This window comes from Schistocerca americana, chromosome X (assembly GCF_021461395.2).
Source record: "Schistocerca americana isolate TAMUIC-IGC-003095 chromosome X, iqSchAmer2.1, whole genome shotgun sequence".
Taxonomy (NCBI): domain Eukaryota; kingdom Metazoa; phylum Arthropoda; class Insecta; order Orthoptera; family Acrididae; genus Schistocerca; species Schistocerca americana.
In genome coordinates, this window is record NC_060130.1 from 693,756,824 (window position 1) to 693,828,912 (window position 72,089).

General features: G+C 41.5%; 1 protein-coding gene across 1 annotated transcript; it reads left to right on the plus strand.

Annotated features, from left to right (window-relative positions):
- The first annotated feature begins 36,160 nt into the window (after positions 1-36,160).
- LOC124556781 lies at positions 36,161-39,181 on the plus strand. The gene is made up of 2 exons (XM_047130789.1): positions 36,161-36,838; positions 38,614-39,181. The coding sequence occupies exons 1-2, from the start codon at positions 36,163-36,165 to the stop codon at positions 38,700-38,702; spliced, it is 765 nt and encodes a 254-aa protein (XP_046986745.1). The 5' UTR covers positions 36,161-36,162; the 3' UTR covers positions 38,703-39,181.
- Positions 39,182-72,089: the final 32,908 nt, after the last annotated feature.

The following is a 72,089-nucleotide window of genomic DNA, read 5'->3' on the forward strand; positions in this document are numbered from 1 at the left end:
GATGGCGTACCTTGCTTGTTGAACTTGGTCAGTCAATACAGGGACGGTTAATGCTGGTTGTGGATGATGCTGGAGTTGTTGTCCGATGATGCCCCATGTGTGCTCGGTTGGAGAGAGATCTGGTGATCTATCAGGCCAAGGCAAGATGCCGACACTCTGCAGAGCATGTTGGGTTACGACATTGGTATGTGGGCGAGAGTTATCCTATTGGAAAACATGCCCTGGAATGCTGTTCATGAATGAGAGCACAACAGGTCGCATCACTAGACTGACGTGCAATTTTGCTGTCAGGGATCTGGGATAATAACGAGGGTTGTCCTGGTGTCATAATAAATCGCACCTCAGTTGTAGGTGCAGACGCAAACAGGCTGGTTGCAGGCCGTCGGTAGGCCTCCTTCTAACCGACACACAGTCATCACTGGCACCGTGGCAGAACCAGCTTTCATCAGAAAAACCTCCACCCTGCCCACCAATGAACTCTCGCCTAACACCACTGACATCGCAAATGGCGGTGGTTTGGGGTCAGTTGAATGCTCGCTTCAGGGCGTCTCGCTCGGAGCTGTCCTTGAAGTAACCGATATATTTGTAACTGTTCGTTGTGTCACTGTGGAGTGACTTCTGCTCAAATTGCTGCTGCAGATGTAGTACGAAGCGATAAAGCCATACGCCTGACACGATGGTCTTCCCTCTTCATACTGCCTCGTAGTCGTCCGGAGTTTAGTCTTCTTGTGGCCGTACAGTACCGTGACCGACGCTGCCAGTGCACAGTAGCTACATTCCTGCCAAGGTCTTCTGTAGGAGCGCAGAAGGAGCATACAGCTTCTCGTAGCCCTATTACATGACCTCGTTCAAACGCACTAAGGTGTGAATAATAGCGTCTTTGTTGCCTTAAAGGCATCATTTACTAACATCAATTCACCACGTCCAGTCTCGAAGGTAACTAGCGCTCACGACTGTTACAGCATGTATTTAAAGCATCCCTGTTTTGCATCCTCATAATGGGCCAGCTAGAACCACTTTTACGCGACTTGAATAGACATAATCTTTCAGAGGTAGAAATATACCTACCAACTTTCATTTAAGTCGCACAACTCCCTCTTGGTGTCGTGATTTCTTTCCTTCCGTATATTTCTAAAAGTAAATGTATAATGTGTGGATGGTTAACCCATATTTCACTGATCGTGCAATATTTTGTGTCTTGAAGCGGAACAAGGTCTTCTACAATGGAACATATGATATTTTCAAATCAATTTAGTTTCTTTAATGTCTCAACAATTTCTTCTGCCTTGAAAGTGGAGAACTGTGCTAGTTTCCAGTAGCATCTATTTAGGAACGAATTAGCTTGGGATTTTTTATAGTATTTTTATTCAATTTTGTTAACCTACTGAAATTACTTATGTGTACCTGTTAATATTGTAACAGATAAGCTATTCAGTTCAGTGTTGACAAGGTTTCATCGACTGTAACGCTTTAAAATATCTGTTCGTAAGTACATGAAGACTGGAATATTTTTTTCACATTTGGAAATACCTCAGTTGTCCAGAGTTATGGTAATTTCAGAAATGATCTGCCTCACACAAGCAGTGATTGTTGGTATTTAAATTGGAGTAAGAAAATATATGCTACGTATTGCACATAAATCGGAAGGTCAACCACATTACTTAATTCACACAAATATTATACTGTCACCTAACTAAAACTGTGCAACCCACGTTTTGGCAATGTTGTTTCGGTACACCGCAGAAGTTTCGATGGGAAACTTTCACACATCCTCCATACAGTCAAGATATCTCCTGAAGCTATTTTCGTACTTGGGAGCCCCGAAGAAAGATATTTTTGGCCATAGATTTGCTTCAGACAAAGAGGTGCATGCCTGGGAACGGTCATGGTTAAGAAGGCAACTGCAAACATTTTTCGGTTAAGACAATGACCATTTTGTCTCACAATGGGGTAATGTATTAACAGTTATTACGACTTCTTTTCATTTAATAAGCAGCTGACTCTTGCTTTTGCATCTGTTTCGTTTTCACTTGACGGTCAGTTCCACACAGTCTAGTGAAATTAATGTGATCATCGCCTATGTTCGAAATCAACGACAGGTGATAATGGAGGGCATACAAAGTGTGTTAGGAGGACGCGGAAAACACTGCAGTCGTTCTCGTAAAGCGGAAACGAAGGATTTATCTGACGTCCATGATCATTGGCTTTAGGGTCAACAGTGGAAGCATTTCCTAAGTGGGAGAATTTGTAAACCATTCGGGTGTCGCCGTGGTTTAAGAATACTGTCCACAGAAATATGGCGCTGTTCAAAATCGGCGCCGAAGCAACTATGTTGCACTACAGGCCATAGATGGCAGTGGTGAACCACAGACAGTGAGTTGTGTGCGGGCGAATAGAGCTGCAGCTGGTGAGCAATTGACCGCCCAGGCGAATCTAGTGGCTTCCAACAGTGTCTCCAAAATAGCCGTTCAGCAAACGTTGCTGCCTATGGAACTCCGCAGGAGGCGTTTGGCTCATCTACCCATGCTGACTGCTGTTCATTGCCGACGCAGGCCGGAATTTGCACGCCAATACCGCAGATGGATGTCCACTGAGCGACAGGTGGTGGCCTCTAGAGATGCATCACGTCTTATGCTCCATCGGACAGATGGCCGTTAGATTGTACGGCGTGAAAAGTCTGAAGGCAAACTCCAAGCAACAATCGTCGGAAGGTTTCAGGCCCAACGACCGAACTTTATGGTCTGGGAACGTTTTCGCGCCATTGCCTAGATGATTCCGTCATTCTGGAAGGCACAACGGATAAACACAATTACGCAACTATCCTTGGTGACCGTGTCCACCCTTACATGCAGTTTGTTTTTCGTCGGCACGTTGGCATCTACCAGCAGGACTATCTGGAGTGTCATACAGCTCGCTGCGTACTTGCGTGGTTCGAAGAGCACCAGGATGAGATAGCCGTACTCGCCTGCCCACCATACTCCCCGAATTTAAACCTAATCAAGAATCTGTGGGACCACATCGATCGGGCCTTTCGTGCCATGGATCCTTAGCCAAGAAACCTAGCGCAGCTGGCCCCACGGGACTGGAGTCGGTATGGCTCCACATCCCTGTCAGTATTTTCCAGAACCTTACTGACTATATTCCTGCAAGTCCCGCAGCGGTCCACGCTGCAAAAAGTGGCTATTCAGGCTTTTCAAAGGTGCTCACATAATGTGCCTGGGCAGTATGTATCCATATAAGCTCTCGGAAAGTACGGTACCAGAACTGGAGACCGAAACTTGATTGATAACTGCAACAGCAAAATTGCAGTATACAATAAAATTTAACACTAATGCAGAAGGTCTAATTCATAAACATCTATTTTTTCTCCCAATCTTGCTATACCACTTTTTTTAGCATTTCAAATGAAGTTGGTACAGAGTTTGCCCAGGTGGTGTATTGGCTACTGCGAAGAGAAGGTGTGTTTAAAATACCTCATGCAACACACTTTAAAGATATAGGAAGAAAGTCTCACAGTAACTGCTGTTTTCGTGGAATGTGCACCACTTTTCTTCCACCTATCAGCTTCTACAGTGAAATTCCAACAATTTTTGGCCCACAACTACGCTACTCCATAAGTGGAGGCATTAGTCGAAAATAGCATATGTTGTTGTTGTTATCGACTTCAGTCTGAAGACTGCTTCAATGCAGTTCTCCACACGAATGTGACGGGTGCCTACATCCATTCGAACTTTCTTAGCGCGTTCATCGCTTTACCTTCATGTACAATATTCAGTTGCCACTATTACCTAACTAGCAATTTATTGATACCTATTGTATTGTATTGTATGTTAACCGGGGACCTAGAAACGACAGAGAGGCTCCGTCCCCGCCGCAGCCGCATTGGTCCACAACCCTACGACGAATACCGGAGTCCAGTTCACCCCTCCGCCGCCCCACACCGATGCACTCTTTCGGGGTTATTTGCGGTTCGGCCTCCGGTGGACCCCCCAAGGGAACGTCTCACACCTGACGAGTGTAACCCCTAAGTTTGCGTGGTAGAATAATGGTGGTATACGCGTATTTGGAGAACTTGTTTGCGCAGCAGTCGCCGACATAGTGTAACTGAGGCAGAATAAGGCGAACCAGCCCGCATTCATCCAGGCATATGGAAAACCGCCTAAATACTATCCACAGACTGGATGGCTCACCAGACCTCGACACAAGTCCGCCAGGCGGATTCGTGCCGGGGACCGGGCGCTCCTTCCCACCGGGAGAGCAGTGCGTTAGACCGCTCGGCTAACTGGGCGGGCTTATTGATACCTGAGAATGTGTCCTAACAACGGATTCCATCTTTTTGTCAAGTTCTGCCATAAATATCTACCCTTCTACTCTCCCATTTCGATTTAGTAGCTCCTCATTTTCCTGTAACATGGCAATGTATGGAGCAATTTTTACAATTTATTTGATGATCAGTTATATTGATCTCCTCTGAAACAATTACACTAACGTTCTCCGTAATGAACTGTTTCGGAATTTTGCTATGTGTCTGACACAGATAAAACCTGCCCACACCAGAATTGCAGTCCATAGAAAAGAATCCCTTTATGGGTGTTGTGTGATGTCCTTAGGTTAGTTAGGTTTGAGTAGTTCTAAGTTCTAGGAGACTGATGACCATAGATGTTAAGTCCAATAGTGCTCAGAGCCATTTGAACCATTTGAATCCCTTTATGTGATTTTCCTCATCAGAAACAGTAACATCAGATATAAAAATCGGAAATGGTAACACTTCGTCAGTTGATAATACATCGTCCTTATTTAAAAATTTGAGTACCATTCAAGCTTTCAAATAACTGACCTAGACATTTATAGCCACATTGTTGATGCAATTTTGGTCACACACACACAAACACACACACACACAGACACGTATATCAAATTTTGCATCACCCCGGTTCCCAGAACTCCTGAAGATAGACGTTGCCTGTGGATATTGTATCACAGACACAGTCCCTTTCACTGTTCAGAGATGTCACTAAACCCGCCCAAATCTGTAAAACCATACATGAGCAGCGCCTATTAGACGAAGTGGGAACGACAACCGATCAGTTCCAGTCACTCCACCAGGAAGGAGGTACACAGATCTTGTTGTCTGTAGTTCAACCATGCCTAGACGTTCAATACCTCGGTTCGCTCACGTCCGCATTGTTACTTCGTGCCAGAAAGGGCTCTCAACAAGGGAAGTGTCTAGGCGTCTCTGAGTGAACCAAAGCGATGTTGTTCGGACATGGAGGAGATACAAAGAGACAAGAACTGTCGATGACATGCCTCGCTCAGACCGCCAAAGGGCTACTACTGCAGTGGACGACCGCTACCTACTGATTATGGCTTGGAGGAACCCTGACAGCAACGGCACCATGTAGAATAATGTTTCTCGTTCAGCCACAAGTCGTCGTACTACGACTCAAACTGCTCACAGTAGGCTGCACGATGCGCAGCTTCACTCCCGTCGTCCATTGCGAGGTCCATCTTTGCAACCACGATACTACGCAGCGTGGTACAGATGGGTCCTACAATATGCCGAACGGACCGCTCAGGATTGGCATCACGTTCTCTTCACCAATGAGTGTCGCATATGCCTTCAACCGGACTGTTGTCGGAGAGGTGTTTGGAGGCAAGTCGGTCAAGCTGGACGCCTTACACGCACTGTCCAGCGAGTGCAGCTAGGTGGAGGTTCGCTGCTGTTTTGGGGTGGCGTTATGTGGGGCCGATGTACGCCTCTGGTGGCCATGGAAGGCGCCGTAACGGCTCTACGATACGTAAATGCCATCCTCAGACCGACGGTGCCACCATCACGCCCCCATCGTGCACGTTTCATGAATGACCTCCCTCATGATAACGACATCGCTCGACTAGAGTGGCTACCATATTCTCCATACAGGAACCTTATCGAATATACCTGGGATAGATTGAAAAAGCCTGTTTATGGACGACGTGACCCACCAACCACTCTGTGTGTTCTACGCCGTCGCCGTTGCGGAATGGGACAATATGAACCAACAGTTCCTTGATGAACTTGTGGATAGTATGCCACGACGAACACAGGCATGCATCAATGCAAGAGTACTTGCTACTGGGTATTAGAGGTACCGGTGTGTATAGCAATCTGGACCACCACCTCTGAAGGTCTCGCTGTATGGTGGTACAACGTGCAATGTGTAGTTTTCAAGAGCAATAAAAAGCGCGGTATGATGTTTATGTAGATCCCTATTCCAGTTTTCTGTACAGGTACCGAAACTCTCGGAACCGAGGTGATGCAAAACCGTTCTTTGATGTGTGGGTTGGGTTGTTTTGGGGGAGGACACCAGACAGCAAGGTCATCAGTCTCCGCGGATTAGGGAAGGACGGGGAAGGAAGTTAGCCATGCGCTTTTAAAGGAACCATCCCGGCATTTGCCTGGACCGATTTAGTGAAATCACGGAAAATCTAAATCAGAACGGCCAGACGCGGGATTGAACCGTCGTCCTCCCGAATACGAGTCCAATGAGTTGATGCGCGTATAGAGAAATTGGTACACCTGCCTAATATCCTGTAGGGCTCCCGTGGGCACGCAGAAGTGCGACAGCACGACGTGGCATGGACTCGACTAATGTCCGAAGTAGCCCGTCCGGTTAGCTGTGCGATCTAACGCCCTGCTTTCTGGGCGGGAAAGCGTGCCTGTCCCCGGCACAAATCTGCCCGGCGGATTAGTGTCGACGTCCGTTGTTCTGGCCAGTCTATGGATGGTTTTAAGGCGTTTTTCCATCTGCCTCGGCGAATGCGGGCTGGTTCCCGTTATTCCGCTTCAGTTACACTATGTTGGAGATTGCTGCGCAAATACTTTCTCCACGTACGGGTACACCATAATTACTCTACCACGCAAACATTGGGGTTACACTCGTCTAGTGTGAGACGTTCACGGCGGGTTCCACTGAGGGCCGAACCGCACAATAACCCTGGGTTCGGTGTAGGGCGGTGGAGGGGTGAGTGGACTGCTGTTGTAAGCCTGTTGTGGGGTTGTGTACCACTGAGCCTACGGCGGGGACGAAGCGTCTCCGTCGTTTCTAGGACCCAAGTTCAATACACAATACACACAATAGATCTACATCTACATCCACACTCCGCAAGCCACCTGACGGTGTTTTGCGGAGTGTACCTTGAGTACCTCTATCGGTACTCAACGTTCGAAGTATCGCGGGAGGGGGGGGGGGGGGGGGGGGAGATTCACACCATGAATCCTGCAGAGCCTTCCATAAATCCGGAAGAGTACGGGGCGGAAGCTCTCTTCCGAACAGCAAGTTGCAAGGCATCCCAGATAGGCTCAATAGTGTTCATGTCTGCGGAGTTTGAAGGCCAGTGGAAATGTTTAAAATCAATCAGAAGAGTGTTCCTGGAGCCACTCTGTAGCAATTCTGGATGCTTGGGGTATCCCATTGTCCTCCTGCAATTGCCAATCGGAGTGCACAACGGACATGGATGGATGCAGTTGTTCAGATAGGATGCTTACGTACGTGTCACCTGTCAGGGTCGTATCTGGACGTATCGTAGTCCCATATCACTCCAACTGCAGACGCCCCACATCATTACAGAGCCTCCACCAACTTCAACAATCCTCTGCTGACATGCAGGGTCCACGGATTCGTAAGGTTGTCTCCTCTCCCGTACACGTCCATCTGCTCAATACAATTTGAAACAACTCTTCCGATCTGACAACTACGCCAAGCACTTGTTGTCTTACATATGCGTTTCTGACCGCAGTGCCGTATTCTGTCTGTTTACATATCTTTGTATATCAGTACGCACGCCTATACCAGTATCTTTGGCTTTTCAGTGTAGACTGTAAAATAAACGCACGTACTGTAGATTAAAAAGTCGCAGAAGTGACTAGAATCGGCGGCGAGTCACTAGAAGGACCAGGTACAGTGTACTTTCTTTGCTCATTCCTGTAAATGATGTGAACGATCACTACGAAGATCACCACAAACGGATTAACACTATATTCACTACGTTGCGTATTGCTTCGGCGCACAGAACTGTTAAGTATTTAAGGTTGTCAGAGTATGTAATTATTCGGGAGCGGCACAAAATCAGCCAATCACAGAAGGGCCAATTAAAAGCAGAAAATGAGGTTCTATCTTAGAAGAAGACCGCACTGCAATCGGATGTTTGTAATTTTTTAGATTTATGATAATTGAAGTTCAGGACACAAATATCGTTTTCCAAAGTAGTTCGATGCAATTCTCAGGCATCCTCGAGAAAGTTGACTCTAAAGATTTCTAATCGGCTTTAACCCTTCGGTGCACCATTTTCAGTGCAGTGGACAGCTTTTAATAGTAGTCGCCTCTTTGGTGTTTTCAGTTAGTCATGAGACTCTAAATGTATGCAGGACACAGCACCAGTAGGGAGCGCCCGCTGCGGTGGACTGCCAGCATTTGCAGACTCAGGACTGATTGAAAACGCCAAAGAAGCGACCACTCACAGCTGTCCAGTGGGTGGACAAGCCGATCCACAGAATTATTACTCTAAAGGAAAATCGATTGTTTAGTAAGTAGTACCGTTCTTTGGTAGCGTACTTGCTTGCCACGTGCTAGGCTTGGGTTCCATTCCTGGTGGATGCAAACTTTTAAACGAAGGTGCTTGTTCTACGAGCGTTTCTATAAAGCGTAAAATACAGGAAAATGAAAAAAAAATGCAATAGCGCTCGAGATTGGTAATGACTGGACAAGTCTTACACAGACCATTACTTTTTCGTTCAGTTATAATACCTACCCCATTTTAAACACAAAATTCATCAGATATATGATAATTAATATATAAATATCAATGTGTTATTTTTATGAATGATGAAATTCTTCCTATTTTTAATTATATATTGCACATAAAAATCGGGTTTTCATTCCAAATATAAATCTACAATTATTGATCTCATAAAAAATATTCTTAATGAAACTTGTTTACATTAAAAACCATTAAAAATTAAATTTCTTTTTCATCTCTAAGTATCTTACGCGTCACATAATTGCTTGTAGAACATGCAGCCTTATTTAAAAATTTTGTAAGGCTGGGAATTGAGCCCACCTCACCCATGTAGGAGGCCAAGATTCTGCCACATATATACATAGGGCTTCAAGAAGACTGTCTCGTTTTCGTGCGCTAAAGACATTTGGAACTTAAAAGTCGATTTTCTCAAGAATTTTTGACAGTTGCAGGGAACTGCTTTGGACGACTGTTATTTGAAATGTCAGCTTCACATAAATAGGAAATCATGTCCAGAAAAGTGCCTGTTTCTCGACACACACAAAATAGCTCAATACACGTTATTCTCTGACTCCTGCTGCTTGTCGTCTGGACCGACTTACAAGAAGGGCTCGATTTGACGACCACCGACGTCAGCATATATACAGTACACCTGTACCATGTTCTAGTACAGAAAATCACAAATAACTGGTCCTCGAGCATCCACCACAGACCCAAAATATGTCAGTAGATCGACCTCGGGTGCCAGAGGGGCCTCGTAAACGAAGGATTTAGTGTGAACTCACAGATATAAGGCTAACCACAATAATATTTGACCAGGAAGTGAGGGCGCTTCGGTCAGCTAATAGTAAGTGTCCATCGTGGTGTTTAATGACTACACACTGAAACACTTGATAATATACACTAATCAGTCAAAATATTATGACCACCGACCTACTATCGATACAAACCTGACAAGGCGATAGTAGCGTTATCTGGAGAGGAATGACTGCCACTAACACAGATGCACGGTGCATGCATATAGTGTCAGTAAGAGTGCTGTCCGTGTGTAGACCTATATGAGTCTGAGCAAGAGCAGATTCTGATGGCCCAGAGGCTCGGCACGAGCATTTCGGAAACTGCACTACTTGTCAGGTGTTGGAGGAGTGCTGCAGTGAGTGTCTTAAACACGTAGCGAAACCAAGGTGAAACCACGCCCAGAGGTCGTGGGGATGGGCAACCATCGCTCGTTACAGATTTCGGACGTCGTAGGCCGGGCAGACTCGTAAAACAGAACAAGCGGCGACCTGCGGCGGAAATAACGTCAGACTTTAATGCTGGGCAGTGTTCAAGTGTATCTGAACACACCGTTCACAGAACACTCTTAACAATGGGGCTCAGCAGGCGACGGCCTATGCATGTGCCAATGACAACACTACCAAGTCGGCAACTACGACTGAAATGGTTCAAAAAATGTCTCTGAGCACTATGGGCCTTAACATCTGAGGTCATCAGTCCCCTAGAACTTAGAACTACTTAAACCAGCTAACGTAAAGACATCACACACACCCATGCCCGAGGCAGGATTCGAACCTTCGACCGTAGCAGTCGCGCGGTTCCGGACTGAAGCGCCTAGAACCGCTCGGCTACCGCGGCCAGCCGACAGAAATGGGCTCGTGACCAGAGGCACTGGACGTTGGTGCAGTGACAGAGCGTTGCTTGGTTTGATGAATCCCGACACCTTCTTCATCATGTCGATAGGAAGGCACGTACCCCTCGTCATCCAGGGGAGCAGCTCCTTGACACCTGTACTGCGGAACGGAGACAAGCTGGCGGCGGCTCCATTGTGTTCTGGGGAACATTCACGTGGGCGTCCATGGGTCCAGTGGAGGTCGAGCAAGACTCCATGACGGCCAAGGAGTATCGTGACTGTTTGCAGACCACGTCCACCTCTTCGTGACAATCGTGTTTCCCAAAGGCAGTGTTATTTTTCAACAGGATAATACGCCATGTCACAATACCAGGAGTGTGAGTGAGTGGTTCGAGGAACACAGTGGTGATTTCCCACTGATGTGCTCTTATTCACGCACTCTATCCCTTTGTTCCCTACCGCTTCAGCAACGTAAGCATAAATTTCTAGCACAAGTATTTTATGATGTAAGTGGTTTCCAAATTTTCAAGTAATGAGGATGTAATACCACCTGGTAAGACGCCATCGTTTTCGATTTTAATTTTTTGTGGCATTGCCTGTAATAAACGAGGTCCTATATGGGTATACTTCTCCATGGGTTACCATTACAGTCTAGACAGCTTTTGTCTATGTGAGATATACAGCAAAATTCCAAACCACTTAATTACATACAGTGCTAAACAACATTTCCAACAAGATAAACATAATTTGAGGCATGTTTTCAGTGATCGTGTTAACCCTTACATGACTTTCAATGAATTTCTCTACAGATGCAACCAATTGTGGAGTGAGAACGCATACAATTTTCATGTTACGAGCACAGATGATGATAAAAGTAATGGTTTTTATCCCGTTAATTTCGATAACTTTATTTGTACTTTATAAAGTAATAGCAGAGGAGAAACTGAAATTTTGATCTGTATGTTGTGGATACTTCATGAAAATATGATTGTAAAGCACAGCTTCTACATGTTGTAAATACAGAAAAGATATAAACAGTGAATGTAGACTAAGTGTAGTAGATACATAAAAGATGTAAACTGAGAGTGTAAGGCACATGTTGAAAATGTATTATGAAACTGGAACTGAAAACTGTCTCTTGTGTAGGCATTATGAATACGTGACTGTAGCCTGATGGTTGTACCTGGTGCTGCCTAGGTAACTATTTATTCCAATTCTATAAGTCCATCTCCTCCTTGCCTATCATTCCATCTCCACCTTTCTCATACCTGTGTAGATCTCCTCCGTCCTCCTCCCTCTCTCTCCATCTCTTCCTCCTACCTTCTTTCCCCATGTTATCAACCCGACCCCAATAGGCAGCTGCTAGTTCTGATACCCACTATATTTATTTCCAGACAGTACGCAGTATGTGTACCGAGTTGAAATCGAGTCAGGGGATTATAAGGAGATTTTTACTCACGGCTTTGCCCACATACGCACATGTCAAATCATTTCACATACATTTAACATACTTTACACATATTTGTACCAGGATTTCTCCTGGTCGTATAGCCAACTTCCCCCTATGGTTTTGTTTACCCACAGCTTAATGTTTATGGCCTCATATCTCCTGAAATATGTGTCGTGCAATGATATTATTTTGTAGACACATCCAGTGGTGTAAGCGGACATGGTCTGCAAAACGTGTTGCAAATACACTTAGCAGCACAGAAGTAGTAACTTAAACGTCATGCTTGAAGCGACCGTTTTTCACATATGTCAGTGTTTACGTCATATCTCCTGAACTTTACAGGTGCATTCTGCGGCATATTTGGACACTGTCTGCAAAGTGTGTTCCGAATAGAGTTATTAGTAAAGCAGTAATAAATTAAATTCTCATGCCTGATGCGTCGGTTTTACTGCATGAACCGCGAAAATGTAGTAAACGCTAAATTCTTTTGCATTCATTGTTTTGTCTCGCTAGGGGTGAGCGGCACGGGGAGGGGGGGAGGTGAGCGATAAAAAGTCTCGTAATTTTGATAAAATTATGTGCAAAGTTTGTTGCAGTTCACTAAGTGCTCTCTTTCTTAAAACTGTATGAATATGGTCTGACTATTTGTGTGTCGTCAGTTAGGCTACTTTTCCCACCCGTTTGAAGGGTAGATGGTTCTTACCCACATAGCCGTCCTTTCTATTTAGGCAGAGATATAGAACACACATACATACATTCGTACAAACACTTTTAAAATATGTATGGTTATGGATAACGATAAAATATTCTATAATATACCGAACTACGTGTCTCACTTCTCAGTATTTTTCTAGTGATCTATACTTTGCACGACCTGCTTGAACTTCCGTAACAGACGGAATGTTCCATCCCCTTAAATTATTGCCCAAAGTATGTCAAGTACTCGCCTCCAGACTAAGGACTATGGTGCATGGAGACAGACACATGCAGCGAGTACTCAACGTGTGCGTGTGTGTGTGTGTGTGTGTGTTTGTGTGTGTGTGTGTGTGTGAGAGAGAGAGAGAGAGAGAGAGAGAGAGAAGGGCGGGGGCGTCAGATTGCTGTGAAGCCAGACAAGTCCATACTTCACAAAGTTACTCTCGGTGACCACGCCTATCACTGTTAGCTCTCAACAACCACGTCAGATATTACTGGCCGCCTCTGAATTTGATGTCAATTTATACAATTTAGCCGAAGCTTAAATACTTTGATAAATAATACAGACATACAAATGCAGTAAGTCACACCCTATACATACCTTTCGTAAATAATCTAATATTTTTGAACATGGTGTTAAACTGAGATCGTTTTAATATCTTTGAACATAGCACTATTTTACTCAAAATTCTGTAGATTTGGATACTTTTTAACGTGGTGACTTCATGATGATTGGTTGTTTTGTCTTAAGGAATGGCCTGTAATTGGCTGTTTAGTTTATTCTTTTGTAACATATTAACTAGACTGTGATTGGGAGAGCAAAAGGCGTGTGTGTGTGTGTTTATATAATTTCTGATAAAAAACAGAAGTTTTGAATATGGTGTCAATTTGCACAGTTCAGGTGAAGCTTGTGTAATTTTGGAAATACTATAGTTTTGTAAATATCTTTGTCAGAGAACTGGATACTTTTGAAGATAGCGCCACATTAGGCCTACTGATTTGGTTGTTTCGCTTTAATGACTCCTGACAAAACACTTCTCTGCGATTGGCTGTTTCATTTTAATGAATGGTAAAAAAATTAAATATCCCGCCAACACCATCTAGCTTTTTTCATACTTTACCGCTACTGCTCTCCTACATCTTGTAACTTCCCCTTCATCACCATCCTGGAATTTTAAATTTCCTGCCATCTTGGATTATGTCGTCATCTCAAAAATCCCCGCACTGTTTGCTGACCGAGCGAGGTGGCGTAGTGGTTAGCACACTGGACTCACATTCGGGAGGACGACGGTTCAATCTCGCGTCCGGTCATCCTGATTTAGGTTTTCCATGATTTCTGTAAATCGTTTCAGGCAAATGCCGGGATGGTTTCTTTGAAAGGGCACGACGGACTTCCTTCCCCATCCTTCCCTAATCCGATGAGACCGATAACCTCGTAGTTTGGTCTCCTCCCCCAAACAACCCCTCACTGTGTCCTGAAGCCACAACTTCTACATCCAAACTCAGAAATAAGGTGTGCGCCAAAACATTCGTAGTAATGGCACTTTTACACCGAGAAAATATCTTCAATTTTTATATGCCCAACAGTTAAGCTATTTGGCTTCAGAGTTGGTGAGATGGAGACCTAATTATCATTAATGATTATCATCGAAATGAAACCACTCAAGAATATCAGCAAAAAAAGTGGTTGTTTAGATTCAGACTACATCCTGGGATATTATATGGTATGTATTCAGTCTTCCTCTGTAGCAGCGAAAGTATCACTACAGCTACTGAAATATTCAAGATTACAACCTGTCTAAGAACAAAATACGGTCGGTAAACTTGTAAACCGATAGACAAACTGTTGACTGTTTCTCAGAAATTTGTCTTTAGATGGTTTGGAAGAAATACCATCAAATATATTATGACGTGAAACTTCCTGGCAGATTAAAACTGTGTGCCCGACCGAGACTCGAACTCGGGACCTTTGCCTTTCGCGGGCAAGTGCTCTACCAACTGAGCTACCGAAGCACGATTCACGGCCGGTACTCACAGCTTTACTTCTGCCAGTACCTCGTCTCCTACCTTCCAAACTTTACAGAAGCTTTCCTGCGAACCTTGCAGGACTAGCACTCCTGAAAGTCCTGCAAGGTTCGCAGGAGAGCTTCTGTAAAGTTTGGAAGGTAGGAGACGAGGTACTGGCAGAAGTAAAGCTGTGAGTACCGGCCGTGAATCGTGCTTCGGTAGCTCAGTTGGTAGAGCACTTGCCCGCGAAAGGCAAAGGTCCCGAGTTCGAGTCTCTGTCGGGCACACAGTTTTAATCTGCCAGGAAGTTTCATATCAGCGCACACTCCGCTGCAGAGTGAAAATCTCATTCTGGATATTATGACGTTTCATTAACACAAAGAAAGCGGCACATATCATCTTCATACTTACATTACGGAAGTAATGTAATTATTTTAGTGAGGTGGGGACCCAGATATGATCGGGTCTCGTTACGACAGTGGACAACGTTAAACGACTAGCGCTCCACAGTTCTTAGAATAGGCGCTCAGCATTACAACGAAATCCCGAAATCCATGAATTACACTGTCGTTCTCCTCGTGCGATGCACTGCTTACGGTCAAGTTCCTGGAAGAGGACGGCACGGAGATAACTTTGTTCAGCACAACCTGTGCAACATCCAACTAGTCACCCGACATGATTCAGCGAAAAGGGTCGTAGAGTAAGCTCGTCCAGCTGTTGTGATATCTTCATTTTTGGTTGGTGTTCATTTAACTGTGTTCATCAGGGACATAAATGTCAAAATTCTGAGTGCAGAATTGCAAATAAAAACCCCAGAAATGAATAGTCCCCACCTCCCAATGGGTACAGAGAGTAAAGTATTGCCACGATTCGATCGGAATGTATACAGGAACTAATTCTAGATTACTGTGTTCACTCAGATATTGTCCTAAAATGCGTGGCAGGCTGCCTGCGTGTCATATACAAGGAGCGGACAACACAACGCGGTTTTAGCAACTCCAGCACCACGGGCTGCACTGCATGTATCTATCCCCCCAACGTTCCCGGGTTCGATTCCCGGCGGGGTCAGGGATTTTCTCTGCCTCGTGATGACTGGGTGTTGTGTGATGTCCTTAGGTTAGTTAGGTTTAAGTAGTTCTAAGTTCTAGGGGACTTATGACCATAGATGTTGAGTCCCATAGTGCTCAGAGCCATTTTATCCCCCCAACGATAGATAATTCTGCCCCAGAAACTTCCAAAACTGAATATACTGTCTTCTCTTATTTGAACAGTCTTTTGAAAAAGCGACTCACTTGAGTAATGGCCGCCCATTCTGTAGTCCGCTTAACTTTCACCGCCTTAAACTCTCAAAATGGCTCTCATTACTTATTTCCTTGTAGATCGCCTAGTGTATTTCAACTGCTGCTAACTATCGAGAAAACTGCTCTGTCCTACAACAGCCAAATCCCGCCATAAGCATAGTGCTATCCTATCGCATTACGACAATCCTCGCAATCCTCGCCTAACAGTTGCCTTCTGCAGTCCATGCCTCAAAAATGAGTTCTCTTCTCATATTCTGCTTGTATGAGAAATCATTAGTCGCGTGCCTAAGTTCATATCGTTTTTGTTTTGCAAGATGGTATTCGGGTTGCTATGGGTGTATTTATCGATTGTCATTTCTTTGTTTGTAGTTCATTGTTGCTATCTGAATTTACATATTGTCATTTTCTCATTTCGCGACAATGAGTAGAGCTGTGGAGTGCCAAGTAGAGAAATGGGAACATTTACGTCATATCTACATCTACATTTATACTCCGCAAGCCACCCAACGGTGTGTGGCGGAGGGCACTTTACGTGCCACTGTCATTACCTCCCTTTCCTGTTCCAGTCGCGTGTGGTTCGCGGGAAGAACGACTGCCGGAAAGCCTCTGTGCGCGCTCGAATCTCTCTAATTTTACATTCGTGATCTCCTCGGGAGGTATAAGTAGGGGGATGCAATATATTCGATACCTCATCCAGAAACGAACCCTCTCGAAACCTGGACAGCAAGCTACACCGCGATGCAGAGCGCCATTCTTGCTGAGTCTGCCACTTGAGCTTGCTAAACATCTCCGTAACGCTATCACGCTTACCAAATAACCCTGTGACGAAACGCGCCGCTCTTCTTTGGATCTTCTCTATCTCCTCCGTCAACCCGACCTCGTACGGATCCCACACTGATGAGCAATACTTGTTCGACTTATGCTTAACAAGTGTTTTGTAAGCCACCTCCTTTGTTGATGGACTACATATTCTAAGGACTCTCCCAATGAATCTCAACCTGGTACCCGCCTTACCAACAATTAATTTTATATGATCATTCCACTTCAAATCGTTGCGCACGCATACTCCCAGATATTTTACAGAATTAGCTGCTACCAGTGTTTGTTCCGCTATCATGTAATCATACAACAAAGGATCCATCTTTCTATGTATTCGCAATACATTACATTTGTCTATGTTAAGGGTCAGTTGCCACTCCCTGCACCAAGTGCCTATCCGCTGCAGATCTTCCTGCATTTCGCTACAATTTTCTAATGCTGCAACTTCTCTGTATACTACAGCATCATCCGCGAAAAGCCGCATGGGACTTCCGACACTCTCTACTAGATCATTTATATATATTGTGGAAAGCAATGGTCCCATAACACTCCCTTGTGGCACGCCAGAGGTTACTTTAACGTCTGTAGACGTCTCTCCATTGATAACAACATGCTGTGTTCTGTTTGCTAAAAATTCTTCTGTCCAGCCATACACCTGGTCTGATATTCCGTAGGCTCTTACTTTGTTAATCAGGCTACAGTGCGGAACTATATCGAACCCCTTCCGGAAGTCAAGGAAAATAGCATCTACCTGGGAGCCTGTATCTAATATTTTCTGGGTCTCATGAACAAATAAAGCGAGTTGGGTATCACACGATCGCTGTTTCCGGAATCCATGTTGATTCCTACAGAGTAGATTCTGGGTTTTCAGAAACGACATGAGACGAGAGCAAAAAACATGTTCTAAAATTCTACGACAGATCGACGTCAGAGATATAGGTCTATAGTTTTGCGCTTCTGCTCGACGAATCTTCTTGAAGACTGGGACTACCTGTGCTCTTTTCCAATCATTGGGAACCTTCCGTTCCTCTAGAGACTTGCGGTACACAGGTGTTAGAAGGGGGGCAAGCTATTTCGCGTACTCTGTGTAGAATCGAATGGGTATCCCGTCAGGTCCAGTGGACTTTCCTCTGTTGAGTGATTCCAGTTGCTTTTCTATTCCTTGGACACTTGTTTCGATGTCAGCCATTTTTTCGCTTGTGCGAAGATTTAGAGAAGGAACTGCAGTGCGGTCTTCCTCTGTGAAACAACGTTGGAAAAAGGTGTTTAGTATTTCAGCTTCACGCGTGTCATCCTCTGTTTCAATGCCATCATCATCCCGGAGTGTCTGGATATGCTGTTTCGAGCCACTTACTCATTTAACGTAAGACCAGAACTTCCTAGGATTTTCTGTCAAGTCGGTACATAGAATTTTAGTTTCGAATTCACTGAACGCTTCACGCATAGCCTTCCTTACGCTAACTTTGACATCGTTTAGCTTCTGTTTGTCTGAGAGGTTTTGGCTGCGTTTAAACTTGCAGTGAAGCTCTCTTTGCTTTCGCAGTAGTTTCCTAACTTTGTTGTTGAACCACGGTGGATTTTTTCCGTCCCTCACAGTTGTACTCGGCACGTGACTGTCTAAAACGCATTTTACGATTGCCTTGAACTTTTTCCATAAACACTCAACATTGTCAGTGTCGGAACAGAAATTTTCGTTTTGATCTGTTAGGTAGTCTGAAATCTGTCTTCTATTACTCTTGCTAAACAGATCAATCTTCCTCCCTTTTTTATATTCCTATTTACTTCCATATTCATGGATGCTGCCACGGCGTTATGATCACTAATTCCCTGTTCTGCACTTACAGAGTGGAAAAGTTCTGGTCCTTTTGTTATCAGTAGGTCCAAGATGTTATCTCCACGAGTCAGTTCTCTGTTTAATTGCTCGAGGTAATTTTCGGATAGTGCACTCAGTAGAATGTCACTCGATGCTCTGTCCCTACCACCCGTCCTAAACACCTGAGTGTCCCACTCTATATCTGGTAAATTGAAATCTCCACCTAAGACTATAACATGCTGAGAAAATTTATGTGAAATGTATTCCAGATTTTCTCTTAGTTGTTCTGCCACTAATGCTGCTGAGTCGGGAGGTCGGTAAAAGGACCCAATTATTAACCAAGATCAGTTGTTGAGTGTAACCTCCACCCACAATAATTCACAGGAACTATCCACTTCTATTTCACTACAGGATAAACTACTGCTAACAGCGACAAACACGCCACCACCGGTTGCATGCAATCTATCCTTTCTAAACACCGTCTGTGCCTTTGTAAAAATTTCGGCAGAATTTATCTCTGGCTTATGCCAGCTTTCCGTACCTATAACGATTTCAGCTTCGGTGCTTTCTATCAGCGCTTGAAGTTCCGGTACTTTATCGATGCAGCTTAGACAGTTTACAATTACAATACCGATTGCAGCTTGGTCCCCCCATGTCCTGACTTTGCCCCGCACCCTTTGAGGCTGTTGCCCTTTCTGTACTTGCCTGACTCCATCTAACCTAAAAAACCGCCCAATCCACGCCACACAACCCCTGATACCTGTGTAGCCGCCTGCTGCGTGTAGTGGACTCCTGACCTATCCAGCAGAACCCGAAACCCCACCACCCTATGGCACAAGTCGAGGAATCTGCAGCCCACACGGTCGCAGAACCGTCTCAGCCTCTGATTCAGACCCTCCACTTGGCTCTGTACCAAAGGTCCGCAGTCAGTCCTGTCGACGATGCTGAAGATGACGAGCTCTGCTTCCATCCCGCTAGCGAGACTGGCAGTCTTCACCAAATCAGATAGCCGCCGGAAGCCAGAGAGGATTTTCTCCTATGCATACCGACACACATCATTGGTGCCGACATGAGTGACCACCTGCAGATGGGTGCACCCTGTACCCTTCATGGCATCCGGAAGGACCCTTTCCACATCAGGAATGACTCCCCCCAGTATGCACACAGTGTGCACATCGGTTTTCTTCCCCTCTCTTGCTGCCATATCCCTAAGAAGCCCCATTACGCGCGTGACGTTGGAGCTCCCAACTACCAGTAAGCCCACCCTCTGCGACCGCCCGGATCTTGCTGACTGAGGGGCAATCTCTGGAACAGGACAAGCAGCCATGTCCGGCCTAATATCATTATCAGCCGGAGACAGAGCCTGAAACCAGTTCGTCATACAAACTGGAGAGGCCTTCTGTTCAGCCCTCCGGAATGTCTTTCGCCCCCTGCCACACCTCAATACCAATGGACAGAGCATGGCAAGAAAACTGTTTTCTCGTTTTCCGGAGGCTCGTTTTGACATTAGTGACTCTCCATGTTCAGGAAGACCTTCGTTGTTTGATGAACGGCGCTTAAACGCATTAATCACCAATGATCCACGTCAGTGTACTCGGGAAGTGGCAGATGTGATGAACTGTGATCTTCCACAGTCTTGCGACGTTTGCATGCAATGGGGAAGGTTCAAAAATTGTGTGCTCTAATCCAAAATCACAAAAATCAGTGGGTGGTCATATGTGCATCTCTGCTTGCTCGTCATCGATTGGCTCCTGAATACCACCGACCTTCCTATCCTCTATTGTTACTGGTGACCAGAAGTGGTTAACATATGGAAAAGAAAGGCCCAAAATACCTGCGCACATCCACAAAAGACAATGTTATACATCTGGTGGAACAGCGACGGTGTGGTGTATTACGAATTGCTTCCCCGGGAAGTAACCATCACTGCTTAAATTTATTTTCAACAACTGACACGCCATGCCGGCCGGAGTGGCCGAGCGGTTCTAGGCGCTACAGTCCGGAACCGCGAGACCTCTGCGTGGCAGGTTCTAATCCTGCCTCGGGCATGGATGTGTGTGATGTCCTTAGGTTAGTTAGGTTTAAGTAGTTCTCAGTTCTAAGGGGCTGATGATCTCAGCAGTTAAGTCCCATAGTGCTCAGAGCCATTTGAACCATTTTGACACGTCATACAGACGCAATACAGAAACAACGACCAAGAAGACTGCGTGAAGTGATGCTACTCCAAGATAATGCTCGCTCGCAATTTGCTAGACTGACAACAAAACATTATACAGGAGCTGGGTTGGAACTTATTCCGTACCCACCATCTTCACCTGACCTTGCGCCCTCAGATTTTAACGTTCCCCGCTCTCTGTTGAACAGCCTTCGAGAATCTCCCTTTCCGGATGAAAATGCGCTCCGATCTCGGCTGCACGACTCCTTCGTCTCAAAGCCACGTGATTCCTACAGTTGCAAAATCGAAAACTTATTCTTTATAAATAGTGAAGAGAATATATTATTGATGACTAAAATGTCTGTTATGTGTATCTGTTGTGTTAATGTCATGAAAAAACGCTACGAACTTACGCATCAACTCAATAGTTACTTGCAAAGATCAGTGAGGTTGATAGGACGAACGTGGCAGGAAGTCTCACGGCAGCCAAATGACAGAGTGACGTAGCAGGCAGCGGAACAGCGGAAGCCGCGCAGTTCACAGAATGAAGTCATTCGGCCGTGTTTGCCCAAGCTACCCCGGCCCAGATATGCAGCAGCGGGACAGCTCGTTTCTGAATCACCGACTTTGAGAAGTCCCTGACGTTTCCGCACGTGACATTCCAATGAGTTGCTGTCGTTCTCCACATAAACTCGTAAATGACGAAAGAGGTGAGGAGCTACGTTCCTAAGCAAGCTAGTCAGCTTACGAGTTGCATGTTCAAAAATGGTTCAAATGGCTCTGAGCACTATGCGACTTAACTTCTGAGGTCATCAGTCGCCTAGAACTTAGAACTAATTAAACCTAACTAACCTAAGGACATCACACACATCCAAGCCCGAGGCAGGAGTCGAACCTGCGACCGTAGCGGTCACGCGGTTCCAGACTGAAGCGCCTTTAACCGCACGGCCACACCACCGGCCGGCCAGTTGCATGTTGTGTTCACTGTAACTGCCCATATGAACTGCGGTATCTGGTATGGCACTTAAAAGCTTAATTTCTCACTTAAGCCAATGAATAAGTTCTACCCTACACTAAAAAAAAAAAAAAAAAAAAAAAAAAAAAAAAAAAAAAAAAAAAAAAAATCTGACCGGAAATGTGAATTTTACTCTCATTTTACTGAGGAGATAAATGACGCAGCTATGAAATAATTGAAGCTTATGTTATTTATTCTACTACACTGCATCGCAGTAACAGAAAGAACTGGTCATGGAATACGTCATTTATATTCTAGACTTATAAAAAGAGTAATCCCAGAATAATGAAATTTTGAATTACCTAATGCGAAAATGATAGTATCTACTAGAGGAAATTAATAATAATATCTAATGCTCAGCTTAAGGTATTTTTATTCTTGCAAAGCTTAACAATATCCAAAGAAATGGGAAAATATCGGTCAGCGCCTCTCAGCAGGAATTATACTGCCACTTTCGTGTAATGATTTTGGAAAACCATACTGAAGTCCAAATCAGAATGGGGTGAACAGGAAACATTTTCTTCGTTCTTTTGAAATGAACAGTATTTTATCTTATTTTTATTCAGCTTCGTGAAATAGAAAGAATGCAGCATCATCAAACTGACATTAGTATTCATAAAAGTATACAACATTTTTCACCTTTCTTCATTTCACTGAATTAGTCACCTCAAAAAATTTGTGGGACCTTAAGAGTTACTGAAGAGAATAGAGAGGTTTTGTGTGGAGAACGAAATTCAAGCTGATATCGAAAGCTTGAGATTGCATCCTGCTGTTCCTTTGACATAAATCCTTGTTTTGAGTCACAAATCTCACAAGTAACTAGATGCGCTTTGATGACAGTTCTGCTTGGTGGATAAAGACCTGTGAATGTAACAATTTCCCTGTGTACCATCAATGCACTGAAAGCAAAACTATTCTATCCACACAACTGCCACGCATTTGGCAAAAGGAACTCTAGCATTCCAGAAACAGTTACATATCTTTGAATTGACATCCATTGTGGTTCTGCAGACGAATGCTGAAGATTAGGTAGGTATGTCACGTAACTAATGAGGAAGTACTGAATAGAATTTGGGATCAAAGAAATTTATTGCACAACCTGACTCGAAAAGTGATCGGTTGGTAGGACGCATTCTGAGGCACCAAGGGATCACCAGTTTAGTACTGGAGGTAAGTATGCGGGCTAAAATTCGTAGAGGGAGACCAAGGGATCATACCGCAAGGATATTCGTGGGATAGAGGTTGCCATAATTACTCGGAGAAGAAGAGGCTTGCTCAGGATGGAGTAGCTTGGAGAGCTGCATAAAACCAGTCTTCGGACTGAAGACCACAACAGCAACAACTACTATTGATATCCACTCACAATAGCAGCCGCTGGCGGTGGTGTTAAGCAAGCTGGACTGTTACAACATGGAAACAGATCATCTTCAGGAATTAAATCTTTTTTTAGACTAGCAATAACAGTATACACGCTCGGAAGCGTTGTTCTGCATCAAACTGCCGCCAGTACTAGTGTTGTAGAGCAGGTGAGTAAATACGAGTACGCCCTGCAGCTGCTAGGGGAACATTTGAAGTGACTGAGGGGCCTGACCGTTGTGCCACAAAAAAATCTCGCTTCACCTATACCTTTTACGATGCCAAGAAACTCCAAAAATTGCGTGGTTTCCCCAAAGTAAAGAAATGCTTCGAAATGAACATAATTTAAGGAATGAAATCAAAACAAAACCATTGTCCTCAATTGCACCACAGTCTGTGTGTCTGAGACTCAGATGATCTGTATGTCCGATATGTGTCTGACAGTCTGTGTCCCGCATCAACACGTGTGTGTGTGTGTGTGTGTGTGTGTGTGTGTGTGTGTGTGTGGTAAGGAGGGTAGGGGGTCATTGGACAAAAGGGGATTTATGCACTCCCTTGAAATCTGAGAGGTATAAACTTCTTTATTCATCAGAAAATTCTCATGAATTTCTAGCAGTGAGTTCCTGCGATTTTGTTATGTCCACAGAAGCAGCAAAAACTGTGGCTTTAGCAACCTCTGTATTGTTGTGACCTGGCGGTCTTTGCGTTACCTTCAGGTGCCGCGAGCGGTTAACGCCGGTGTGCTATAAGGTTAACTCTGAAAATAGAGGCGGATGAGTGTCATATGGTAGGCACATCTGTAGTGGACTCGGCCCTTAATGGAACTGCCAGAGAAACTGAATCCCAAGGGACCAGCACTTGTAGATGTTGCGGCTTCCGTCGGTTCTCTTTTAAAATAACGAACATGGCGACAGGGTTAGTAGAACTTAAAATGGCTGCTTTACTTCCGGTGTCTAGTCGACAGGTACATTTAACCTTACCTACTAATCTTTTACTTTCTTGCCTGTAGCCAGAAGCGGAATTCATCACTTCTAGCAGGGTTTCGGATTATTAATTAAATCGTTGTAGAAGGCAGCATGGGAATTCTGTAGATCAGAAGTCGTATCTCATACGATATAGCACATATTTACATAAGCACACACACGGAAAAACAAAGTAGTCTGTTACTATCAAAATATAGGATATTGCACACATAGGAATAACACATGCCTGACGCAGGAAAGTCTTGTTACAGGACAGTACAAAGGCCATAACTGTGCAATATAAATTCTGTTTACTCGTGCAGTCCTTGAGGAGGAGGACGAGATTAGTGTTTAATGTCCCGTCGACAACGAGGTCATTAGAGATGGAGTATAAGCTCGGATTCGGGTAGGATGGGAAAGGAAATCGGCCTTGCCCTTTCGATGGAACCTTTCCGGTATTTACCTGAAGCGATTTAGGGAAACCGTAGGAAACCTAAATCTGGATGGTGGGACACGGTTTTAAACCGTCGTCCTCCCAAATGCGAGACAAGTGTGCCAACCACCGAACCACGTAACTAAGTGCACTGAGAGATAAATCGTAATTATTATTATTCACCAGAAAGAATAAACTGAAGCGACAGGGGCAGTACAAAGCATTATCACGCAAACATAGGAAGCTTTGTTGCGCCTACCAATATACTGTAAATCTAAACCGTTGCATTTCTGATGGTTCACGATCATAATGATTGTGGTTGCTTTAGCTCTAAAGCGAAAGAGCACTAACCAGAGGTGTAAGGTCAACGGCTGCTACTGAGAACAGTAAGCAAGCACAAAGAAATACAAATGGCGGCAACTTCCGCGCTACTGAACTCCACGGACCTACTCCAACTAACAATTGCAAGCAAGTGAGGACGATAGGGCCTCTCCCGTCAACTTTGTTGCCGAGAGCATCGCAGCCCAGTAAGCGTCCACCGGCAGAAAGAGGAGCCCGTAGCCAACGTTAACAGAGTGACAGTTAAGCATTGTTCCGGCCCGAAAGGCCTGGTCTCACGTTTCCGAGGTTGGGACCCGTAGAGTCATGAGAATCCTGCAGAAATAGGAGGACAGACAGGTGTCCGTACGTCACGAAGAAAGCGTGGTCTGGAATCGAAATAACGGCCCCAACAGCCTTTGTGGCTGTTCGCCAGTTTCCGAATTAACAGTAATTTTTAAATTAAGGCTCTGAAAATTACTTCGCCCCCACGAGAATACAGTCCTATGAAGCTATGGTGATATCTGACTGCCCGGATATGTTAGGATGATTTGGTTTAACTGACGTTTAATTTCACCGACTTCCTCAACAGTAATCGGATCGATATTTATGATACATCTAGTGATTCGTAAATTTCCGTATAGTTTGAATCTGCCGTCAAAAAATTTAAATGTATTTTGTTATAAAAATCATTCTTTGTAAGAAGGCTCTTAAGGGTTGCAAAAAAAATGGTTCAAATGGCTCTGAGCACTATGGGACTTAACAGCTGTGGTCATCAGTACCCTATAACTTAGGACTACTTAAACCTAACTAACCTAAGGACATCACACACATCCATGCCCGAGGCAAGATTCGAACCTGCGACCGTAACAGTCACGCGGTTCCGGACTGCGCACCTAGAACCGCGAGACCACCGCGGCCGGCTTAAGGGTTGCAGTCTTTCCTACTGCGCACCTTAAGATAGGCTAGAGAAAGGTCTCTATTCTACACACTGAAGTTCATAGTTGTATATTTTCTGTTCTTGAACAGCTGTGCAATAATTACGTAGGTGGTGCAGAGCGACTGCATGAAAGATTCAAGTCCTACCTAGGCGAAACATTAAAATTTGACGTCCTACATCACTAGACGGAGCTGAAATGTTCGACGTCCGTTTTATTGACGCCGATTGAACTTTCTGTTCAAAAAACCATTGGGACTTGGTATGTTACGATCTCTGTTTCCCAAGTTCCCATATGCTGGGGACTGTTGTCCAATCCCGCGTAATAGATTTCCGAGAGCATCACCGCACCGTCCGAAGTGTGCTTGTCTCCCTTCGTGTGTAGCCACGAGGGACGGATCCTCGCCATTTTTGGTACAAATAGTAGTAAGGATTGTCGCCTGCAAGGTGTTTGCTAAGAAGGAGCTGAGTGCTACTATTTCACTCTCGCTGGTGTGGTACCCCTTGCTCGTAGGCTTTCCTAAGCACTCCCAAGTATAGGAGACACGTTTAGCTACGAATTCAAACGAGGACTAGTTAACAACTACGTTCTTACAACAGAACTGATACAAATTTGTTACTCGAAACCCAGACGAGATCATCAGAAAGCCATCGGATAAGGTAATCGCTACATACGATGGCGCCGGACGGGCGACTGAAAAAGTCACTTCTAGCGAGGAAACGATACGCTTTGGATCCCATTCAAGTTACATTGGCGTTTAGACTGTATGTGCATTGCGTCAGATGGCGCTTCTGGTTTCGCCTCTCGGGATTTCCGACGTTGGCAATGGCTACTGTTGTCCTAGACCATAACAGTTTAACCATAATAGTCTACGGATGAATAAAGCTACTACTAATGCTACCACTGGATGTGTTTGGCTATCACGCTGTTCACCGGGCATCATGCTTTATCGTTGGCGCGGCAACCGTTTCGGTGTTGTCCTGAGGTCGAGGTCGTTACCACCTCTCCCTCTCTCTTTTACCCGCACAGATTTTATCGAACATCAGAAAAACATCGATCTAACATCTTGGCCCTCGGATTCCGGAGATAATTCTCAGCACAACGTAAACATGACAACCATGCCTAACCAGCAATCGTCTGCATGTCACGCAGGGACACCCACTCCCCTCGATAACCGACGGAATCACAACAGTTGTTTACTGTTTGTCTGTGGGCAAACAAGATCCGTGACCGCATGTTGAGTTTACAAGGCAGAGTTATTGTAACAGGCTACAAAGAATATAGCCATGCAGTACTGTATGTATGTACATTTATACTTCTGTGGGCCCAGGTGCATGATTACAAATGAGAGGAGAAAACGTGAGTTTGCAAAGGTCGAAAAGGTGTCCTTTGTAGGAAGTGGGACCTTCTCAAACTCTGTGGCGTGGGAATACGATGCAACGTACAGCCACAGAGTTTGTAACCCTGCTGTATAGTGGGCACGGCTGCACAACAGGGAGCCAAACGAGGAGCCGAGTACGGCCTTGCTTTCTAACATTCAATTCTACTTGCCCATTTGTGGGTGGTTTTTGGGGTCCCTCTCATACTTCACCCTAGAAACATAAGAAACGCATCTTGTTCAACTGTAATTTTAGTAATCATCATTAAATAAAGAGAGATATGAAAATAATGAAATAAATCCAGTAACATAATCATATGTAGATAGCTGATAGCTAACGACGTATTATAGGTGGCAACCAAGGCCAATAACCGTTATTTATTCATGGTGTTTTCATGTTACTTTACTACGAGAGGTATAAATGTGTTGTGTTTTTCCGGTTATTTTTACTGCTATCGAAAGGAATTCCTCAATAACTCTGATATTTTTGCATTGCAGGCTTCTAATTTTCAGATTTTTTCTGAATAAAAATGCTTTTATTAGTCAACTCACTGGATATCCTGGATTTATTCGTATGAAGAATGGGATTTCAAATCGAAAAACCAAGAAGATCTTGGCTAACTCTTTGCAAGACGAATGACACGGCAGTTGATCTCTGGGGTGTAGAGTGGAATTAAATCACCACCCAGCACCATTGCGTCTTGGCTCCCCACTAAAAGGGGTAAGACCGCTTCAGTGAAGAAGGCAGAGCGTTCCCATCGCTACCCCGAGCATCAAGGTGACTATATGTTAATAAGAGTGTGAGAGCCATACCCCTAGCATCCGGAAGATATTGGACGTCGTCGACGGGTAACCCTTCAGGGATGAGAATCACCACACCGCTACCGGTATCCGACACGTAAAAAACAAAGGGGATACACCCAGATGTGTTAAGAAAACCATCGATACGCACTTCTTCGCGAAGGCCGAACCTTGAATGATCAGCCGAAACATATTCGACGTGGCCATCAGAGTGTTTGAATGTTAGTCCCTGGGTGAAACGTCGTGCAACATCAGCGCTAACTTCTTCGGTCGGCAGTTTGGTGTACACGACGCTACTCGTGAAGGAGAAGTAAATTCCTACATCCCAAGGTGAGAGATGAACTTCGTCACGTACGAACTGTACCACTTCACGATTCCGAGGTCGCGCATGTTTCGCAAGAAATGTGATCTGTACAGTACCACGGCGGTAAGATAATGCCGTTGCAGATCAGAACTTGGATTAATATAGGGGTGTAGCAACACGCGCTAACGAGTGGACTGAAACAGGCCGGCGGAGCGCTTCCCATAAGGCCGAGTACGTCGGTCTACGGACGACGAGACGACGGTCAACTGAGCTACTGCGGAATGACTCACTACACTTCCTCGAAGATTTACTGCCGCCATTAACTCTTGGTTCAAATGGTTCAAATGGCTCTGAGCACTATGGGACTTAACATCTATGGTCATCAGTCCCCTAGAACTTAGAACTACTTAAACCTAACTAACCTAAGGACATCACACAACACTCAGTCATCACGAGGCAGAGAAAACATGAACTCTTCTCCTACCTTCCAAGCATCACAGAAGTTCTCCTACAGAACTTGGGGGACTAACACCCCTCGAAGAAAGGACATTGCGGAGGTTCTTACCTTACATTTATGTACATTCCGGATCAACTGCCATCCCTGAACCATTCATCAATCCTCTGCAGAACCTCCTGCAAGTCGCTACAGTCTTATGGCGTTGCTACGTTCTTATAGACAACTGCATCGTCTGCGAACAGTCTTAAGTATCTTCCGACGTTTTCAGCTAGATCCTTAATATACGAGTATACCAAACTCCAATCATATTAATGTGGAGAAAGAAAATTGTTGAATCTTTCCCTCCTTTGATAAACTAGTAGGGACGCCCATGCGCTTAAGGCAGCGTAGAAACGTATTCGTTTGTCGAATACACAGTAACACCGAGACAGCGCGGTAAACAAAGGGAAGCATGTGTTCTTCAAATGGAATTACCGCTTCAGTTTGCTAGAGGAACAATGATAACCTGTATAGCGCCAGTATTATCAACGAAAGAAGCCAGCATGTTGGTTGTGGGGTCTTTGTGTGAGGAGGTTTGTGTTTCATCCCTCCAGTACAAGTAACAACATCCTATGACATAAAAAATTAAGTAATAACTAATCAGTTGTTACCAATACTAGAGATCAAGTGGGGTTAGAATTGTTGTTCACGCACATGAATCATGCCACAGAATCAAAATGGCGCCCAGGTCTCCTATCAATTGAAATATTACCTGCCACACTAAGAACAGATTTTTCACAAAGGGTTCGTCTGCATAGTAACGAACGTGTCACTCTCTTATGTTTAGTGCTTTTGTCTTTCTGGGGATAATGGACTTGTGATTGTATTCAGTAACTACACTGAAGTGTGTGAAACACATACAAAATCGATGTTTAAGAAAATGTAAAACTATTTGGCCTTTCTAACGCGTCAGTTTGTCTCAACTGCTATATTCAGACCTTATACAGTCACCTACTTCATATGGGCTGTTATAAACTGTTGCGTCGTTCATTCGTTCACCGTACCATCTGAGAGTCAGCATTATCTTTTATGAGGTGGTTAGGAAGATGGTTCCCAATTTTGAAAATCAGAATGTTCTCTTCACGTTTCCATTATTATGAAACCTTTCTCTGATAAATTACTCACCCTCTTTGAATCCTGAGGTGAGATCTTTTCCTATCCTTAGCTTTTCAGCGTTTTTAATCAATCCACCCAGGCACCATGATACCCCCCAGGACTCTTCCCGTTGTGCTCAAGTAAAGCACCAGTGGCTGGAATGCTGACTACTGTGTAAGGATCTCACATAATTCAATTTTCATTGAGATATTTCAATCTCATTTTATCTATGACAATAACAGAAGCTGAAGAAATGAATTAAGTTCGTGCATCTCTCAGGACTTGAACCTAGATCTCCGCGCTCACAACAGCAGCACAGTAAAAAAATGGTTCAAATGGCTCTGAACATCTGAGATCATGAGTCCCCTAGAACTTAGAACTACTTAAACCTAAATAACCTAAGGACATCACACACATCCATGCCCGAGGCAGGATTCGACCTAGAACCGCTCGGCCACACCGACCGGCTGCACAGAAAAAATGCTGCACAGACTATCCTAGACGAATGCCTTCTCTAACATAAACGTCAATTCACGTCTTCAGCTTATTTTCCCCTTCTTAGATTGTCACTAACAAGGGGAAAATAAGCTGAAGACATTGTAAATAAAGATGAGACTCGACCATCTCAAGGAAAATTTAGTTATATTAGATCACCTACATCGAGGTACAGGCAAAATTTCACCATTACGTCCAAAACTGGGGTGCTATTCCACTACCGAAGAGCCTCGTCAATAACGATGATCTATGAGCTAGAAACTAAGCTGGAGATGTGGACTGAAGTTTCTATTGCGGATGATTTAGGACTCGGGTTGCCGAGATCGGTGTTATGTCTAGCACACCTACATGATATACCGAGAAACTTGTGTTGAAGTCTTGTCTGTGACAAAAATTTTAATTCTTTTCTTCAGCTTCTATAATTACTTGAGTTGCGATGTTGGTTGGGTTTACGCAATTTTTCATATCATTCGATTGTCGTAAACATGTCCCCGAGTCAACGTTTTGCTTTTGTGGTAGAGATTCCTTTTTGTTCTTTTTAACTGTAATGTGTACCAGTGATTTGGTATCTTCTCTGTTTGCACCTTTGGATAGTTTAGCATGCAAAATCAATGGTGTTTATACTTTACGTTATTCTGCAAATCATTCGACTTCCTTTCGAGAAACGTGAACATTTTTCATGAAAGCTTTGCGTTATCAATTCGCTTGGCTCGATTATACTTGACTTTTGGGCACTAGTATACTACTTTTTCCATTATTGCCAAGCAATGCACTTTCTTTCAAAAAAGGCAGGTTAATGATTAATTGTTTAAGAACTGTAGGTAGGTAGAATCTTCCACATTCCTAAATTCATAATTAGGAGTAAGAGTTTTGCGTTTTAAGAAAATAGATCTTAGTGAAACACTATTTAAATTGGTTATAGCTTGCTTTAACAGCATGATATTGCATAGGTGGAAGTGCATACCCCCCACTCCCCCATCAACCATGTACTTTGCCGTTGGTGGAGTGGCTTGTTTGCTTATGTGACATAGACAGCAATACCGCACGTGGAACGACAACGGATGGATATCTGTTGCGATGTGAGACAGACAGGTGGTTTCTGAAAAGGGGCAGCAACACTTTTCAGTAACTGCAGCAGCAACAGTCTGGATGACTGGGTGAACTTGCCTTCCATTATGTTGGTTGCATAAATTCGTAGCTTTTTCTGTTTTGCATGTTGTTGTTCCGGTTGCTATGGATTTATGTATCGGTTGTCAATTTTTAATTGTTGTTCACTACCGCTCTTTGATCTTACATCTTGTCACTTTGTCGTTTGGAAATAGTGAGTGGAGCCATGGACGCTAGAAAATGGAGTGCCAAGTGGAGACTTTGAAACATTTTCGATATTCTTCTGTCCGAATTCACTAGAGGAGTGAGAGAAGCGGAGGCCGTGCATGGGGATCACACCACTGGACAGAGTATGGCAAGAAAATGGTTTCCTCGTCTTAAGGAGGATCTTTTTGACATTATTAACCCTCCAAGTTCAGGAAGACCTTCGTCGTTTGATAAGGAGGGTTTAAACACATTAATCCACAATGATCAACGCCACTGTACTCGAGAACTGGCAAATGTGATGAACTGTAATGTGTGGGCGTGAATTCTTAAGGGACCTAACTGCTGAGGTCATCGGTCTATAGACCCACACACTACAGAAAGTAACATACGCTAAGGACATGCCCGAGGGAGGACTCGAACTTCCGACGAGAGGGGCCTCGCGATTCATGTCATGGCGCCTCTAACCACGCAGCCACTCCGCGCGCCGAAGAACTGTAATCATTCCACCATATTGCGACATTTGCGTGCAATGGAGAAGGTTCGAAAATTGTTTGTGTGATTACAGCATGCTCTAAACTAAAATCAAAAATCAGAGGGTGGCCATATGTGCCTCTCAGCTTGCTCGTCGTCATTTGGCTCGAGAACAACGCCTACCAATCCTGGCCTCTACCGTTACTGGTGATGGGGAATGGTGTCTCTGTACTAACATAAGGAAAAGAAAGGAATAGTTGAGCCCAAACAAAGCAGCAACTCCCTGTGAAAAGAACCCCGCACATCTACAAAAGACAACGTTAAGCCTCTGGTGGAACAGAAACGGTGTAGCGTACTACGAATTGTTTCCCCTAGATGTAACCATCAGTACTGACAGCATTGTCAGCAGTCATATAGACGCAATACAAGAACAACGAACAGAATTACTGCGTGAAGTGATACTACTCGATGAAAAGGCCCGCCCTTAATCTGCTAGACTGATAAAAAACACTATGCAAGAATTGCGTTGGGAAGTCATTCTACACCCGCCTTGTTTACCTGATCCTGCGCCCTCAGATTTTCACATTTTCCTCTCTCCATCTAACAGCCTTGAGGGAATTTACTTTCTAGATGAAAGTGCGTTCCGAACATGGCACAGTCGCAGAATCGAAGTCACCCCAGCGTTGGCAGACTGTTGTGAAGGAGAATATGTTATTGATGACTAAATTCGCTGCTGTGTGTACTTCTTGTGTTTATTAAACTAAGAGAAAACGTTAAGAACTTATGCACAAAACCTAATAGAAACATTGGATTTCGAAGGAGATATCGAATTTAAATGGTGAAAAGAGAAAATTAGAAAAATCAGTAAATGAGGCACGCGGAAGGGAACACAAAGATATAAGAAATGAATGAGATGCTGAAGGACTAGGCAAGAAAGGCTAGAGGACAAATATAAGGACTTACAAGTATATTTCCTGCGGAAAATATAGATACCGCCTACAGGAAAATTAGAGAACCCTTTCCAGAAAAGAGAAGCAGCTGTATGAATATCAAGAGCTCAGACAGAAAATCAGTACTAAGTAAAGGCAATATTATAGAAAGGGATAGAGTACGTAGATGAAGCTGAGAGATATGATACTGCGAGAAGAATTTCACGCAGCACTGGTAGACTTAAGTAGAAACAAGGCCACTGGAGCAAACAACATTCCGTTAGAGCTACTGACAGCCCAGGGAGACCCAGCCATGAGAAAACTACGCGCAGGACATATGAGACAGATGAAATACCCTCAGACTTCAAGAAGAAACTAAGAGTTCCAATTCCAAAGAAAGTAGTTGCTGAAAGGTGTGAATATTACCAAACTATCAGTTTAATAAATCATCATTGAAAAGTACTAACATTTCATTTATTGCATATTTAAGACCTGCTGCTTGATATTTTAAAAATCAGGCCGTACATTATACAGTTTTACATGTAACAGCACATTGTTTCACATTACAAGCAAAGTTTGTTTTCACTAATAAACAAAGGTAATAACAATGAGTTACAAAGAAAATAAATTAATTGTAAGTAACGGAGTATTAACATAATAAACGTTAGTAATTTTAAGGGAAACGATAGAAAGATAGTCCTAATACGAAATAAATGGTACAAGCTGACCTTGGGGAAGATCAGTTGGGTTCCGGGGAAATGTAAGAACACGCGAGGCAATACTGACCCTATGACTTCTCTTAGAACGTAGGCTTAGGAAAGGCAAACCTACGTTTACAACATTTATAGGCTAAGAACAATGTTCTGACAATGTTGTCTGGAATATTCTCGTTGTAATTACGAAGGTAGCAGGTGTACAGAACAGGAAGCCAAAGACTATTTACAACTTCTCCAGATGTCAGAGAGCAGTCATAAGAGTCGAGGAGCATGACAGGAAAGCAGTGGTTGAGAAGGGAGTGACACACGGTTGTAGCCTGCCCCCGACGTTATTCAGTCAGTACATTGAGCAAGCTGTAAAGGAAACCAAAGATATTTGGGAGAAGAAACAAAAATTTTGAGGTTTGCCGATGGCACAGTAATTCTGACAGAGATAGCTAAGGACGTGGAAGAGCAGCTGAACGGAATGGACAGTGTCTTGGAAAAAGGATACAAGACGAACATCAACAAAAGTAAAACCAGGATATTAGGGGGTAGTCGAGTTCAATCGGTTGATTCTAACGGAATTAGATTAGGAAATTAGACAGACAGATTTGAGGGCAATGGAAAGAAGCGTTTATTAGGAAGAGAAATGAGTTATAATCGAATAAAGATTTAAGTGTTAGGAAGTATCTTCTGACGGTATTTGCCTGGAGTGTAACCATGTATGAAAGTAAAAGAAACCAGATAAACTGTTTGGACAAGAAGAGAATGGGGGCTTTTGAAAGGTATTGATAGAGAGGAATGCTGATGATTAGAAGGGTCGATCCAGTAGTCATTGAGGAGATAATGAATTGAACTGGGGAGACAAAGAATCTGTGGCAGAACTTGGTTAAAAGAATGGTTGGGTTATTAGGACACGACACATTCCAAGACAACAAGGGATCACCAATTTAGTACTGGAGGGAAGTGTGGAGGTTAAACATCGTAGAGGGAGACCAAGAGATGAATACAGTGAGCAGATTGAGAAGGATGTAGATTGCAGTAGTTATTCAGATATGAAGAAACTTACACAGGATAGAGCAGCTTGGAGAGCTGAATCAAACCAGTCTTCTAACTGAAGACAACAACTACAGCGACAACAACAACAACAACAACAACAACAACAACTGACTATGATCACCACATTCTCATTCGAAAACCCACTATAACTTCAAGAAATGTGTATATACTAGGGTGGAAATCAGCTCACTTTTACTGGGAGACATTAATAACGAAACTACAATGGCTCCCACTTGAAACAATTTTATGGCTAAAAGAATAATTGTATTAGTATTGTTACGTCCCTATTTCTCCATAACCGCAACAGAATAAGTTTTCCACTAATTCCATTCGTCCAGTTAGAGCCACTGCATATAATAATACTCGGACAGAAGAGACACATAATTAGACGATTCCAGAATCATATTTGATAGTGTGCTGTGTTCTTTAGAATAACAATACTATGTCATTTTCCTTTTTTTCTTACTTCTGGAGGGTTATTCACCAATATATAGGACAAAAAAGTGGAATAATCACCACGGATTAAAAGTCATTGTTTTTCGTAAGAAATTATTTCATCAAGGAGGAATAACTGTGAATTTCCCTTTATGAACTTTTGGTTTCTGTGTGCATTTAGTCTCATCAGATGAAAAGGAAAAACACAAATTATACATCTGTATTGTTGAGTAAATTAGTTTGCTGATAGTGGTATGGTACGTAATAGACACATTTCATTTATCACAGAAAATTAACTTACAGCATTGGGTAAAATTTCCCAAAAAAAAGGTGCAATTTTATCGTGTTTAACATTTAGCAGTAAAGATTTGGAATTAAAAAAGGATTGAGTATGAAAGATTATTTAAATCAATCGTTGTTTGCCTTTAATGGCTACAAATTGGTTTTCAAGTGATTGCATATGAGTACACGTGTGTCCACTTGCAGCAGTGTTATTTCCTTGTCATACAGACAGGCTGCAAATGGTCCAGTATAAAATAATGATCCTGTAGCACATATCATGTAGTCTTAAAACGAGTATTAAAGTGCATTTACATTGAATCAGTCATTTTATTCCCAAGATAATATTTCGTTTTGCAATTTGACCAGTATATTTCATTCGTTTTTACTGACGACTATTGACGTTTGAAGCTGGCCACCAACTTGACTGACTTTTGAAGTAAAGATTATTATGGGACTGGGTCTGGAAACTACAAAGCGTGCGTAAGCTTTGCATTTGGGGCCCTGCCTGAGCTTCCCCCACTCTGTAGCTTCCCCCACTGCAGCTGTCTCCCACCACTGCCTGTGTGTCCCCACTCCGCGGCTCCTCCAAGAGGCCACGAAGAGCGCAGCTGACACTTAGTTCGAGTCAGATCTCCGTGCATAGTGCGACTTGTGTGAGCTATTCGAAGAACGTCTCAGTGCTTTGCGCGAGGTCCGGGCGGTTTCATAGTATCAATTGGATAACTCTATAGTGCATTATGTCGTCACTGGCTGCCAATGAATTAGGACAGAACGCGGTTATGTGCTACTTCCCTTGGCTTCCGTACTACCTTAGGTACCACATTGGGTTTGATATTCTTGTTGATACTCCTGATGCACAAGGGGATCCTTCTGTGGCGGGTCAATCTCCCCGCTTGATCCATGTTCAGTTGCACTTTCCAGATGGGTTTCTCTGTAATCCTGCTAACTTCGATGAACTGCCACATCCCCTTTTCTTTCTAGGTGGTGACCAAGACGTCTACCCTCCACACCCCCATTTCAATCTGCCAGTGTACCCAGATTACTTACATGCAACTTCACCCTTGAACCACCTTGTACAGATGTACTTCCACAGAGTTATGATGTGCCAAGGACAGCTTGATACTCGTGTGGTTGTACGTGTCGTAAATGGTCAGCCTGGGGAATTTATGGCAATTGATGACACACTATACGGTGCCATTCCTCAATGTAAGGAGTGCGGTGAGTTTCACAGAGAGCCAGAACACGTTCGCAACAGACGACCACAATGCGGTCGAAAACGCAAGCGTTCAAAGCAGTCGCACAAACAGCCAGGACGTTCACATCAGCATCACTCAAAGTCTGGAATAACAGGTCAACGAGACACACCATATCAACCTAGACCCACAAGCAGTGAAAGTGTCGCCACAGACCCCAGTGAGTATAACGTAATGCTTATGAACTTCTTCATTAACAATTAAAGCGTAACACAACCTATTAACTATGATTGTCTTTGTAATGTTCTCTGTAAACGTGCTGCTGTATTCATGAATTGCACTAAAGGACTATCAAATCAGAAAATGTCGTTGCCACTATCTAGTGAAAACAGGTGAATACACTGCTGCCAACAAGATTTGAAGTAATTGTGTTATGTAATCACTATGAACCTTCGTTAATCACTAACAAAATTCGTACTTCATTAGAATGTGATAAGGTATATAAGCCAGATGTAGAATTCTGTGTGTGGAACATGTATGATAATTTGTTGACTGTGATGCATACTGAACAACTGCACACTTACAATTAGAAAATACTAAAGCAAACTAAGAATTCTAAAGTACATATGTGTTATGTACATAGAGCATTATTCTGTACAGACTGCAGCACGTGTTACAATCTGACTTGGCCATTTTAGTTTCAAGTCGTTCCTTTTCAGCACTGTGTATTTAATACTGTTTCGTTATTTTATACACATCCTGTGGTATCACCGCCAGACACCGCACTTGCTAGGTGGTAGCCTTTAAATCGGCCGCGGTCCGCTAGTATACGTCGGACCCGCGTGTCGCCACTATCAGTGATTGTAGACCGAGCGCCGCCACACGGCAGGTCTAGTTTAGAGAGACTCCCTTCCACTCGCCCCAGTTGGACAGCCGACTTTGCTAGTGATGGTTCACTGTCTGCTTACTCTCTCATTTGCCGAGACGACAGTTTAGCATAGCCTTCAGCTACGTCATTTGCTACGACCTAGCAAGGCGCCATATTCATTTACTATTCTGAACAGATAATATTGTGAACCGTCAAGAGCGACGTTCATCATTAATGGATTAAAGTTAAGTATCAAACTAATTACGTCCGCTTTCTGAAATCTAATTCCTTGTCATGTTCCAGACCTCACGTCAGTAGAGTCCTTCCCTCCTCACGCCAGCCTGCGTGAGCTAAAACGCGTGCATTTCGGCCCCCGCCAGTAACAAGGTGTTGGCTCTTCTGCCAACACAACACATCCCGCTCTAGTTTTGTGTTCTATGCAGAAATTACAATAACGTGAACTTATGTTCATAGTTACTGAGGGGAAAGTAACAAAATTTATTTGTGATGTGTGTTTGCTTTTCTACTAGATGCAATAACAAATCTCTTACCAAACATTTATGAGTATGAGTTCTCTTAAGGATAATATGAAAACACATAACAAATTACATTCTGTTACTCAGTAAACGGTATCTAATTTAAAACTATACTGCTAGTTGTAGACTTCCACTGATTGTCTGTTATAGCCACATAAATTTTTTTTTCAGGCTAATGAAAATATCTAAATTTCGAGTATGGAAATCTTAATTAAATTGTGCACAGTCGTGACTATCAAGCTTCTAAGTTCAGTTGTATTTTGGAAACTCAAAATTCTCAAGTAAATCACAAATAATTTGCACAAAACATGAATTTTTTTCACATGAATGAAATTGTTTCAGGAGTCACAGTTGTGCATTAAGTTATCTTGTTTAAGTTTTTACCTAAGCCCAGAATAAAACATAACAGGAAATTCCAGCGATTTAGCAGTCTTGCAGAGCATACAGCAGCGAAGAAATATTCGTTTACTTGTAATTTCTTTTTTTAAGAATAACTTTCACTAGCTGTGCTGTATTGAACTAGTTATCAGTGACTTACCTGTAGCAAATAAGTTGTTAGATTTCTGTTAAATCTTCTACCTTTTTTTTCAGGAAACCATCTGCAAAATCAAGATGAACCCACACTGATTCATCAGATGGCAGGTGAAGATCCACATGGGTTACCTGAAAAGATGGAATGATTACAACACAAAAAGGAGAATGTCAGATCAGTTTCCACACGGGCTACTGCTGCCACCATCATAAAGAAAATGGATCGTTTTGATGAGGATGGTCAGAATAATGGTGAAAATTTTGTTCAGGGTGACGAATACATATTTTTTGATGGGTGGGTAATATACATGGATTAAAAGCTAAGTAAAATGTCCATGTTCAACAGTGAACATATAATAGGGAATAGCTATGTCTACGGAATACATCACTGTTGGATGAATAAGCTTAATATGAAAACTTATACTGAAGCTGTGACAGCAGTCATACTATTTTTGTTGTGGAATTACTAAAGTTAGAGGGGACAATTACAGCAAAGTATAACTGGAAATAGAAGTAGATATTTTGGATGAATTACACTCTTGTAATCAGGTTATTAACCTTTGGATGTGGTAAGTAATATCTGACCTATACATCTGTGTTGTTTGTGCACTACAGTTCGATATGATTTCACGAATTCTAAATTTGATGGTTGTTACGAGTGACTGGCAGAACTTTTGTGAGAATTAAGTGAAAAAATATTTTTTATACAGTGTGAAGAATGGATGCTTACCTTTACCAGATATGATATCATACTTGACTGTTTATCATAGCCTTTTATAGCATAATGCAGTGTATTGAAACATTTCTTGTTAGATAAATTTTTGGGGATGTGTTTTTCTCTAGATATAGTATGCATATTACTACAACTTGTAAAATGTATGACTAATTTAATTTTTCTATGAAGGAGTTCTGATTGATCAGTTTTCTATGATTCTTCCAAAAATTATAGTATCTTACACCTGTAATTCTACAAGAGCGCTAAAAATATGTAAAAAGTACAGTTTTGTACTCATTCACATAAATACACCAGTTATCCTTAATATAATTGTCAAAATATTTATGTAATTGACAATTTTGCCTTTTGATGTATTTCTTTTTAATGAGTATTTTATACTGATGTAATATTACATCTGTATGTTTCTCATTTATTAAAGAATCAATACGTTGAACAAAATCCCTTTCATGTGATTTTTTTCCATTTGGAATTTAGGCTACAAGTAAGCAGTGACATATCTAAATACAAGCTGAAGAACTTCTACAGCATATGATGACGGCTAACATAGAGCAAATTAATATGAATTCTAAGATTATAGGTCCCTATAATTAACACAGTTTAGTAGTGTGAGATGAGATAACATATCTTAATGAGAGTATTTTGCTCATCATCAATGTTTGTGCTAAAATGCTGCCATGAAAATGGTGTCAGGATTTTCTGAAGCATTGACTGAAGTTACACACAGAATGTTTCTTGCATAACCAGAACAGAGATAAAAATGTACATAGACAACTAGCAATGTTACTGTGTCAGAAACAACAGCTGCTATTTCTAGAAATTTTTGCAAATATGACTCCAGATCTGCTGTACGTACTTAACGTATTTATATATAGAATAAATATGTCTTTTTTTTAGTGGTGTAATCGTAATAAAGAATACTTGTATATGCAATTTTGCTTATATTATGGCGCTTAGAAGATTCAGGACAAAAATTTCGACAAAATCTTTCATTGAATGACATAGTATTCAACAAATTAACTATTATCGAAGTTAGTAAATTAACGGCAATAAATTCGTCATGTGACTGCAGCAAATTTGTAAGAGAAAAATTGCAGTTATTGTCCTTTAGGAATTTTCATGAATCTGATGCTGAAAATAAATGGATATAATATATATTTCTCAAATACACTATTGTTGTGGCAGCAAGGAAGCTGACAATCGTGTCAGTATTGAAGTGGTACAAAAATTTTAGAGCAATTATTAGCTTCTTAAATGTTTTAATGATCTTTATTCTTGTATGTCTCTCTCACAGTTTTCACATCAAGAATTTTGTAATGAGTATCTGGGTGTAAAACTGGCTTATTCAAAATATTGTCATGAACAGGGGCAGTCACTATCCTGCTTGAAAGTTGGTAATGTCACTGAGAACAAAACAAAAATTTTATTTCTAGAATGTAATACATAAAACACAAAAATTTATGTTGTGAAACAAATACTGTTTGCAAAATCAATGCCTCTCGTAAAATATAGTCACACTCACTGAAAGCAGATCACATTACAGCAGTTCTAATTCATTAGCAGCGCTTTTAATCAGTACAAGATCAATATACCCATGAATGCTCTAAAACAGATTATGTTCACACAGTACTTATCTAACATTTTGATCACTAAAAACCATCCTTGCTCAATGTATTCCTATATATTTTATAAGACTAAATGCTCTTGGACAAAGATTCTGAAACACCACCTACCTCACATGGTAAATAGATAATATAAAACATAAAGTAATTGACAAGTAAATAAAAACAGGATGCTATATCACTTAAAGAGAAACAATGAGGACACTGTAGTAGTTTCGTCAACAACGATAAAACATTTTTTGAAGTTATTTTCAGTTCATTATGAAAGTTAAGAAATTCTGATATACAATTTAAATTTATGTACGAAATACTTTAAATCGTTCATTAAATAGGCGACCAAATAAAAGTCAGTCACCTGCATTTATACATCAATATTCATAAATCTGCAGTCACAACACAGTCACAACAAAATGTCACGTAGAAGACAGGTGGCCATGTTAAAAATGAAAACCAAAACTTCACAAGTTTGGACTGGTCACTATTTAAAAATTCATGCTTCAAATTAACGTGAGTTTGTTGTTCCTAATAAAACGCACTTCCAACATACCCATCTTCAGAAATCTTTCAAAAAATATCAAAGCTCTATGGAAATTACAAAAGAGAATCACTAATATAATAGTTACAACATTGCCACCGTATTTCGTCGCAATTGACCATGGTTATAATGAAAGCTAAATAAGAAAATAATATAAAATTACAGTGAAAATAAGAAAACGAATGAAATAGGCCATACTGGCTGACCTCAGCGTCTAAGAAAACCTATCAGTTGAAAAGAACACAAGAGCTACAGTGAGTGTCTTTACAAAAATTGTAAGAGCATAGAAAGAGAATAAACAAAATAAATATTTTGTAATGCTATTCGATGAAAAATGAGGGTACAGTTTGTTACTGCTAGTATAAAAAGTGAAAGGTGAAAATAAGAATAAGATCTAATATCCGTGCAAACTATCTCTTCTCGAGATACAAAAAGGTATATAAAGTTAACACTTTTGAAAACGATAATGACGTTCAATATCTGAGTAAAATGAATTTTGTGTTTAGATACGTACTATTCGTTGAACTATCAACATTGTGCATAGTGTTTGTAGCAGGAAATGGCGGGGGTTGTGTGTTGGGAAGGTAGAAGATGGGTAATATGAGAAATCAAGGAGGTGTCACAGCACAAGTGTACAAGTGTTAAATCACCTTATTTTTGGCAACTTTCTTAGGGAAATTAAAGGTCCTGCGTCTATAACAAATCTTGAAAAATATCAAAAACCAGCTTCCAATTAGAGTGTAGAGTGGATTTGCTCATACAAAATATTACGTGGCCTGCCATTAATTATTTTTTTTTGTAGATTTCAATCTCTTCCAAAATATACAAATCTCACTATTTGTGCTCTATACTAAGACAGGTAAAGGCTTTTCAGTTGCCTCCAAAATATGTTTATTACTGACAAGATGGTATCCTAGGGCTGTGGAATTTTTATTGGAAATTTTTTTTTGAAAATCACGAAGCGTTTTTTATCGGTGATAGCTAATATAATCATGAGTGCTGACTCTCTTGTCACCCAAGGGCCTACAAACGTGCGTTCTTCTGTGCAATGTTAAACAGATTAGCAAAGTGAGACCTCGACCAAGCATGCATTGAGAAAGAACAGACAGTCATACAGATCAGTTTGCAAGATGTTTAATGCGTTAAAGTTCGGGGTCTAGCTCTTATTCAAACCGGTTTAACGAACCCAACACAAGGGCATTTAGCAAAGCTAATACACAGTTACGCTTCCAGACACATAGAAAGGTCAGACCAGTGCTGCACAATTAGGCAGGTGAAAACCTAATTGGATTTTTAAAACAGGTGCCTGCAATAAAATCATGTGACTCTTGTGAAAAAGAATTTGGTCAATCGAACAGATCGTGATATTCAAGCAAGATTTAACGAAGACTACAATGAAACAACACACCCTTAAGAAGCCATTTTGTCAGGACCAGACATACCTTGGAGGCAATTGAAGAGTTTTTAACTGTCTTCCATTCAGAGCCGAATGGTTTACGTTTGGATGTATTGGTAGAGATAGAAATCGGCAAAAAATTTAATGACAACCTACGTAACATTCTGAATGAGCAAATCAACTCTAATCGGAAGAGCGTTTCTGACGTTTTTCAAGACACAGGTCTTTTAGTTTCCAAGTCCCATGTTCTAAATAATGTAATTTGGCACTTGTGCTGTGAAGCCTCCTTGGTCAACTGCGTTCTTTATACAGTCACATCTCAAATTACTTTGTACACAGAGTTCCAGTCTGAACATATCTATTTCCTTTTCACAAAAACAAAAAAAGATATACAGATGTTAACTAGTTGTTCCTACCCATCACCTTCTTACATTAAAATACTGGAATGTTACTATGGAAAGGAAGGAATTGTCAAGGAGAAATTTTCTCAGGTTATTACCAAATTTTAGTTTGCTCTCTGTGAGCTGTATTAGTGATCAAAATTTGTTGTTGCAGCACTGAGTATCAGTTTTCGTACTGAAGACAACCTTAAGGCGGAGTTATGAATGTCATTTTTCCTTCTGGTATTGTAATTATTTATCTCATTGTTCCCCTTGAACAGTAGTGGATTATTTATAACCAATTTCATGAAGGAATAAATATACTGTGAAGCAGTAGTCTGAACGTCCAGCTCCTTAAACACAGGACACACATTATCATCACGACACGTTTTTGCGAAATGAAGATTTTCTTTCTTAAAGATGAATTATGCCAGAATATTATTCCATAATACACTATTGAACGAAAATACGGTAAATATGTAAACTTTCCGGTTTCTCTCCCCACAAGAATTTTAATGATTCTAAGCTCAAATGTGGCTGAAATGAGTTGCTTTAGGAGTTCCAAAATGTGTTTTCTCCAATTTAAATTCTGATCAATATGTACCCCTAAGTATGTTGAAGTTTCCACCGTACTTATTATTTCTTCTTCGTGTAGTACCTCTAGACATGCAAAACTGAATATCTTGTGTCTTTTTAAAACTGAGGGTGAGACCATTCTCCAAAAACCGGTCAATGACACTTTTAAGAACTTTGATTACAATTCCTTCTGTTTCTGTGTGTATGCTTACATTGATTATAATAATAGTCAAAAAGAACTAATTCTGCTTGTTGTATACTAAATGGACCATCGTTTACTTACGTGAAGAAGAATAGACGACTTAAGGCTGAACCTTGAGAAAGCCCATACGTGATTTCTTCCCAGTCATAACTCTGCCCCCAGATTATATTGCTTGAATTACTAAGAACAGATCTCTGCATTCTTTTGGTTAGATGCAACATTATCCATTGATTGACTATATCATCAATCTCATAAAATGTTAATGTTTGTAGGAGAATACAGTGACACACACTGTTAAATGTCATAGAGAAGTCGCAGAAAATACCTACCAGTGCTATTTTATTATTTAATGCTTGTAAAATCTGGTGAGAGGACGTGTAAATGGCATTCTCAGTAGAGCAACACTTCTGGAACCCAAACTGTGATTTGCTAAGGATACTATTGTTGCTAAGGCGAGATATTATTCTAGAATACATCCCCATCTAAAATATATTGGAGAATGATGTCAGCAGTGAAAGAGGTCGGTAATTATTGACATCTCTCTTGTTACCTTCCTTAAAGAGGGGTTTAACAACGCAATATTTCTGTCTCTCTGGGAAAATGCCTTGAGTTAATGACACATTACATTTTTCAGAGAAAACTGGGCATCTTATATGGAAACAAATTTGTGGTACTCTTTTAAAATTATGCATTGTGGTGTTGGAAGTCAGATGTGGAAGCTGGAGAGATCTGTAGTGACTGAATAAGAGTCCGTAACCGTTCTTTCCACCAACCAGTCGTCTTCTAAAGTTGTGTCTCCAGCGCAGAAGACAGCTCGTCGGTTGCGGGATTATCTTCGGTGGAGTCTGCTATGCTGCCATCTCGAACTCTAGCGTGTGTTTGTGCTTTTTTTGTGGGATGCCATTTGCCCAGGTTAGTCGCTGTATCTACAGAGGTCAAGATCTGTAGTACTGACAATGATGGTAGGCGACACCTTTTATTAATGTATCCTGTTTGTTTATATTTTAAAATATCACTTCTTACACTGCCTTCCACAACACTCGACATAGCTTTCGTATTATTACGGTAACTTTTCTGACAACTTCCGATATAGAGTACGACTTCTGTCCAAAACGGAGATACACGTCCAGCCCTCCGGAACACCCTAAACAGAGTGAGTGTGCAGCCGAAGTACTTCATCTCACAGGCGTGCCAAAGGGACCAGAGTGTGACCGAAACATTTCTGTAGTAATATCATTAATCTTATGTTTCTCAAAATAAGTGAAAATTAATAAATGAAAACGACAGACTCGTAGGGTAACCATGAGAGATTGTCATACTGAAACCTCGATTAAATACAGTGAAAAATATATAAATAATTAATAAGAGAAATTTGGCATTTTAGCGCCTAACTCCCGAATGTGCCGACCAATCTGAAGCAAGTTCAGTACAATTGGGGGACTCTCCCACGCGAATGGTATATACTGTACCATCTGCTGCTTGTACCTCAATCCACTTTTGTACAATATGCTACTTCACGAGTATGAAGGTGCATGTAGGTGAGTTTCTAGCAAGATAAAATACTGGCGGCCACAGCAAGAAACATCACACATCTCCTTCCTTCTTTCATTTCCAAAATCGACCTCTTCTCGAAGACAACTAACAATTTTGGATATGAGAAAATTTTGCCCTAAATTTAGAAAAAATGATAGCCGTTTCCAATCTCTCAGTAGCTCCCCTACTCTCTCATTCATGGAAATTCCTTAAAAAAAATCTAGGAAATTGTTGTTCCTAAAAGATCACCCCAATTAACCTAAACCATATTCTTACTAATACTAAACATTATACTTTCTCATCTCAATTCTTTCAAAAAACCTTAACTAAGGACACATTATATCATGAACTACTTCTTACTACAAAATATCATTTATTATTTGCAGCACATAGCTGTCTTTTAAATTTTCTGTAGTCTTGTTATTCAACAGTAAACATCGGCACCTGGGCCATTAAATCTCCTCACAAACACTCACTACACATATTAATGATTATATATGATAGGAACTAAACAATATATGTCGTCGGCGCAATGCCGTCCATTTTCACACGTCGCACATTTCTCATCTGGTATCAGCGCACTGTCGTCCACTTTTATCTAATAACACATTTTTTACTTAAACCAGCACTAGGCCAACCATATATATTGTTTACTATCACATAATTAATAAATTCCCTAAATTATATAAGCATGTAAGTGTCATTGCATAAAATTCATACATAGAAGCTACATAGTTTTATAAATATAGCCAACGTTGCATTCAACATAATACAATAATATTTACAATGCCTTTGTTACTGCTACTGTGACTACAGGACTTTCATTTAAATTGTCTCCTCGTATGGCTAACGTCTTTATTTCCTAACCTTGACTCATCAGTCAGTGCACCCTCGCCCCATCTGTTAACATTCTGTCATTACGCATCAGGCATGACTCATTCCAGTCAGTACTTACTTTCATTCAAGTTAATGGCGGTGCTCGACGCACCGCTATCTTACGTCTGCTTACTGAAAATGGAAATGATACGAGAATAGCTCTCATTTTATACTTCAGGTTAAATTTTTTATTTCATTTGGTAACTTAACTGGGCATTCAAACAAGATTCATAGATCTTTTGAGAGAACTGAAAATACCCTATATCGTGATGATAGAGAAAAATAGCGAAGCTTGTAGCTTATTATGGATTTTACTGCTCAAACATGTAAACATTATGAATATAACAAACATTTCTCATGTGCTTTATCCATTTGTATCTCAGTACTTTTTATTCTCTGTATCCTGCGTGAGATTCATGTTTCGTGTTCATTAGCTGTGTGGGTAACATTTCTGCATCGTGATACAATTAATAATTATGCTTCGGCGGAAATACTTAGCCTACTAATACCTAAATGTGTGACCGATTCTCACGTCCCATATTACCTTTCTATTCCTTACCATCATATATGAGGTGTCGACTTCTGTGGTCGATCCAAAACTGTTTTATTATCATTTATATACGTGTGGTCGACTTCTCAGGTCGATCCAAAACTCTTTCATCATCATTTTAACTGTGGATGGACTCATCCCAGCCTAAATATATATCTATTGCAGCGGAAAACTCATCATTGCTTTAATCACTCGCAAATCACCTACCAATTGTTGCTAATAAAGTTTGATCTAATCGTCTCAGGACCACTGCGTACTGTTTGTTCTAATTGTATCTACTTACATGGTTCGGCGCTGTCTTCTTCCTCCGAGTCAGCTGCAAGCTAGCTAAATTAAGTAATATATAAGAATGTTTTCTCTGTATATATGCGTATGTAATTCCTTTGCATTTCATAACATGTACAAAAAGTTTCTGTATGTAGTTTATAGGGTGTTATGCTGCTTGCTTGGATTATGATTTTAGGTGTTATAGCCTAGGTTCTGTATTTGTTTTACAAACTTTATCCTGCATGTTATCTTTTGTGATACATAAGTATAGTCTATGTTCGGTTGCTTAAATATTTAATTAGTATGTCTTTTGTTTCAGTTGATCCGTTTTTATCTCTATTTATTTTTTACTTTATTTTATTTAATCAATTAATTAATTAATTTATTTATTTTGAATAGTGAATAAGGATAGATGGCAGATTTTAGTTCTGAATGATGAAGAGTGAAGAACTAACAATGTGAAAAGAAATGAAGTAAATTGTTAGTTAACTCGGATGCCTAGTAGGCGTCAGCTACCTAGCAATGCAAACAATGCTACTGCCCGCTGAGGTTTCTCGACATGCTATTCCTGTATGAGTTATGGTGGACGTAGCGGCCTGCACACCTCCTGTTCTTACGCCAGCCTTCCAGCACTTGTCTGTTGCCCGAAAGCGCGTCCAGCCAATCTAGTACACACAGGAGGCTGTTAACCTCACTCTTGCTGAGGTGAATTAACTTCTCTTGTATAGACGCTGAAACTTAGGAACTATTATTTTTACTAAGTCATATTCACGTAAAGATTCAGTTAAATATTGATCCTTTTCCCAGTAGTGCTGGAAGAACTCCTTATGACGATCGCAGCCACTGTTTTCAAAGCTCCTGGCTTCAAATATTTCTGTTTTTATAATGTATTGTGTACTTGTGGACAAGCATTGGTTAAAGAATGCCTTAACGAATTCTTGTTGTGTATTACATGCGCTGTTGGCTGCCGTTCCCCTTGATATTGCATCCCCTTCAAAACAATTGGCTAAAAATTTTATTTTCTGCTGTTCTGACACGTTGTCAGCTATGATTCCCTCAAACTGACGAATGAAATCAACAGGGTGTATGCTATCTTTGCTAGAATATTTATGAAATTTGTAAGCATCAGCATTGCTGACTACATCATTAATATGAACAACACCCTTACGTTATTCCCGTTTAGTCCCCATTTCGAGTTTCTGTTTTAAATTCAAATGGCTCTAAGGACTATGGTACTTAACATCTGAGGTCATCAGTCCCCTAGAACTTAGAACTACTTAAACTTAACTAATCTAAGGCCATCACACACATCCATGCCCGAGGCAGGATTCGAACCTGCGACCGTAGCTGTCGCGCGTTTCCAGACTGAAGCGCCTAGAACTGGTCAGCCACAACGGCCGGCTGTTTCTGTTTTAACGCAATTTCCACATCATATATGTTTTTCTCATCTCACTTGGTAGAGATATGTTTTCTACCTCTTGTTCTATTTCTCTCAAACAACCCTACATCGTATTTGTATTACCATTACAAACAGATTCTACTCATTATACTTCACGGCTAAGGACTACATTGTCATCCTTTAAGTCTACGACCTGTTTGTTTTGTCTTTCATAGGTATCTTTGCCACTTTTGTTACTTACTTAATTTAATGACTTTATCCCTAACTGACAATACAAAAGTACCTTGAGCTTGCATGAGATCATTTATTTTCGCTACTTCGTCATCAATCTTATGATTAACCTCTCGCTTAGACTTATCAAATTTTTTACCACGTTCTTTAATCTCATACTCAATTCTTTTTTCTCAAGCCCCTATTCTAGTTTCATGAGAATCAACCTTGGTCTCTAAATGTTCAAGCTTATGATTAATTTTTGCTATCTCCTTGTTTGTGGTTTTTATTTTATCAACAAGTAATTTTTGCCCTATCTTTAATTCATTTGACTCCTTTATTATTTCTTTTTGCTCAGATACTAACTCTATTACCATTTCAAGCGCACTTTTATTATTACCTAGCCAATGTATCAGCTGATGGTGTTCCATGGCTTAACCCACTACTTGTTGATTAATTAGCAGTGATGATGTCCGAGTCATCACCTCTGTCATTGTCAATCACCTTATTTAACTCATTATTAACATTCATGTAATCTACATCAGAATCCACCTCTCCAATTTCACAATTGCTACTACGTGAAATTGTGTTTTCTTGGAAAACGACAGTTTCTACATCAGATGATACTGGTAAATAGTTACCATCCATTTCATTCTGTACACTTTCCTCTTTACTTATATTACTAATTTCATCTGGCATGCCCTGTAATAGGCTTGCCTCTTCAATTTCATTACCCTGAGGTTGCACTGTCTGTCTACTTCTAAGATTATACCCCGACATTTTGTTATTAAAGAAATTATTACGAAATAATTTAACAATATTCTTAAAAATCCTTAGTGTTGTTTATACTAGCTTAATCTCGCTTGTAGTAAAGTGATTAGCGAACACGCTACCTTTTTCTCCGGTGCTATGCTGCTGCTCGCCACATTGTTTTTGATGTGTTGGGTGTCTTCGGCTGCCGTAGTGAACCACAGACGCCTATCCCTGCCGTTCGCCGCTCTCTGACGTTTGACTGTAGTTGGTGGAGACGATAGGAATTGCTTCCAAGCAATTTGCTTCGCCTGCTGTTCGCTGCTCTGTTAACTGCTCCCTGAAGCGTTGTTTCTTTTAGCGGTGATATAAAACGTAATCCGTTTGTATCGCACACACACTTATAACTTTACACATCGATTTTCGTTTTCGCATTTTCACTTTCAACTACGCGACAAGTATTAACTAGCAGCATTTATCGATTTTGTTGCCTAACAGTTCAAAGGAACTTACGAAAGTTAAAATAGGATAAATTTCACAGTTCACGCAATGTCGCTTTTTACCTTTTTCATTGTTCATACACTATTGATTCGGGCATTTTATAATAGTCATTACAATTCACTGTTCTCACTATGATTTTCACATCTCACCTGATTCACAGTTTTCCTTAAAGGATAGTTGCCTCTTCTTTAAATACATGTTCCCCGCAAGGGAATCCATGTATAAAATATATGTCGTCGTGTTGCTAGTCACATTTGGAAGCTGGGGAGATCCGTAGAGACTGAATAAGAGCCCCTACCCATTCTTTCCACCAACCTGTCATCTTCTAAAGTTGTGTCTCCAGCGCAGAAGACAGCTCGTCGGTCGTGGGATCTTCTTCGGCGGAGGCTGCTATGCTGTCATCTCGAACTTCAACCTTTGTTTGCGCTTTTTCTTATCGGATGCCATTAGCCCAGGTTAGTTTCTGTATCTGCAGAGGGCAAGATCTGAAGTACTGACAATGATGGTAGGCGACACCTTTCATTAATGTATCCTGTTTGTTTGTATTTTAAATATCACTTTTTACACAGTCTTCTACAAACTCGACATAGATTTCTTACTAGTATGGTAACTTTTCTGACAACCTCCGATATAGAGTACGACATGTCCGCCCAAAACAGAGATACACGCCCAGCCCTCCGGAACACCCAAAACAGAATGACTAGCACAGCCGAAGTACCTCATCTCCCAGGCGTTCCAAAGTGACACAAACGTGTACGAAGCACTTCAGTTGTAATATCATCACTCTTACGTTTCTCAAAAGTTGTGAAATGTAATAAACAGAAGCGGTAGACTCGTAGGGTAACCATGAGAGATTGTCATACGGAAAACTCGGTTAAATAGAATGAAAAATATGTAAATAATTAATAAGAGAAATTAGGCGTTTTGGCGCCTAACACCCGAATGTACCGACCAATCAGAAGCAAGTTCAGTACATCTGGCGAACTCTCCCACGGGAATGGTATATACTGTACCATCTGCTGCTTGTACCTCACTCCACTTTTGTACCGTACACCACATCACGTGGTTTTCAAGCTTGCTGTTTAGTGTACACACTGTCTAGTTTATGTGGAAAGCTATTTTCATATACTGATATGAATTTTTCATGGAATAGATTAAATTTTGTGCTACCGTTTGGTTTATTATTACATACATCCCATGTCATCTCCAGTAAACGAGTCTTAAAAACATTTGCCCTGGAGACGTTACCTATATTAACTGATTTCCACTGAGGAGTATCCATACTGTAAGGCGCTATGTCATTCATCGTGACTAAGTGACATGACATTTATCTTATTCTCATTATCATAAATTTTAATTTTTTATACCAGCAGTAATACTACTGTACCGTTATGTTTCTTGGTAAGTCTTGTGTTTAAGTAACGGTACTACAGATACAGATCGTGTCCTTTTTCCAGTGCGTTGTTCTATATAACATGATTTGTTGTTCGTATTGTAACACGTCCCCCTTCCATTACACTCCCCTTCTCCTCCACTCCCATTACACACCTCCCATCCCTTTCTGCTATAGACACTATGCCCAATGTTAATACTGTTCAATGAATAGATTGCCTCTAAAGAAGAAATTCAGTTTGCACTGACATTATATCTTACTGTCACTTTTTAATTTGTTTATTCTGCTTGTTTTCGCTTACAGTTTTTGTAAAGACACTCAATGCAGCTTTTGTGCTCCTCTCACCTGTTAATTTTTGTTACAAGCTGACGTCAGACGATATGTCTCATTTCAATCCTTTTCTTATTCGTACGGTAATTTTATATTATTTTGTTGTTTAGAACTCATGATATCCATTGTCAGTTGAAATGCGTCATTGTTGTAACTATTCTGCCACCTGATGGCAGCCGATATAGCTTTGCTTATTAGTTATTATTTCACATTTTTAATTTTTTAACGTAATTAGTTTGTTGTTGGACTTTTATTATGTTCTCATATCTAACATTCTTCATAAACAAAATTTGCTACTAAGTTGCCATGTAGCGACAGGTACGTGGCTTTTTTTTCTTTGCTCTTCGTGTTATAAACTAAAACAATTTTTGCATTCTTTCTTAATGTTGTAATGTACACTTGACCAATTTCTTTTTTATTTTAAATGTTTAGGATATGTTGTCAATTACGACGAAGTGTGGCGCCACTATTACCACTATACCGCCATCTCGCGTGAATGTTAGCCTCTAAGTTTAAAGTTACGATTTTTTCACTAACCTGCGTATGACTGTTAAATGCACATCTTGTAACCTTCTTGCAGCACGATTCTCCTAGGTATGTTTTTGCTTGAAGTAAGTTGTGTGTTCAAATAAGGTTTCTTTCATTTACTTCCATATTCTGATACTGTCTTGTAATTTCCATGTATCTTTAGTAGTTTTTGACAGATATCTGGACATAACGTATTACAACAATAAAGTCGTTCTGTCCTGAAGCACGGCTTTTTGATTAGCGATCAAGCCAGCCTTCATGCAGTACTACTGTTCGATGATGCTAAAGTCTTGTTTGTACTTATTTCGCGCAACACTCATTTAGATAAATAAAAATAGGTTCTAAGAATATTTTCATTGTGTCTGGTACATGAGAATTAGCATTAACATTGTAATGCTGCAACTTCAGTTTTTATGCAAGTGTTTGACAACAGTAAATTATCGTCATTGTAGCTGCAGACTTGATTTTCTAGTGCTATTTTGTTATTGATTATTATAAAAATTTAAATAACTGTATCTGCAAACATAAAAAGAAATTTCAAAAGACCTAGATGTTAGACTAGTTACAATCGATCCTCTTATGTTGTTCTTTCGAAAATGTTACCTATGTGACATTCATCGTGATGCACAAATCCCAGACAGATGTTTCTCCATGCCACTACAAAGAATTTAACTGATACTCTTGGGAAAAGTTGCTTCTATCAGGCTCTATCACAATAAATTATTCCTGCATGTGAAGGTAACATATGTGGCATGATCAAAATGATCTGTAAATATTTTAGTTCTATTCAAAAAACCACCACAACATTTACTGTCAAATACATATGTAAACAGGCAGTAAATTCATTTGACTTACGCTGACGGAAGAAAATGGGAACTCCAAAAAATAATTAATGTACAGTAACGAAATTCCGAGTTTACATTTGTATAGGTAACATAATTAAATGATTAACGTTGCAACATCAGAGGTCAATGTAAGAGCGCGATAAGCAATTGTAAAAGTGAAATGCTGTTACATTAATAACCAGTGTGACCACCAGAATGTTGACTGTAAGTATGCAGATGTGGATGCATTGTGCTGTACAAGTGGCGGACGTCAGCTCGTGGGATGTAATTACATACTTGTTGTACTTGGTCGTTCAGAACAGGGACAGTTAACTCTGATTGTGAGTGATGCTGGAACTGTAGTCAGATGATGTCCCATATGTGCTCGACTGGAGACACATCTGGTGATCGAACAGGGAAAAGTAACATATCGACACTCTGTAGAACATTTTTGGTTACAACAGCGATATTTCGACGAGCGTCATCCTCTCGGAAAACATCCCCTGGAATGCTGTTCGTGAATCGCTTCACAATAGGTTGAATTACCGGGTTAACGTACAGATTTTTCAGTCAGGGTACGTGGGATAACCACGAGAGTGCTCCTGCTGTCATACGAAATCGCACACCAGACCATAACTCCAGATGTTTGCCCACTGTGCCGAACACGCAGACAAGTTTTTTGAGGCGCCCAAGTGGCTTCCTTTTAGAAACATATGGCCATCAGTGTCACCGAGGCAGAACAAATTTTCATCATAAAACGCAACAGACGTCAACCCTGCCCTCCAATTAGCTCTCACTTGGCAAATGTCAGTGGAATGCGTGCTACAGGGCGTCTGGTGCGGAGCTGTTTTTGAAGTACCCGATTTGTAACAGATCTGTCGCTGTGGTGCCAACTGCTGCTCATATTGATGCTGCAGACGTAGTACAATGCACCAGAGAAATTATGTTTAACTGCCGTGTGGAGGATCTATGTTCTGTTCTGGGTGCTGGCAAGGATAATTGTTTGGTTCGAGGACTGGGAAAAGGTTTTCGAAGTTTCATGAGACCTATAGAGGAGCTACTCGAATAAAACGTACCTGCTCCAAGGTCTGGAAGTGCGTCAACGGATAGGAGATCCTTGGGCTGCCCCCTATACCTCTCCAAACTGCATCCAAATAACGCAATTTGATATTGGAAGGCACAGCAACCGGTAAACGGTGTGTGATCGTCTGAGTGTGATTGCGTATCTGCTTTTGGCTCAAAATAGCTAAAATATAAATGCATATGTACATAAAGTACAATTATGAAAGAAAGCGAAATCCGACACAATAACTATTCTGTTCCAGAGAAAAGTTGTAAACAGAAATCATCCGTATTTTAGATTCTCACGTGGACGGAAAAGATTCATATACTCTGATTCATACAAAATTATCCCCTCGTAGTGCGCCCCTCGAAGCTTAGTGTTCAGCGCGACGGAATGTCATACCTAACGGCCCGGGTTCGATTCCCGGCAGGGTCGGAGATTTTCTCCGCTCAGGGCCTGGGTATTGTGTTGTCCTTATCATCATATCGTCCCCATCGAAACGCAAGTCCCCAAAGTGGCGTCAACTCGAAAGACTTGCACCAGGCGAACGGTCTACCCGACGGGAGGCCCTAGCCACACGGCATTTCCATCCACTCGTATAACAACGAAATCAGCAGGCATTTTTTAGTGAGACGCAGTGCGTGTTGTGGTGCATTTCACCTACTGCAGTGTACAAATTGCATTGTTGGCATCCATTTCCTTAAACTGCTACGAATGTGTCCAGTACTTAGAAATGTTTAAATATGATAGACGATCAGTAACAAGCTAGATGCTTAAAGAATTAAAACGGTCCGAAATTAAGACGTCTGTTGTCTAAAAATAAAATAATATATAGATTAAATCAAATTAAATATGGCGAGTTCTTAGTTCATTCCTAGTTAATTTTAAATATATATAGATACGATCCAATGCATGTCACACAATTTTACATGTATATTAACGACCACTGGGAAGTAATTATTTCAGTATTATTAGAGTTTATGCACTCCGGTTTCCTCTGTATATTTCAGGGCATGTCGAGTCCACTGGCAATATTAAAATATATGGGCACGTACAGTATGCTGTCAAACGAAAGAAATTCTAAACTAATGCTATTCCGTCATCTCTGATAGGACATAGTGACATTTTCTCCACTCGGGTACATCTCTTCAAAGTCTCAGTGAAATACATACTTCCACTTCTTGTGTAAATAGTAAAAGAGGTAACTGCCGGTTCTGAGCCAAGAGATCTGATCTCAGCGCCAGCATTCCTGGAATCGATAAGATCGGCATCAGCATTCCCATAATACCCCTCCCCTCCCTCCTCCCCACCCCCCAATGGACAATGGCACAAACTATGTGCAACAACGTCATCGTGCTCTAAGCCAATTTCTCAGGCGCCCCAGAGCGCAGGAGGTCTGACGTTTTCGCCAATGGCATACAAGTTCAGCTCTCCACCACCTCTCTAGCAATTTTAATGTTCATAATCCATTTGCGTGAACACCATCATCTTCCGGCGGTACTTTGTCCAGTTTAAAATACGTAAACATGACTGAGCATTTAATAACAAAATTAAAACTTTTTTAGTAATGATACTAAAAAACCACCAATTTGCATACAATTTCGTTACCGAACATGTAGGGAGCCAACTTCTTTTAAACTTTGGCACACAAGATATAAAATCATAAGGGCTCGCTAACAGGGAGGCAGAACTAGCATTTTCAAAGGATGGCAAGTAGATTAAAACAATCAAAGTAAAGATACAGTCATTCACCTTTTATAATAACTAACAATTTTAAAGACACGTAATTTTAAAAACCCACCAATGAAAGGCAAAATTAACCTTTTTAAAGTGGCCAAAAACAATCAGAGTAAAATAAAACGATTTAACATCTTACAATAACTAACAACTTTAATACCATGTCCTGCCACCAAAATGTCCTGGGATAGAAATAATTAACCGACCGGGTGTAAGGGCGGCCAAAACTGTCTCCCGAAGGATGCTCAGGCTAGAAGCGGATTAACAGACCCACAACGCCTCACATTCAGCAGTCACATCGGCCTCACGCGAGGCCAGGGGAGGAGGAGGAATCAAATCAGGAACCATAATCCCTGCCCAAAAATACACTTCCTCACAGGCAGTACTAATAAGAAGCCAAATGATCACTGTCTATAATTACACCGGCGACGGGGACAGGATATCCGAACGCAGGAGGCCACAAGGCAGAAAAGACGCTGGTTGCACAAACCAAACCTCTTCAATTAACATCTAAACCTTTAACCGACTTAACTTGCAGTTTATCAGAGAAACAGCAGGTGAACTCCGATGCAAAGGTTCCTCATACCCGACCGTGTACACTTCGCCAGCGTACCAAACTGGGCACAGTGACGGAGCCACACGCTCTGTCACCGGAGCCCTCGCCTTCTCTGCACCCACGGCGGCGAAATACCACTCCTCAGGTTAGGAGAGTTACTAGTCCATCATTCCCGCCTCCAGACGGAAAATTTAAAGACATCCGTTGCCGCTCTCACCACGTAGTGACTCGGAACCACAGCCGTGGCCCCCGCGTGCTCACAGGAAGAGCTTACAGCCCTTTCCCGTCAACTTGTCCCACTCGTCTCGCACCGCCAGGATAGACCACGCGGCTTCACGGAACAACAGCCAACTCTCTACACCGCCACGCCACGCAGCGGTCTCATCGTCCGACATTCTCTAATTCCCGATTTTAAAAACCGACCGACCGACTCGTCACCGCTAGGCCACCAACCGGCCATCCCCCCAAAGATCTTATTCGCTTACACAAGGATAACAGGAAGCAACGACTCGAAGATCGATAAGACCAGACACGCCGCCAGGGGGGAATCTCATCAGAATCGTATGAAGCATAACGATAAATATGAAAGAATCAATTAACGATGGAATGGAAGGACTCAGAACAATCTTTACAGCGCGATATGTGTTGAGAGCCGACACACGGCTCAATGATGGGAAGCGTGTTTTTCGACCACCATCTAAGATCAGGGTCCTTTTATATTCCGTAAAGAATGATCTTGGCTTGCGTAAGGCAGGCGTTTGTCGTACTTCATGCAGTTGTGGCATGCCATATGTTGGTCTGAATATCAGGACTGTTGAGGACAGGTGTACTGAGCACAATCGGCACACACGCATGTAAAAGCTGCGCAAATCCGCCATTGCAGAATATTATCTTGTCACCGGTCATCCTATGGAATATAACAACACGGAGATTATGACATGCACTTCCAGCTATTGGGATACTTAAATTAGCAAATAACCTTACGAACAGAGATTGTGGTTTTTGTTTAAATTTTGCATGGATTCCTGCTCTCTCACTTGTCAAAAAAAATGGAAGTCAGAGTTTATGTTGCCTCACCCATAGATCATTAATTTCACTATCGATAACTTCTGACGTCGGTTATCTTTGGTTTGTCATGGAGCCAGAGTTTACAGTGTGGGTGCGTGTGTAATCTTTACAGAGTTTCTTTGAAAACCGAGATTTTCAATTCGCTTGCACAGCGCTTACTTGCTGCTGTTTTGCCTTGAAAGTGGAAGGATACGCTCCTGTAGAAACTTCGGCGACGAAGTGGCTGGGCTGCCTTTCTGTAACCTAATTGAGTATTCAGATTTGCTTTACTATGAAACTATGGATTATTATTGAATTTCTAAGAGTTGCAAATAGCCATATTTCAGACTGTTTTAAATTCCACAATTTCTGGTGCATCTACTAGACTCAGGCGTTGCGAGCAACCACCGTACAAAATTTCTACTTTGGGATTTACCCATCTGCGGCTACACGCTGACAGCCTTTGTACTTGGAGAGGCTTGCATCTGCTACGTAGCCGAATAGGACACGTCGAACCTTGCAGCCATCTGTTAGTGCTCAGCCTGAACAAACAAATTGTCCTTGTTTCCTACCAGTAGACAACCGAATAATTCGCCAACATATATGCAATGTTACATTACACACTAATTAATACGAGCACTTTTCAGCTTCAACCAATAAAACAAAACATTTTATTGTGAATATGTAAACTGACTAAATACTGAGTGGCACTGAACAATTTAGGGAGGAAAGCAACTTAATTTCCTCTGTAGCTGGCAGAGACTTTGTTATGGGAGTGGTAAACAATGGTTCTAGACGATCTCCCCATGTTGAAACCAAACCGTGCACGGGATGATTCCTGTGAAAGAGCACGGCCGACTTCCTTCCCTAATCCGATGGGACCGATAACCTCGCTGTTTGGTCTCCTCCCCAGAATCAACCAACCAACCAACCAAAGCGAATGGATGGAACACAAATTATATTCCTAGAAGTTGGTTCAAATGGCTCTGAGCTCTATGGGACTTAACATCTGAGATCATCAGTCCCCTAGAACTTAAAACTACTTAAACCTGACTAACCTAAGGACATCACACACATCCATGCCCGAGGCAGGATTCAAACCCGAGACCGTAGCGGTCGCGCGGTTCCAGACTGTAGCGCCTAGAACCTCTCGGCACCCCGGCCGGCTTCCTGGAAGTAATCCAATATTTTGCTCTATGAATATCGTCAGTATTTAGGTTAAATATCTGATAGAGAGATGTAGCTAAAATGGTTAATGGTAGACAACCGAAATCATTTGATTTCTTCCCACAAAGTATATGGCCTACCTAAACTAGTCCAAGTACTTGGAGGCTATTCTAAAGGTAAAGTACTGCATTCTAAATAGGTCCAGTGAACATTAACCTGCCTCTTATTATTGGTCATCACCTCCTGATTAGCTGAAAATATTGTGGGTTGCGTAAATACAATTTAAGGGGAATGACAGATATCGAGGCCAGCAACCCCACTTTTGAAACTTCCATGGAATAACTTGACAGTCATTAAGAACCCGGAAAGTGTTAAAGCAACGTTTTAGATTATGTGGTAACGGAACAGATTAAACATTGGGGCACTCAAGGAAGTTCATTGCAGATATTAGCTGATTTGCACCCTAAGTAACGAACAACCACACAAGGTGACTCAGCTGCCCCTATCGATGTAGTTGCATGCAACAAGCGGGTAAAAATCGGCCTTCGAACACCACGCGCGAGAGTTTTATAATCTTTCGCCCACTAAGCGCAAACTATTAGTACTAAATTAAAAAATCAGTAGATATTTTAACGTAGTTAAATTTTGTACTGGGATACGTGTTTGGTGGGGGCCACAGTTTTAGAGCAATCCAAGAGAAACGAAGAAAAGTGAGCTCCAAACGCACCCAAACCATAACATTCATCCCTCACCAGTAAGAGTTTGCGGTATGGTATTCGTGACACTCCCTTCTACCATTGAACAAAAATTTGCGTGTGAAAGAACTATTCCAGATATTAAAACTTCTGAGGTCTTTACTGAGTGGGGTAATATGCCACCACTATATCGGCTATTTCGTTAACATCATTAATTTAAACGTGACCGTGAGAGTAATGAAAGAAAGACTTTTGTAAACGTTACGCTAAAACTAATTTACAATCACAGAAGATTCGTACGCAGAAGACCTGACAAACACAACGAAGTAATTATTTATTTCATGCTGTTGAAATTCACATTGTTTGGTAAAATATGCACAAGCCCCAGTTTTATAATTTTGAAGTGCTTGAGCAAACCGGAGGCCTAATAAGAACAGTCAATAAAAACAAAAAAATGGTCGTTTGTGGGAAATAATTCTTGCAGTCGCAAACTTTTGTGTAATAGTAAGATGCAGCGCCACAAACAACATACTACAGATTCTGACTGGTGGGGGATGAGTGTGAGATTTTCAAGGCCAGTTTTGTACATTTTTCTTGAATCGCTCGAAGACATCGGCCTCCAGCCAAAACGTATCCCAGTACAAAATTTAGCTATATTAAATTTCCTACTAAAAGGTTCTGTTCATTTTTTTGTGTGACTAACAGCTTGCAGGTAGGGAGCGAGAGAATCTGAAAAATCGCGCGTAGTCTCTGAAGACCAGGAATAAAATTGCAGGCTCCATAAAACGACATCGTAAGGGGCAGCTGTATCACCCTGTACACACATCAAAAAAGTTTTGAATCATCTCGGTTCCTAGAGTACCGGAACCTGTAAAGAAAATTGGAATAGAGATCAACATAAACATCATACCTCGCTTTATATTGCTCTTGAAAACTACACATTGCACGTTGTACCACCATACAGCGAGACCTTCACCGGTAATGGTCCAGATTGCTGTACACACCGGTACCTCTAATACTCAGTAGCACGTCCTCTTGCGTTGATGCATGCCTGTATTCGTCATTGCATACTATCCACAAGGTCATTAAGGCACTGCTGGTCCATTGTTCCACTCCTCAACAGCGATTCAGCGTAGAGCCCTCAGAGTGGTTGGTGGGTCACGTCGTCCATAAACATCCCTTTTCAATCTATCCCAGGCATGTTCCATAGGGTTCATGCTGGAGAACATGCTGGTCACTCTAGTCGAGCGATTTCGTTATCCTGAAGGAAGTCAATCACAAGATGTGCACGATGGGGGCGCGAATTTTCGACAGTTCCTGTCTCTCTGTATCTCCTCCATGTCCTAACAACATCTCTTTGGTTCACTCCGAGACGCCTGGACCCTTCCCTTATTGAGCGCCCACCCTGGCACACAGTAACAATGCGGACGCGATCGAACCGTGGTATCGACTGTCTAGACATGGTTGAACTACAGACAACAAAAGCCGTGTACCTCCTTCCATGTGGACGTTGTTTACATCTTTGGGCGGGTTTAGTGACATCTCTGAACAGTGAAAGGGACTGTGTCTGTGATACAATATCCCCAGTCAACGTCTATCTTCAGGAGTTCTGGGAACCGAGGTGATGCAAAACTAGCGTAAATGCAGTCCCGGTGCGATAATGTGCGCAGTCTCATTACATGAGGTAATTACGTCATTACTAGAAAAATTTATCAGCGCACCCGGATAAAGGCCCAAAACTTGAGTAATACCAAAATACTCCAGACAGGACATAACTCACTCGCCTTGATCCACGAGGCGAGGATAAGAACGTTACCACCTACTTACTACAATAACTTCTGTAGCAACATGATTACATTACGTTAAGTTCCAGATTCCTTCCACTGAACCGGAAACATACAACGCTACAGGTCTCCACTTAAATCCCAGCTCTAATATTTGTAGGTTATCACAAATGTGAACAGAGAAAACTAGCAATATGTGTTCAAAGCAAGAAAGATATAAGTGTGACAGGAAATGTCACATCAGATCTCATGGGAATAAGATCAAAGTGCCACAGGAAATCAATCACATCAGATCTCATGGGATCAATTTATTTTTTTACTGGTTTTTGGGACGTTCTCATTCAGCCATCTCAATACTGGAAAGTCGGTTATAACGATACAAACGCGAGGACTACGGAACACCCAATCCCCGAGTGGGAAAAATCCCCGACCCGGACAGTGATCAACCCAGGGCCCCTGCTGTTAACTGTGTTGACCGATCAGCTGCCGAGGCGGGTAAAACAATATAGCTCACTCTTCTTTTACAGTGCTTCTCAGCTCTAGTTATTTTCGCGATGTGCTGCCTTCAAGGAACACGAGCTTGGTATACATACCCACTTTTCACGTCTCTACTTAGAACTACAGAATCGACGACTAGCTATCACCACAGGCAGCTATTGCCATAATGTGTTGTACATCTCCACTTACTCACACGATGACTCATGAAGTCGGAAAGTGTAAGCGAATATCCGCGCCCAATCACAATGACAGACCTTAGTTCTTCCAGGCCTTCCATACAGAGAGAGAGAGAGAGAGAGAGAGAAAGAGAGAGAGAGAGAGAGAGAGAGAAAGGAGAGAGGGAAGGAGCCAGCATGCAACAGAGAGAAGAGTAGAACTGCAAAACATAAGATTGCCAAGTAAGAAAATTAGATCTTATAGAACTGTATGTCACAGTTCCTTTTATCTTAGAGGAGAAGGTAATAACGCAAAAATGTTTTCACAACGAAGAATTGGTAGTGACACAGGGTATTTAAAGAAAACTGTTTCATAGATATTGCTAGGAATGTTAGAGGAGAATGTAAAAAGTATTGAGGTATAGGGAAACCGTAAGATAAAAAACTATACTTTCACCGTGAGCGGCTAGATTTGTTTATTAATTTTGGGAGGATGAAGTGCCAGGGAAGTGAGACAAGAGATAAGAGGTGGGAATGGACTTTAATGGTGAATAAATCTTAGGAGAAATGTTACTATTGTTTTTGGGAAGATGAAAGAGGTAGCAATAGACAGCAAAAGAGAGGTGAATTATAGATTACGAAAAATAGCCTTGAGAAGCTAGTCTTAATTTATTACTTTTCAAGTGTGCAGGCACAGAGCAAATAAAACAGAAATGTAATATTTAAAAAAATATATTTCAAAAATGTTGCTTCAATTGAAAATGTAACTTAAAGGAAACTATCTCATATTCTACTATCTCGAGCTCGATACTGTAGCCAAGTGATCTTCCATTGGGTCTTACTGAGATATAATGTTAGGTTTGGGCTAGAATACTCTCCCTATATAAAAGACCAGTAGCATGCGTATATATAGTTATGTGGCACGTTGTAAGCAGTTATACTAAGGTTATAGACAAGTGATATGTATATGTATGCGTGGAGGTGCTGTATTAGGAGGATCGACTCTGGAACCTTGTGATCACTTTGCTACGTCATCTCGACGAGTTCGTCACACTTACAAGAGAGTGATGGTGGCGAAATATTATACGCATTTCATTCTTCTCTCTCTCTCTCTCTCTCTCTCTCTCTCTCTCTCTCTCTATCTATCTATCTATCTATCTGTCTATCTATTTGGTGATATGCGCAAACTGACAGAAGGAAAGTGTATATACAGCAGCGACGTATTACTTCCCCCAAATAATACTTCCAGCTAACTTACAGGGTTCGGATCCCTGCCTTGTAGCCGATTGACCCGAGGCTTGGAAACATATTGACTTACGGTGACGTACTGGCAACTATGGTTGGCATCGGCTCCACCTTTCCAAAGGTTTCTGCTGCTCTACGTAAAGCCATTTTGTTCGTAAACCAAGGTTAAGGTGTGCTCTTTGGAGCCCATGCCTGTTCGACACTTTTTCTTTTTTTTGTCTCATATTACCTCCTCTCAAAATATGGAAAACAAAGAGCTTGAAGTACCTGTTGCGTATATGCTATTAATTATGATACTTCCTGTATACACAGATGTGCATCTCATTCCTTAACGACATTACATAGTGACGATATACCATAAAGGCTGCGTACATGTAACATTTATCGAAATTTTTTGTAAAATATCCTCTAAAGTGCTCTAGTGGGTAGATTCTGATCGGTTGCACACTGCATGTCCTCTGGTGCGTGCTCTGACAAGACGAAAAACTAATGGTATCATCTCAACTTGTGTCCTATCAGAAGGTCGAGGCAGACGTTTAAGCGGCAGAACAACACCGAACGCTGCGGTTGGGACTGGCGCGGCAACAAGCGACTGCGATAGTGACTGCGCAGGCTGGTACCAGTTGAGTGTGGACGGTTGTGTGTAGGTCTCCACCAACTTGAATTTACTTTAAAGGAAGTGGTTGTGTATCCTCTTCCCATCTTACACTGTAGGGGTAGTTGTTTTCTTCTCTGTGTAGATTTGGGATTTTTTCTCTATAGTTTACTTAAGACAGTACTAGGACAGTCTTATAGGGGCGTCAAACACATATTATATGCTTGGAACGTATGTATTGCAGTGTGTTATTTTTTGACGTGGGATTGGCATGTATTTGTTACAGCGGTTTTTGCAGAATATGCAATGTAATGTTTAGCACCAATTTCCAGCATTCTACATCCATATTCGTCTAGAATAATTAAAGAATGCAAGGGAGTTTCGCAGTACAAAACATAGCTTACAGACGAAGAAACGTGCTTGGGCGGTTCCTCCACACTAACTTTAACAAGTCGATAGACACGGAAAACAATTTTGTGGATGCGTTTGCTCATATAAATAGTTTGTCTCGTACTTAGGACTGATATTTGTGGAGTCATTACAGAAAAATACCCAATACTCTGCTGCTAATTGTGCTAATTAAGGCTAGAAGTTTGAATGTGAGCATTTTGCACCATTAAGAATAGTAATAATGGCTAAAATTTTTAAGTAGGGTCACCGCCATTCCACACAATTCTCCCAGGAAGTATGGGCTAGTATTTTCTGTCTTGTTGTAGAATTTGAAATGAGGATGTGGCGACGATCTGAGGTTGGGAGAGCGATGGCATTGGCACTGGTTTATACATGGTATCCGAGACAGATCTCATATTAATGTCCATCTGCAATTTCATATTTCATCGGATCGACAAACTGGAGACATAATACGTTCGCAGTCACCGATTCGGTGTAAATGCTTCCGTGCGTTTCTCATTACAGGCTGAGACTTGCAAAGATAATTAGTTCACAGGTTCCGACCTGCTTTGCCTAATCATCGTGTGTGTCATATTATGCCAAACAAATACAGTACTCTAACATGCAAACGGCACCTACTCATTCTGGCTTTTGCGATTGCTAACGCATAGTATAGATCACAGCATCTGGATACTTCATGTAAATGCGTACAGAAGGATAAGCGGAAACAGTGATAACAAGACGAGTTTCCTCATAGCAATGATTTGTTTGTCATAGTTAGACATGGTATTTGTGTAAATAAATCAGCCACAATTATAGCAGTTACAGGATTTACGAAATATTCTGCTGCTAATTGTTTTAATTATGATACGAAATTTGAGTAATATTGGCAAGTACTTTTAGGTGGGATAGCCACAGACACACACAATTCGTGCGGAGGCCTAACATTTTTGTAGAATTTAACATGAGGTTGCTGCATTAATCACAAACTGTAATGTCAAAGTATTTCACCTTAATATTTGCCATTATTTTTGCAGAATATGTCACGATGTCATTATTTTATAGTGTCAAAGTCTCTCTTCCCGTTAATTCCGGTAATATTTACAACCAGTTTCTAACTCTCTTCTTCTCATTACATTGTACAGACCTCGAATTTCAACACTCCCGACAAAAAAAATAAAATTAAAAAAAATGATTTGTTAAAACACTAATGACGAAGCAAGCTGGGCTAATTTTAATTCCCCTCTGGTTTTGACAACTGACTTTTTTCGTTTTGACTTAATTAACATTAACATAGCGAGTAGAATCTGTATTTTCGTAAAAGAGAAAGGTTGGCCATCAGTTTTAAAGAATATAAAAACGGATCTAATTTTGTGCCTAGTTTTCTATATGTAATTGATATTATAATTTATTTTGACCATTCCTAGTTAGTATCATTTGTTATAGGGTGAAATCAGTGATTGTTTCATAACTTAAATTCTATTGTTGACATATTAACAAGCATTCATTCTGTAATAATTGTAAACATCTGGAAGACGAAGTGCTAGTCATCTTAAAGTATCTATTTAGCTCTATTCAAAAATATGTTAGCAAAACTAGCCCTTCATTAATTCCAAATTAATTAACAGTTTTGTCAAAAGCATTGTTTAAGTAACTATATTTGATACTTTCAAACAACTTAAACAAATAATTCTGCCTAATCCCTTGCAGTACAAACAACTGCTGACAAGAAATGTTACGATGAATTCAATTAATTTAATGAGTTCAGTTTTAATTCTAATTTCTGCAAATTAAACTTCGAAGAATGTGTAGTTTCAGCACAGATAATTTTGATGATATATAAGGGTCCGATTTTTGGTCACGAGACAGTCAGTCCACAGCCGAGTTTCAGACGAGTAATCTGTGCTGGTTAGAACAACAACAATGATTCATATTAACTATGGAGCAAGTGTTAAACAATTAGGTCGTGTGTAAAAACAGTGACGGTGTCTGCTCCATACCTGATTATTCTTTAAGGAAAATGAACTTTGTGGTTAGGTTATACTGCTCGCAGATGTTCAACAGGAAACATTTGTAGCGGTATGTGGAGTTTCGCCTGAAAACTAATAATGAGGCTTATCAAAAGTTATGAAATAGTGCACTGGCCATATAACTGTGTAATATTTGGGGTTGTTAACAGTGAAAATTAAAGTACTATGAAACACAACTGTGCATCTGTGGGCTACGTAATTTGCAGTAGTCAGTGTCGGAATCCTCAACTTATTTTTTTCAGACAGCGTATCACACAGCACGTCAACACCGAGGACAACAAACGAAGAATATTAAAAGCAGGTGGAACCGCCACATACTCACACCCTTTCCCTCTCTCTACAGAGTAACGATCAAAAACGTCGACCAAATGGCACGAGAGCAGTAGGACCCCGCACCAATTGGCCAAGAACAGCAGCGCAAGGTTGATGAATGATTCAAATTATTCGGATAATTTTGAGCACAGGCTACATTGTGATTAACTCATTTTCTGTAACTGTGGAGCTAAGATTTGCATTTAACGTGAGGCAGCTAATAATTTACAATGTGCAGTTACATCTGCATTGCACGAAGTCTTTGTACAAGACAGGGCGCGTTTGCAATTTGGGTAGATGCATATCACCATAAAGTGTCGTAAGGCGGTGTGCGATCTGTGTGTTATGTCGGTACGACATGTGTACGACGTCGATAGACGTGTGGGCCACCTCGGTATGCGACGGATATCAGCATACAGCGTCCAACAGTTGAACAGTTACATTAACTTTTTTGGCATATCCTGAAATGTTTTTTTACTATTAGTTTGCCAAATTTATTGTGGTCCTCTCACTGCCAAGCACAGACTTGGAATGGATAGCAAATTGCCCAAAAGCGGTGGGGACGCAACAGATATTGGCTAAGAGCGTGATGATGTGAGCAGTGGAGCACCGCAATGATTGGCCAAAAGAACAGCAGCAACCAGCACCGGAGGTGCGATTCGCAGAACGCTGACATCACAGGGAAGAGAATGGGTAGGCCACCGACCTTTATGTAACAAGTACAACTCCATCAGCACCAGACGTACAGTTCCTGGAACGCTGACATCGTAATTTGCTGACGTCTATGTCTACATCTACATGGCTACTCTTCAAGTCACATAGAAGTGCCTGGCAGAGGGTTCATCGAACCCCCTTACACTAATTCTCTCCTATTCCACTTTCGAACAGCGCACGGAAGGAAAGAACACCTGTATCTTTTCGTGCGAGCTCTGGCTTCCATTATTTTATTGTAATGATAGTTCCTCCACATCTACGCCAGCGCCAACAAAATATTTTCTCAACCGGAGATGAAAGCCCGTGATCGAAGTTTCGTGAGAAATTTCCGCCGTAACGAAAAGCACCTTTGTTTTAATGATTTCCGCCCCAAATCCTCTAACATCTCTGTGACATGCTCCCCCATTCCTCGATAATACCTAACGTGCTGCCCTTCTGAGAACTTCCTCGATGTATTCCGTTAATCATATCTGATAAGGAAAGCGCACCGTGCAGCAGTACTCCACAATAGGACGGACGAGCATAGTGTAGGCAGTCTCTTTAATAGATCCGTTGCATCTTATAAGTGTTCCGACCATAAAACAGTCTTAGGTTCGCCTTCCCTACGACATTTTCTGTGTATTCTCACTAATTTAAGCTGTTCGTAAGTGTAATTCATAGGTATTTAGTCCAATGTACGGCCTTTAAATTTGACTGATTTATCGTGTAACCGAAGTTTAACGGATTTCTTTTAGCACTCGTTGGTGACCACACACTTTTCATTATTTAGGGTTAGCTGCCCATTTTCGCACTACAGACGTCTCATCTAAATGGTTTTGCAATTGGTTTTGATCTCCTGATGATTTCACCAGACGATAAATGACAGCATCATCTACAAGCAACCTGAGACGTGTGCTCAAACATTTTCATTAAGTCCAAATGTAATTGGGCTCAAATTTCACGAACGGCACATGGGTGCTACATGCAGGATGGGCACTGGCACATTTTGCTGCCGATTTACGACTAAATCTAACGTACCAATATGCAACCAGATGGAGAAATCGAATAGGGCCTATACCTTCACCTCAAGGATTGCATCACCTCACTCTTAGGATTTTTTTATGTTGTATAAACTCAACACTACTGGTGAAGAGGTTAACGAACTGGAGCATCGAATTTAAGCCTTAGCAAGATTTACAAAATGATTTAGGGGTGTCTGACAGAATTCGTGAACCACTGTAGAAACGAGTGTAATATTGTATCTCAATGCAAGAACGACACGTGGAAAATCTCCTTTAACAGGTACAAATGAATAGTAAATTTAACATGTAAAGCCGGCCGGTGTGGCCGTGCGGTTCTAGGCGTTTCAGTCTGGAACCGCGTGACCGCTACGCTCGCAGGTTCGAATCCTGCCTCGGGCATGGATGTGTGTGATGTCCTTAGGTTAGTTAGGTTTAAGTAGTTCTAAGTTCTAGGGGACTGATGACCACAGATGTTAAGTCCCATAGTGCTCAGAGCCATTTGAACCATTTAGCATTTAAAGTACTGAAGAGGTATTGTATTCCTTGTTAGGGTAGTTCCTGAGCGAAATTCGAGCCTACTTATATGGAAACTTAAATGAAAAGTTTACATTTAAAATACATTCGTACTTAGTAGCGCAGTATTACATACTGAAGTCATTAGCCAGTAACCACACATTCGCATTTTTCTCGTAAACACTTCATGCGTGGACCCATGTCTACAGGATCGTTTTTCCATCTCTTGTCTTATACTTTACCCTTGTCAGTTTTCGTCATTAACTGTGATACTCCCTCTGTCCCGGTCCAGACCTAGCCCACCAGTCGAGGCATTTCGCAGTGGTTCAGATGTATCAAGAATCTTTATCGTCCATTGATCATATGAGATGAGAAAGGCTTCGTCTTCGGTACATATCATAACAAAAATTTCTGACACTATATACAGATGCGACGTTATGAGTATGTGGGAGAAGTCATCGACCACCCAAAGTTGGTACGATGTAAGACGAGTTTATTGTATGGCTGCACGCTAAGAGCCCAGTGCTAAGGGGCTCCACAGCAGGTACAAGTGAGCCCAGACACAAAGACGAGCAGAGTAGCAGGAAAGGAGAAAATCACGAGGCTGGGAATTTGGACGGTGATGCTAGCATCGCCTTTGTGTAAGAGGGCAGAAGAATCACCAAGAAATGGCGGAGTGTCCAACAAGTTGAGAGATGGCTTCTACAGCTCTTAAAGAATGTATAATAACTCATAGTCAAGTATTAAAGGAAACCTGAACACATCTGTGATCCCAGAAAAATGAGGCCCATCCAATGTCACAAGAATATTTTATTTTCTTTAAAACTACAGAAGTTAATATTTCACAGCAACTAAACATTTTCTCAATGAACCCCTAAATTAACAGCATTTAATTGCTTCATGCGATTTCAACAAATAGTATCTCAGATGGTAGCACTGCACGATAGCTATCATTCTAGAATGCTACTCATCTGAATCTATTTTATTTATCACCGTATGACGTCTTTCACGTCTTTTTTATTACACAAATGTTTGTCAGAATATCATATTCTCCACAATTACATATGCAAATGAATACAGCATGAATACTATACAAGACGCAACTGGTTTGTTCATATGGGATGCTATTAGCAGAGCTGCAGCCATTAGGTACCATCGCACGGCGAACAGATGGAGTTACTGTACAAGCAATTTGTAAATACCATAAATATTGAGATAGTGAATATATTGTTCAATACATAACACAGTTATTAAATTGATGAACACAGTTAGCAAACAAACTTACTAAATACGAAATATATTGAATACAGAGATTTAATACAAGTAATATGCATTCCTAACAGTTTTATAGACTTGTATTCTGTGGCTCTGGGCAGTCATAAAAAAGCTGTTGTTTTCTCTGGATTGCTGAATATTTATTTGATGAGAACGAGTGGAGCGTGATTTGAATGACTCCTGTGTATTTTCAAAGCTGAGATGTTCTAATGTGAGTGAAGCAGGATTGTGTCATCAGTTTAGCATATGGTAGAATCATTTATGTAATGATGAAGAAGACGGGTTCAAAAATTGATTGATAACTAATTGAAACCCTCAGCTGCCGACGGTTGTTGTTGATATACCTCGATGGGGACAGCGAAAATGTGTGCCCCGGCCGGGACTCGAACCCGGGGCACACATTTTCAGCTGTGCCCATCGAGGTATATCAACATCACCTGTCGGCAACTGAGGGTTTCAGTTAATTATCATTTATTCCAGAGAAGCTGCACGGTCATCAATGGTATCTGTTCTTTCGAGAACAGTTACTATCTTCATATATAGTTAAAGGCTACCTGGCCACTGACCTTCGTCTGTGCGAATGCGCACAGGTTGCCCGAACTCTTACGGGAATCGTCACCTTAGTGGGCGTGAGTAATGAGTGGATGGGCAAATATCTATTAGGTACATTATGTATGTAGATTGTGGACATTTGGGAGTGTGAGTCACACAGGGAGCGGGCAAGGGATAAGTCCCTGCAGTCGCGCTATTCATATGTGTCCTCTGTGGCTCAGATGGAAAGAGCGTCTGCCATGTAAGCAGGAGATCCCGGGTTCGAAAAAAAAGTCCCGGTCGGCGCACACGTTTTCAGCTGTCCCCATCGAGGTATATCAACATCACCTGTCGGCAGCTGAGGGTTTCAATTAATTATCATTTATTCTGGAGAAGCTGCATGGCCATCAATGGCATCTGTTCTTTCGAGAACGGTTACTATCTTCATATCAAAAACGGAACCCTATGGTATACTGGTATTAATTACTGCTAGAGAGGAGAGGTTTTTGCATGTCACAAAAGGTCTTCTGTTGTGAAGATACGAATCTATTACTGCTAATGATTCATTACATACACTGCAAATTTGTAGTCCTGCTGTCAGGATGTCAAACAGAATATTTCGCTAGGATCACATAATTCAAGTTCCAAAATACTCCAGTTTATGAGGGCTGTTAATATTTGTGCAATAATTTTGCAAATCATCCGCTGCCACATCACTGCCCTGTCGGTAGACTAACTATTACTCAAAGGTTGCTAGTCTCAAAACGGTTACTTAACATGGTACACATAAGTGAATGTAATATCTTAGAAAATATTGGTACAATTGAAACTGGTCGATAAATTTGAGATAGATGGTAATTATCTTTTTAAACACTGGTCTACCTTTGGAGATTTTGAGACAGTCGGGAAACACATCAGACTGTATACATTTATTAAATATGAAAGCCAGTGGTTTATAGATAGTCTATGGCTTTCTTTTAAAACTAGCTGACAACCCAGCGTTGTCCAGATAAGTATTTATGTCAGTCTTCTACTAGTCCCTCTCCTCCTCCCCCTCTCTCAGCCATGTCCTCCTCTTCATTTCTTTGTTCATCTCCTTCTCTTTCCTTTCTCTTTCCATGTCCTTCTCTCCCTTCTGTTCATCTATCCCTCTTTCTTTCTCTTTCCATCTCCTTTTCTCCCGTCTTACTGTCCAACTCCTTCTCTTTCCTTTCTCTGTCCCTCTGCTCCTCCACCCTCTGCCTGTGTGCTCCTTTCCCCTCTGGCCCTGTCTCCTCCACCCCCACAATACTCCTTAGTTCCTCCTCCACCTCCTACTCCTCATTCTCCCCTATTCTGCCTATCTCATCCTCTTTCCTTTGTGTGCAACTCCTTGTCTGTCCTTTCTCTTTCCATTTCGTTCTCTTTACTTCCTCTGTACATCTGCTCCTCTCCACTCTGTCCATGAGATCCTTTCCCCTCAGTCTATCTCCTCATCCTCCTCCCTGTCTAGTTCCTCCTCACCCCACTTCGCCCATTTCCTCCTCTTCTCTTTGTCTGTCCATTTCCTCCTTCCCTTCTCTCTGGCCACCTCCTCCTCTCCCTACAGATAACCATCTCCTCCTTTCCCCTCTCTCTTTATGC

What these genes read in the sequence shown, in the direction of transcription:
- LOC124556781 (XM_047130789.1), top strand. Translation starts at nt 36,163, where the DNA reads ATGTCGTCACTGGCTGCCAATGAATTAGGACAGAACGCGGTTATGTGC. An exon ending in AAGTGTCGCCACAGACCCCA is followed by an intron (nt 36,839 to 38,613) that starts GTGAGTATAACG and finishes CTTTTTTTTCAG; the next exon opens with GAAACCATCTGCAAAATCAA.